Raw genomic sequence first — 72,089 nt, forward strand, 5'->3', positions numbered from 1 at the left:
ATATCAACCCCCGCCCTCTCCCCCCTTCCCCACCTCCTTTTCTCCCTGACCGGAAGTCACATTTCCCCTGTTTCCTCTTTCCTTCCTTCCTTCCTAAGCTATAGCTGCTTCCTTGCTTGCTTCCTCCCTCTTGTCGTCTCGCATCTTACCGCTGAGGTCGCCATGGTTTTCTTCGATGACCTCTCCAGTGGTTCCAAATCCGATGAAGACTCCTTCACCACCCAGGTATGCGTCTCTTCTCTCTCTCTCTCTCAAGCTATGACTTGGAATGAAGGATTTTAACCCGGCGGTCGATTTGAGCCATTTCTTCCTCTTGTAGCTCCCTAGGACCATCAGTTGCAACAAATGGAGCGGGGTGGCTAAAGATCTGTCTGCTCGTTGTCACCATCAATCTTCATGTGTGAAGCTAGTTGCGTTTGAATCTGTGGACAGTGGGAGGAAGTTTCTAGCATGTGCGGAGAAGGTTAGACCCTCTCCCGTTGTTACAAATCATTTGTTAGATGTGATTCAGATATTGTCACGGTCCCAACCCATTCATATCACTCCTTCAACCAAATGCATCCTAAGACAGTGCCACAGTTTGTACCTACAATACTGTAGGATGCTGCTAATGCGACACTACGATCCAAGACACTTCGACGAAACTATGTGCGATGTCATAATCGCAAATGGTGGTGTAAAAAACCCGTCAAAAAAGGTGCAAAACGTTTGCAATGGAGGATGCATCAAACACGGTTCATATTTCAGTTGTGTGTGCGATGCAGGGCATATGGTTCATCTCAATTAACGGTTTGCGATGAGGAGGAACAAAAGAAACGGGCAGCCAGATGAAGGTATGTGCGATGTACAACATACGGTTCACTCGGATGAACTATTTGTGATTAGGCAACACAATGAAAATGGTCAGCCAGATCAAAGGTGTGTGCGATATACGGCATGCGGTTCAGTCGGATGAAATGTTTGCGTTGAGACATGAGAACAGAAATGGTTCAAATGAACAAGATGTGTGTGATACGCGGCAAATAGGTCGGTAATCAGAAATGTGTGTGAATACCGATAATAACACAGACGATTACTGCTAATAAGATGTGTGTGTTGTGTTATGGGATTGCATACAGAACAACAACAACACACACACACACATACACATACACACACACACACACTTATAAGGACATGCTTGCATAACCAAATTAAGCATCCACTTAGATAGGTGGCTACTACAACCATGGCATTTGCACACACCAAAGTAAACTAGTACATGCATAATTACATAGGTGGCTACTACACACATGACATTTCCACACACCAACAAAGTAAACTATATATTACATGCATGATTAACTAGCATAGACGATCATCCAATCATCATCTACTTCTTGTGACGCTTGCTCTTCTTGTGGCTCGTTTCCAGGCTCGTCGATTTTGGTAACGAGGCACTTCCTCATGTCAACGATCCACCTGTGCATCTCGTAGCATGTGTACATGCTCTTGGCCGCAAACTTGAGGTGAGGTTCATCCAGTTTCCGCATCCAGGCCCCGTGCCAGGATACGGGACTTGTTCTCTAGGCATCCTGCTTCATCTTTTCGTAGTAGGGGTCGATGATGGCCGAGGCGAGTTCGACCAGGGAGACCTTCGTGCTGCCCCAGACCCTGTAGTGGTCACGAATTTCGACAAGGTTCTTGCAGGCCAAGCCCGTAACACTAAGCGCTTTTACATCGTTGGTGGTTTCCACCGTGGCGAACTTGTAGTCAGTGCTGTTGACAAACCTGTTGAAACGGTCGCAAGGTTCTGTGGACATGCAGTAGTGGTAGATGAGGACATGACGGCGCACGTACAATTGAGCGACGACAACCTTCTAATCTATGTCGGGACGACCGGCGGCGTACTGGAGGTCGATGCCGACCACCTTGTACTTGTCTCCAGCAAGCAACTGCTCAACGTTGTTGATGTAGTCGTCCACCACGGTCGGGTCGATGGTGTACACCACTGAGAGCTCCGTCTCCCTCACATGGGTCTCCACTCTATGCTCGCCGAACTCCATTGGAGCGCCACTGGACATCCCCTCTCTATGTGTCATTGTGGGTGTCCTCGTTGCGTTGTGGGGCGCGATCGAAAGGTTGAAGAGACTAAGGTTATAATGGCTGCAGGAATTAAAGGGGAAGCCGGACGGCCAGGAATATCGGCAAGCCCTGATGGCAGTTCTAATTTGTAGCGCGTAACTCCATCATGCCGCACGTAACTGCATCGCATGGCAATGCGCGCGGTGCAACTGCATGCATACGGGGCCCCTGACGTGATTGTGCTCACGCCCAACCGTTGGCAGAGTGCGCGCGGAGGGACGCGAGCACAGCGCTCCGCAGATAGCAGTTGAACACGCAAGGAAAAGTTGTCCACAAGCCGAGCGTGCCGACGGACGTGAGTAGAGCGCACCAACATTCGCGAGCAGAGCGCGCCGCGGCGCCTAACGGTGAGCATAGCGTGCGGCGGCGCCTAACGGCGGGATACACCTTCATTGAAGCCAATCAAATTAATACTGGAACGGACATGTCTATATTGAGCAAAGGGATCGCACATGTCTGTACTGACTGGAATGAGAATGCAATAGCAAAATAAGAATTAAGGCCACGATGATGCGATCGCAGTGGTGGTTACAGGAGGCGAGAAGAAAGATGCATCCATCAACGTATGACCTCCTCCTCCTCCTCAACTCAGTGCGCCGGTCAGGCTATCGACCGGCGGCTAAGGAGCAGCAGCTTTTGTAGCGAGGTCAAGGTGCTTCTCAACAAAGGCATCCAAGGCTTCCAGCCGGCTGAAGAAGGCCAACGTTGTAGCGTCCTCACTAGCCTTCGTGGCGTCCTCTCATACACATGGATGTGTAGGCCGACGGTTTCTTGCAGGGCGAGGCACCTACCGGCGAGCGCGACCTCCAAGTGGACATTCTTCGTGGCGTCGGCGGGCAGTCGCAGGGCCACTAGTGCTTGAAGGAGGTTCCGACCATGGAGGCCGATTAGGGTGGCAGGCAATGAGGAGCCTGGGCGCGCAGGCTGGAGGAGTACAGCGATGTCGTCTGCGAACTTCTTGACGACGGCGAACCTGTTGGTGGTGCAAACGATCATCTGGTCCAACTGAGAGTCGTAGATGGCGTCAACGCCGGCCATCCACCAGCCGGTCGCCAACACTGTATGGAGATGATCCATGGTGCCATGCCGTAGGCCAGCATTGTGAACCATCTGGCCCAGCCGCTGGCTGCTCGCGCGCATCGCTACCATGGGTCTGGAGTGGGCACTTTTGAGCTTATTAGTGTAGGTGCTTAGGCAAATGCTTAGGTGCGTACGATGTGGTAGATGCATTGGAATGGAGGGGCGCCTTTATATGAGTGCAAACTGTGTTGCATTCACATCATGATGCCTCTCTTTTCCCGGTCGTCCCATTACTTCCCTCATGCATTCACACGATGCTAATTGAAGGAGGATGCATCATTGTCCGTTCAATGATGACCCACAAGTGCAGGGGATCTATCGTAGCCTTTTCGATAAGTAAGAGTGTCGAACCCAATGACGAGCAGAAGGAAATGATAAGCAATTTTCAGTAAGGTATTCTCTACAAGCACTGAAATTATCGGTAACAGATAGTTTTGTGATAAGATAATTTGTAACGAGTAGCAAGTAATAGTAAATAAGGTGCACCAAGATGGCCCAATCCTTTTTGTAGCAAAGGACAAGCATGGACAAACTCTTATATAAGGAAAGCGCTCCTGACGACACTTGGGAATTATCATCAAGCTAGTTTTCATCATGTTCATATGATTCGCATTCGGTACTTTGATAATTTGATATGTGGATGGACCGGTGCTTGGGTACTGTCCTTACTTGGACAAGCATCCCACTTATGATTCACTCCTATTGCAAGCATCCGCAACTACAACAAAAGTATTAAGGTAAACCAAACCATAGCATGAAACATATGGATCCAAATCAGCCCCTTACGAAGCAAACACATAAACTAGGGTTTAAGCTTCTGTCACTCTAGCAACCCATCATCTACTTATTACTTCCCAATGCCTCCCCCTAGGCCCAAAAAATGGTGAAGTGTCATGTAGTCGACGTTCACATGACACCACTAGAGGGATGACAACACACATCTCATCAAAATATCAAACGAATACCAAATTCACAAGACTACTAATAGCAAGACTTCTCCCATGTCCTCAGGAACAAACGTAACTACTCACAAAGCATATTCATGTTCATAATCAGAGGGGTATTAATATGCATAATAGATCTGAACATATAATCTTCCACCAACTAAACCAACTAGAATCAACTACAAGGAGTAATCAACACTACTAGCAACCCACATGTACCAATCTGAGGTTTGGATAGAATGATTGGATACAAAAGATGAACTAGGGTTTGGGAGGAGATGGTGTTGGTGAAGATGTTGATGGAGATTGACCCCCTCCTGATGAGAGGATCGTTGGTGATGACGATGGTGATGATTTCCCCCTCCCGGAGGGAAGTTTCCCTGACAGAATAGCTCCGCCAGAGCCCTAGATTGGTTCCGCCAAGGTTCCGCCTCATGGCGGTGGAGTCTCATCCCGAAAGCTGGCTTATGATTTTTTTCCTCAACGAAAGACTCCATATAGCATAAGATGGGCATCAGAGGGCCACGAGGGGGCCTACGAGGCAGGGGCGCGCCTAGGGGGGTAGGGCGCGCCCCCACCCTCATGGCCAGGGTGTGGCCCCCCTCTGGAACTTCTTGCGCTCAGTATTTTTTATATATTCTGGAAATAGCTTCCGTGAAGTTTCAGGACTTTTAGAGCTGTGCAGAATAGGTCTGTAATGTTTGCTCCTTTTCCAGCCCAGAATCCCAGCTGCTGACATTCTCCCTCGTCATGTAAACCTTGTAAAATAAGAGAGAATAGACATAAGTATTGTGACATAATGTGTAATAACAACCCATAATGCAATAAATATCGATATAAAAGCATGATGCAAAATGGACGTATGAACTCCCCCAAGCTTAGACCTCGCTTGTCCTCAAGCGAAAGCCGAAACCAAAAAATATGTCCACATGTTTACAGATAGAGCTGTCGATAAAAATAAAATACAGAAAGAGGGCATCATGATCATTCTTAGAACGGAAACATATATATATATATATTGTCATATGATCTCTTATGCTAAAGTAACAATTCAATCAGACTTCCGAGTATGAATCATAAACTTCATTGAGAACCAACAAACCCTAATCTCAGTCATTGAGGCAATTGCAATTTATCATAACATAGGAAAGATTCAATATAAGAGCTTTTCAGCAAGTCCATATACTCAACCATCTTTTAGTCTTTCACAATTGCTAACACTCATGTGATATTTATGGGTATGAAGTTTTAATCGGACACAGAGAAAGATAGGGGCTTATAGTTTTGCCTCCCAACGTTTTACCTCAAGGGTAATGTGAACAATAATAGTTCATGAAGACTCACATCCAATTAGCTATATATATTAGGATCTTTCCAACATATTGCTTGCCAAAGGATAAAATGTAAAAAGGAAAGGTGAAGATCACCATGATTCTTATGTAAGGTAGAAGAAAAAAAGTAAAAGATAGGCCCTTCACAGAGGGAAGCAGAGGTTGTCATGCACTTTTATGGTTGGATGCACAAAATCTTAATGCACAAGAACTTCACTTTATATTGCCACTTGTGATATGGACCTTTATTATGCAATCCATCGCTTTTATTTCTTCCTTAACACAAGATCATATAAAGCTTATTTTCTCTGCACTAATAAGTCATACATATTTAGAGAGAAATTTTTATTGCCTGCAGGATGACAACTTACTTGAAGGATCTTACTCAATCCATAGGTAGATATGGTGGACTCTCATGGCACAACTGGGTTTAGCGATATTTGGAAGCACAAGTAGTATCTCTACTTGGTGCAAACAAATTGGCTAGCATGAGAGGGAAAGGAAAACTCAACATGTTGGATGATCCATGACAATATAATTTATCTCAGATGAAAGAAAACATAACCCATTACGTTGTATTCTTGTCCAATGTCAACTCTTAGCATGTCATACTTTAATGAGTGCTCACAATCATAAAAGATGTCCAAAATAGTATATTTATATGTGAACCTCTCTTTCTTTATTACTTCTTATTAATTGCAACGATGACCAAAACTATGTTTGTCAAGTCTCAACAATTTTTATTCATCATACTCTTATATGTGAAGTCATTACTCTCCATAAGATCCATATGATCTCTTTGTTTCTTTTTATCCGTTCTCTTTTTATTTTATCCCTTCAAGATCATAGAAAAATACTCAAGCCCTTGACTCAACACTGATCTTTATTATAAATAGCTCACGGACTTGATTACATATAAGGATCATAAAGCAAAACCTATAACTCGATCATGCTAAAACTTTATTCTACTAGATCAAGATATTATCAAAAGGATCGAACTAAGAAAAACGGTAAGGATAAAAGTGATGGTGATACTATATGGGGGCACTCCCCCAAGCTTGGCAGTTGCCAAGGGGAGTGCCCATACCCATGTGATTATATCTCCTTCTTCGGGGGTGGTGACGTGATATTCTTGGCGATGATGCCCTCAGGATACGATTCTCTTCATCGAGCTTATTGACTTGCTGCTTGAGGTTCATTATTTCCTTACGGAGCTTGCCAGTGACGGCTAAAGCTCCTTTCGCCCAAGGATGTTGCATATCTACGGGAGAACAAGTAACACTCTTTTTCATATTTTCATAAGAAAGAAATCTAACATTGGAAGGGATGACCGAGTTTGGAATAGCTAAGCTTTGTGGTTCCCCCATCGTGAATCCTGCCCGGAAATGAGAAGTAACTTCTTGATCCTCCTCCATGGCATCTATCCTTTGCAAGTCAGCTTCCATCTCTTCCTCCTTTGAGGGCCCAAAGTGATAGGCATCGCTGTTTGCCCCTAGACCTGGTGTCAGATGAGACAACCGACTCTCCCCGACTGACTCTTGAGAAGACATCTTGCTCTAATATGCGGCAGAAATAGGTCGAAACAAAGACAGGAGATATTTGCGTGATACGGTGGTCAAAACCTTCGGGAGATTATATAATGAATTTTTTACTGACCAAAATAAGTATCATGCATGAAAACAGAGTCCGGAGAGCACACGAGGTGCCCACGAGGCAGGGGGCGCGCCCAGGGGGGTAGGGCGTGCCTCCCACCCTCGTGTCCTATCCGGTTTGCTTCTTATTTTCCTATTTTTCTAAATATTCCAAAACGGAGAAATATTGTCATTAGAACTGTTTTGGAGTCGGTTTACTTACCGTACCACGTACCTATTCCTTTTCGGAGTTTCAAACATTCCAGAAAGTGTCCCTTATGTATTCCTCCGGGGTTACGTTTTGAATAACATTAGTTTCAACATTTATAGGATTACCTAAGATATAATGTTTAATTCTTTGACCGTTCACCACCTTCGGATTTGTGCCTTCGAAGTTGTTGATTTTTATGGCACCAGAACGATAGACCTCCTCGATAACGTAAGGACCTTCCCATTTAGAGAGAAGTTTGCCTGGAAAAAAATCTTAAACGAGAGTTGTATAACAATACATAATCACCTACATTGAACTCACGCTTTTGTATCCTTTTATCATGCCATCTTTTAACTTTTTCTTTAAACAGCTTGGCATTTTCATAAGCCTGGGTTCTCCATTCATCAAGGGAGCTAATGTCAAATAACCTCTTCTCACCGGCAAGTTTGAAATCATAATTGAGCTCTGTAATGGCCCAATATGCCTTATGTTCTAGCTCAAGAGGTAAGTGACATGCTTTACCGTAAACCATTTTATATGGAGAAATACCCATAGGATTTTTATATGTAGTTCTATAAGCCCATAATGCATCATCAAGTTTCTTGGACAAATTCTTTCTATATCTATTAACAGTATTTTGCAAGATTAATTTGAGCTCTCTGTTACTCAATTCTACTTGACCACTAGATTGTGGGTGATAGGGGGACGCAATTCTATGGTTAACATCATACTTAGCAAGCATTTTACGAAAGGCACCATGAATAAAGTGCGAACCACCATCATTCATTAAGTATCTAGGGACTCCAAATCTCGGAAAAATAACTTCTTTAAGCATCTTAATAAAGGTGTTATTATCAGCACTAATAGTTGGAATAGCTTCTACCCACTTAGTAACGTAATCAACAACAACTAAAATATGTGTATACCCATTAGAGGAAGGGAAGGGTCCCATATAATCAAAGCCTCAAACATCAAATGGTTCAATAACAAGTGAATATTTCATAGGCATCTCTTGACGTCTACTAATATTATGAATTCTTTGACATTCATCACAAGACAAGACAAACTTACGGGCATCCTTGAAGAGAGTAGACCAATAAAAACCGGATTGCAATACCTTGTGTGAAGTTCTATCTACAGCATGGTGTCCTCCATACACTTCGGAGTGACACTTGTGTAGGATCAGTTCCTATTCATGCTCAGGTACACAACGTATAATAATACTATCCACTCCTTCTTTATAAAGATGTGGGTCATCCCAAAAGTAATGTCTCAAATCATAGAAGAACTTTTTCTTTTGCTGGTATGTGAAACTAGGTGGTATAAATTTAGCAACAATATAATTAGCATACCATGGAGCAGTTCGAGAAGCATTTATGACATTTAATTGTTCACCAGGAAAGCTATCATCAATAGGTAGTGGGTCATCAAGAACATTTTCTAACCTATACAAGTTGTATGCAACGGGGTTCTCAGCTCCCTTTCTATCAATAATATGCAAATCAAATTCTTGTAGCAAGAGAACCCATCTAATAAGTCTAGGTTTAGCATCTTTCTTTCCAATAAGGTATTTAATAGCAGCATGATTAGTGTGAATAGTTACTTTAGAATCAACAATATAAGGTCTGAACTTATCACAAGCAAATCCATCTGCTAAGAATTCCTTTTCAGTAGTAGCATAATTTCTTTGGGCACCGTCTAGGGTTTTACTAGAATATTGAATAACATTTAATTTCTTATCAAATCTTTTTCCTAGAACAACACCCACAGCATAATCACTAGCATCACACATAATTTCAAAGGGTAAATTCCAATCAGGTGGTTGAACAATAGGTGCAGAAATTAATGCTTTCTTAAGTATTTCAAATGCTTCTACACAATCATCATCAAAGACAAAAGGAATATCTTTTTGCAATAGATTAGTCAAAGGCCGAGAAATTTTTGAGAAGTCCTTAATGAGCCTCCTATAAAACCTGGCATGACCGAGGAAGCTTCTGATACCTTTAATGTCCTTGGGACATGGCATCTTTTCAATAGCATCAACTTTAGCTTTGTCAACTTCAATACCTGTTTCGGAAATTTTATGCCCCAAGACAATACCTTCATTAACCATAAAGTGGCATTTCTCCCAATTCGGAACAAGATTAGTTTCTTCACATCTCTGCAAAACTCGATCAAGGTTGCTCAAGCAATTATCAAAGGATGATCTATAAACGGAGAAATCATCCATGAATACCTCACATATCTTTTCACAAAAGTCAGAGAATATAGCCATCATGCATCTTTGAAAGGTAGCAGGTGCATTAAATAAACCAGAAGGCATACGTCTATAAGCAAAAGTACCGAAAGGGCAAGTAAAAGTAGTCTTTGATTGATCATCAGCTGACACAGGTATTTGAGAGAAGCCAGCGTAACCATCTAGGAAGCAAAAATGTGTATGTTTGGATAATCTTTTTAGCATTTGATCAATAAAAGGCAAGGGGTAATGATCTTTTTTAGTAGACTTATTTAATTTGCGGAAATCAATTACCATCCTATAACCTGTAATAATTCTTTGCGGGATCAATTGATCTTTATCATTAGGAACAACAGCGATACCTCCCTTCTTAGGGACACAATGGACAGGACTTACTCACTTACTATCAGCAACGAGATAAATTATACCTGCCTCAAGGAGCTTTAATATTTCCTTCCTTACCACTTCTTTCCTCTTAGGATTCAGTCGTTGTTGATGATCAATAATTGGTTTGGCGTCTTCCTCCGAATTTATTTTGTGTTGACATAGAGTGGGACTAATGCCCTTAAGATTATCAAGAGTATGTCCAATAGCAGCACGATGCTTCTTCAGAGTTTTCAATAATTTCTCTTCCTCCTTCTCTGAAAGGTTAGCACTAATAATAATAGGATATATTTTCTTTTCATCAAGATAAGCATATTTAAGAGTATCAGGTAATCGTTTAAGCTCAAACACGGGATCACCCTTGGGTGGAGGAGGATCCCCTAGGATTTTAACAGGCAAGTTGTGTTTCAGAATAGGTCCCTGTTTAAAGAATACTTCATCTATTTCCCTTCTTTCATTCATGAACATATCATTTTCATGGTCTAGAAAATATTGTTCTAAAGGATCAGTAGGAGGCACGATAATAGAAGCAAGACCAATAATTTCATCTTTACTAGGCAATTCTTTATCATGGGGTTGTCTATGAAATTTAGCAAAATTAAACTCATTAGACATATCCCCTAAGCCAACAGAAACAATATCCTTATTGCAGTCTACCTTAGCATTAACAGTATTCAAGAAGGGTCTACCAAATATAATGGGACAAAACCTATCTTGTGGGGAACCAAGAACAAGAAAATCAGCAGGATATTTAACCTTCCCACACAAGACTTCAACATCTCTAACAATCCGAACTGGTGAAATAGTATCTCTATTAGCAAGTTTAATGGTAACATCAATATCTTCTATCTTAGCTGGTGCAATATCATGCATAATTTCTTTCTATAAGGAAATAGGTATTGCACTAGCACTAGCACCCATATCATGTAAGCCATGATAATAATGATCTCCTATTTTAACAGAAATAACAGGCATGCCTATAACAGGTCTACGTTTATCCTTAGCACCGGGCTTAGCAATTCTAGCAGTTTCTTCACAGAAATAAATAACCTGCCCATCAATATTATCGGCCAAGAGATATTTAACCATCGCAATATTAGGTTCAACTTTAATTTTCTCATGGGGTTTAGGTGTCTTAATATTACTCTTGTTGACTACATTTGAAGCTTTAGCATGATCCTTAATTCTAACAGGGAAAGGTGGTTTCTAGACATAGGCAGTAGGTACAACAAGATCATTATAAGTGATAGTCTTTTCCTCAACTTTAATAGGTGCAACTACTTTTGTTTCAATGGAAGGATTATATTTAAACCACTTCTCCTTGGGGAAATCAACATCTGTAGCAAAAGATTCACAGAAAGAAGCTACTATCTGAGAGTCAAGTCCATATTTAGTCCTAAGTTTACGGAAAACATCGGTATCCATAAAAGACTTAGCACAATCAAACTTAGGTGTTATACCTGACTCCTTACCTTTGTCAAGATCCCAATCTTCAGAGTTGCGTTTAATTCTCTCCAATAAATTCCATTTGAATTCAATAGTCTTTATCATAAAGGAACCAGTACAAGAAGTATCGAGCATGGAGCGATTGTTCTCAGAAAGCTGAGCATAATTTTTTTGAATAATCATTTCTCTTGAGAGATCATGATTGGGGCATTAATATAACATTGACCTAAGCCTCCCCCAAGCTTGAGCGATGCTTTCTCCTTCGCGAGGCCAAAAATTATATATATAATTACGATCACGATGAACGAGATGCATAGGATAAAACCTCTGATGGAATTCCAATTTCAACCGTTTGTAGTCCCATGATCCCATATCATCACATAGACTATACCATGTCAATGCATCTCCCTTCAAAGATAAAGGGATGACCTTCTTCTTGATAACATCATCGGGCATACCTGCAAGCTTAAATAATCCACAAACTTCGTCCACATAGATTAAGTGCAGATCGGGATGTAATGTTCCATCTCCTGCAAAAGGATTAGCTAGTAGTTTCTCTATCATACCCGAAGGAATTTCAAAGCAAACATTTTCAGTAGGTTCAATAGATTTAGGGTAACTAATTGTGGTTCCGGACGAGGTGAAGATACCCCGAACAAGCCCCTCAAAGGATTACTTTCCATAGTAACAAGTGATAGTAAATTTCAGCACACTATATAAATTATTACTTCCCAATGCCTCCCCCTAGGCCCAAAAAATGGTGAAGTGTCATGTAGTCGACGTTCACATGACACCACTAGAGGGATGACAACATACATCTCATCAAAATATCAAACGAATACCAAATTCACATGACTACTAATAGTAAGACTTCTCCATGTCCTCAGGAACAAACGTAACTAATCACAAAGAATATTCATGTTCATAATCAGAGGGGTATTAATATGCATAATAGATCTGAACATATAATCTTCCACCAAGTAAACTAACTAGCATCAACTACAAGGAGTAATCAACACTACTAGCAACCCTCAGGTACCAATCTGAGGTTTGGATACAAAGATTGGATACAAGAGATGAACTAGGGTTTGAGAGGAGATGGTGCTGGTGAAGATGTTGATAGATTGACCCCCTCCTGATGAGAGGATCGTTGGTGATGACAATGGTGATGATTTCCCCCTCCTGGAGGGAAGTTTCCCCGATAGAACAGCTCCGCCAGAGCCCTAGATTGGTTCCGCCAAGGTTCCGCCTCGTGGCGGCGGAGTCTCGTCCCGAAAGCTGGCTTATGATTTATTTTCCTTAATGTAAGACTCCATATAGCAGAAGATGGGCATCAGAGGGCCACCAGGGGGGCCATGAGGCAGGGGGCGCGCCCCCACCCTCTTGACCAGGGTGTGGCCCCCCTTTGGAACTTCTTGCGCTCAGTATTTTTATATATTCTGGAAATAGCTTCCGTGAAGTTTCAGGACTTTTGGATATGTGCAGAATAGGTCTCTAATATTTGCTCCTTTTCCAGCCCAGAATCCCAGCTGCCGGCATTCTCCCTCTTCATGTAAACCTTGTAAAATAAGAGAGAATAGGCATAAGTATTGTGACATAATGTGTAATAGCAGCCCATAATGCAATAAATATCGATATAAAAGCATGATGCAAAATGGACGTATCATTCAACATTTCGAGAACAGCTACCCTCTCCCTCGTCTGCACTAAAGCCGTATCAGGAACTGCGCTACCCGCTGTCAAATCGAATAGTACCGCGCCTCCCGCTGCACGCCTGGCTGAACACGCCTCCTCGCCTCCATCTAGGCTTAATTACTGAATTTTAGTTGCAAAAATTAGATACTGCTAGTTATTTTTAGCTTCATATTTTGACAAATCGCGGTGTTACAAGGTTGGCAAATGGCAATGTTACTAGATCAACAAATGCCAATCTTTCTAGTTTGACAAATGGCAACATACCCAATATGACAGACGCAAATCGCACCAAATTGTTTGTAAGTGGTTCACACGGGTCATCCAAAAGAACCGTTAGTGTTCAAGAGATGCACAAATCCTGCTCTCACTTTGCATACGGGTGTTCTATCTGAAACCATCATGCTTGTTCTGAGATGCTCTGGATTGTGAGAAGCATATACCCAAACCTGCCCCAAATGGGACAAAAAATCTACCACGGCATGTTGATGCTGCTCCATGATAGCATACCAAGTTTCATCAATTTCAGACGAGTTTTGGATTTACTAGAATTTAAAAACCAGGCATCTCAATGTTTGCGGCAGAGTGACGGTGGCAGGGTGTTTGAAATTCATTCCCATTTCTTGCATGGGACCTAAGCATGCACCCAAGGACAAAAGATTTGATTTTTCAACCAATTTATATGCACTTGAGCATGTGCATGTAGTTCAAATTTGAATTATGCACATAAATGCATTGAAATCTCACTTAATGCATAAAAATGTCCAAACGAACCCTGAAAAATCACAAAAAATAACACAAGACTCTTGTTGTTCTATGTTGAAACGAGAAATTTTTTTGAAAGCAATAAGAGGCAATGGATATCGTTTCGCCCCCAAAGTTGGGGTGTTCCCTACCGAAACCATCATGCTTGTTGTGAGAAGCTCTGGTTTGTGAGAAGCATATACCCAAACCTGCCCCAAATGGGATAAAAAAATTACCACCGCATGTTGATGCCACTCCATGATAGCATGCCAAGTTTCACGAATTTTAGATGAGTTATAGATTGACTAGAATTTAAAAACCAGGCATCTCAATGTTTTGTTGGCAATCAGCGGTGCCCTGGTGTTTGAAGTTCATTCCCATTTCTTGCATGGGACCTAAGCGTGCACCAAAGGACAAAGATTTGATTTTTCAAATAATTTAGATGCACCGGAGCATGTGCATGTAGTTGAAATTTGAATTATGCACATAAATGCATTGAAAACTCACTTCATGCATAAAACTATCCAAACGAACCCCGGAAAATCACAAAAAATAACACTACACTCCTATTATTCTATGTTGACATGAGAAAAAATTTGAAAGCAATAAGAGGCAATGGATATCATTTCGTCCCCAAAGGTGGGGCGTTCCCTACCGAAACCATCATGCTTGTTGTGAGAAGCTCTGGTTTGTGAGAAGCATACATCTCAATGTTTTGCCGGCAATGAACGGTGCCTGGTGTTTGAAATTTATTCCCATTTCTTGCATGGGACCTAAGCATGCACCCTATGACAAAGATTTGATTTTTCAGCCAATTTATATGCAGCGGAGCATGTTCATGTAGTTCAAATTTGAATTATGCACATAAATGCATTGAAAACTCACTTAATGCATAAAAATGTCCAAACGAACCCTGAAAAATCACAGAAAATAACACAACACTCCTGTTGTTCTATGTTGACACGAGAAAATTTTTGAAAGCAATAAGAGGTAATGGATATCGTTTCGCCCCCAAAGTTGGGGTGTTCCCTAACGAAACCATCATGCTTGTTGTGAGAAGCTCTAGTTTGTGAGAAGCATATATAGCAAACCTGCCCCAAATGGGACAAAAAAATTACCACCGCATGTTGATGCCACTCCATGATAGCATGCCAAGTTTCACGAATTTCAGATGAGTTTTGGATTTACTAGAATTTAAAAACCAGGCATCTCAATGTTTTGCCGGCAATCAACGGTGCCCTGGTGTTTGAAATTCATTCCCATTTCTTGCATGGGACCTAAGCGTGCACCAAAGGACAAAGATTTGATTTTTCAACTAATTTAGATGCACCGGAGCATGTGCATGTAGTTCAAATTTGAATTATGCACATAAATGCATTGAAAACTCACTTCATGCATAAAACTCTCCAAACGAACCCCGGAAAATCACAAAAAATAACACAACACTCCTATTATTCTATGATGACATGAGTAAAATTTTGAAAGCAATAAGAGGCAATGGATATCGTTTCGTCCCCAAAGGTGGGGCGTTCCCTACCAAAACCATCATCCTTGTTGTGAGAAGCTCTGGTTTGTGAGAAGCATAAACCTGCCCCAAGTGGGACAAAAAATTACCACGGCATGTTGATGCCGCTCCATGATAGCATGCCAAGTTTCATGAATTTCAGACGAATTTTGGATTTACTAGAATTTAAAAACCAGGCATCTCAATGTTTTGGTGGCAATCAACGGTGCCTGGTGTTTGAAATTCATTACCATTTCTTGCATGGGACCTAAACTTGCACCCTAGGACAAAGATTTGATTTTTCAACCAATTTATATGCAGCGGAGCATGTTCATGTAGTTCAAATTTGAATTATGCACATAAATGCATTGAAAACTCACTTAATGCATAAAAATGTCCAAACGAACCCTGAAAAATCACAGAAAATAACACAACACTCCTGTTGTTCTATGTTGACACGAGAAAATTTTTGAAAGCAATAAGAGGTAATGGATATCGTTTCACCCCCAAAGTTGGGGTGTTCCCTAACGAAACCATCATGCTTGTTGTGAGAAGCTCTAGTTTGTGAGAAGCATATATAGCAAACCTGCCCCAAATGGGACAAAAAAATTACCACCGCATGTTGATGCCACTCCATGATAGCATGCCAAGTTTCACGAATTTCAGATGAGTTTTGGATTTACTAGAATTTAAAAACCAGGCATCTCAATGTTTTGCCGGCAATCAACGGTGCCCTGGTGTTTGAAATTCATTCCCATTTCTTGCATGGGACCTAAGAATGCACCCAAAGACAAAGATTTGATTTTTCAACCAATCTATATGCACCGGAGCATGTGCATGTAGTTCAAATTTGAATTACGCACATAAATGCATTGAAAACTCAGTTAATGCATAAAAATGTCCAAACAACGTAGAAAAATCACAAAAATGACACAACACTCCTATTGTACTATGTTGGCACGAGAAAATTTTTCAAAGAAATAAAAGGCAATGGATACCGTTTCGTCCCCAAAGGTGGGGCGTTCCCTACCGAAACCATCATGCTTGTTTTGAGAAGCTCCGGTTTGTGAGAAGCATATACCCAAACCTGCCCCAAATGGGACAAAAATTTTACCACTTCATGTTGATGTTGCTCCATGATAGCATACCAAGTTTCATGAATTTTAGACGACTTTTGGATTTACTAGAACTAAAAAACCAGGCATCTCAATGTTTGCGGCAGAGTGACGGTGGCACGGTGTTTGACATTCATTCCCATTTCTTGCATAAGACCTAAGCATGCACCCAAGGACAAAAGATTTGATTTTACAACCAATTTATATGCACTGGAGCATGTGCACGTAGTTCAAATTTAAATTATGCACATAAATGCATTGAAAACTCGCTTAATGCATAAAAATGTCCAAACGAACCCTGAAAAATCACAGAAAATAACACAACACTCTTGTTGTTCTATGTTGACACGAGAAAATTTTTGAAAGCAATAAGAGGCAATGGATATCGTTTCGCCCCCAAAGTTGGGGTGTTCCCTACCGAAACCATCATGCTTGTTGTGAGAAGCTCTAGTTTGTGAGAAGCATATATAGCAAACCTACCCCATGTTGATGCCACTCCATGATAGCATGACAAGTTTCACGAATTTCAGATGAGTTTTGGATTTACTAGAATTTAAAAACCAGGCATCTCAATGTTTTTCCGGCAATCAACGGTGCCCTGGTGTTTGAAATTCATTCCCATTTCTTGCATGGGACCTAAGCATGCACCCAAAGACAAAGATTTGATTTTTCAACCAATCTATATGCACCGGAGCATGTGCATGTAGTTCAAATTTGAATTACGCACATAAATGCATTGAAAACTCAGTTAATGCATAAAAATGTCCAAACAACATAGAAAAATCACAAAAATGACACAACACTCCTATTGTACTATGTTGACACGAGAAAATTTTTCAAAGCAATAAGAGGCAATGGATACCGTTTTGTCCCCAAAGGTGGGGCGTTCCCTACTGAAACCATCATGCTTGTTTTGAGAAGCTCCAGTTTGTGAGAAGCATATACCCAAACCTGCCCCAAATGGGACAGAAATTTTACCACTTCATGTTGATGTTGCTCCATGATAGCATACCAAGTTTCATGAATTTCAGACGTCTTTTGGATTTACTAGAACTAAAAATCAGGCATCTCAATGTTTGCGGCAGAGTGACAGTGGCACGGTGTTTGACATTCATTCCCATTTCTTGCATAAGACCTAAGCATGCACCCAAGGACAAAAGATTTGATTTTTCAACCAATTTATAAGCACTGGAGCATGTGCACGTAGTTCAAATTTAAATTATGCACATAAATGCATTGAAAACTCACTTAATGCATAAAAATGTCCAAACGAACCCTGAAAAATCACAGAAAATAACACAACACTCATGTTGTTCTATGTTGACACGAGAAAATTTTTGAAAGCAATAAGAGGCAATGGATATCGTTTCGCCCCCAAAGTTGGGGTGTTCCCTACCGAAACCATCATGTTTGTTGCGAGAAGCTCTAGTTTGTGAGAAGCATATATAGCAAACCTGCCCCAAATGGGACAAAAAAATTACCACCGCATGTTGATGCCACTCCATGATAGCATGCCAAGTTTCACGAATTTCAGATGAGTTTTGGATTTACTAGAATTTAAAAACCAGGCATCTCAATGTTTTGCCGGCAATCAACGGTGCCCTGGTGTTTGAAATTCATTCCCATTTCTTGCATGGGACCTAAGCATGCACCCAAAGACAAAGATTTGATTTTTCAACCAATCTATATGCACCGGAGCATGTGCATGTAGTTCAAATTTGAATTACGCACATAAATGCATTGAAAACTCAGTTAATGCATAAAAATGTCCAAACAACCCAGAAAAATCACAAAAATGACACAACACTCCTATTGTACTATGTTGACACGAGAAAATTTTTTAAAGCAATAAGAGGCAATGGATACCGTTTCGTCCCCAAAGGTGGGGCGTTCCCTACCGAAACCATCATGCTTGTTGTGAGAAGCTCCGGTTGATGAGAAGCATATACCCAAACCTGCCCCAAATGGGACAAAATTTTTACCACTGCATCTTGATGTTGCTCCATGGTAGCATACCAAGTTTCATGAATTTCAGACGACTTTTGGATTTACTAGAACTAAAAAACCAGGCATCTCAATGTTTGCGGCAGAGTGACGGTGGCATGGTGTTTGACATTCATTCCCATTTCTTGCATAAGACCTAAGCATGCACCCAAGGACAAAAGATTTGATTTTTCAACCAATTTATATGCACTGGAGCATGTGCACGTAGTTCAAATTTAAATTATGCACATAAATGCATTGAAAACTCACTTAATGCATAAAAATGTCCAAACGAACCCTGAAAAATCAAAAAAATAACACAACACTCATATTGTTCTATGTTGACACGAGAAATTTTTTGAAAGCAATAAGAGGCAATGGATATCGTTTCGCCCCCAAAGTTGGGGTGTTCCCTACCGAAACCATCATGCTTTTTGTGAGAAGCTCTGGTTTGTGAGAAGCATATACCCAAACCTGCCCCAAATGGGACAAAAAATTACCACCGCATGTTGATGCCACTTCATGATAGCATGCCAAGTTTCACGAATTTCAGATGAGTTTTGGATTTACTAGAATTTAAAAACCAGGCATCTCAATGATTTGCCGGCAGGTAATCCACACCCGACCCCTATCCAGGCAGGTAATCCACACCTGACCCCTATCCTCCTCCTCCTTCCATATCCCACATGCCCTGACCCCCGGTGCAAGCGCGACACCTTCCACCCAAATCCCCGACCCCTCCACCAAATAAGCGCCGGCCTAAGCCATGGTGCATGCAGTATAGCCAGGACCTCAAGGAGAATTTGGCAGCGGAGAAGCAAATCGCGGTCGCATGAGCAGATGAGGTCACGATGGCTGCCATTCGTGCTGACCCCCAGATCTTGGAGGAGCACCTTGCCGTCGAGGCCACCGTTGACGCCTCGCGCACCGACGCCGCGACGCGGTTGGCTGCTTTAAACGACAGTTCGTGGCATTTTCTCGAGGCCACCGTCGGTGCCTTCAACAAAGACTACGAGGTGTTCTCTCAGCGTGCACATGCTTACCTCATATCGAGAGCCAGCAGGTTGGTGCCTGGAGCGGCTCAGGCAACTCACCACTACAACGAGGGCACCCATGATGCGGAGGCCTCGCCCTCTTCCATGTCCAACGAGCCAATCATCGTCGATATCTCCGACAATGAGGAGTAGCTTGTCTTATTAGCTCACTATAAGGACCCATGTTGATTTTGCTAGCTACTTCCTTTCCTTAACAAATTCTAGTGAATTGTGCTATCTACTTTTACCATGCAATCTTCTGGTATAGTGCATATGTTCTATATGTCATGCAATGTGGTGTTCAATTAACTGCTAGGTACAATTCTGCAAATGTGATATTCAATTCTTCAGGGTGCAATATTTCCAAGTTGTTAAGAATGCTTGGTTTGGTTAACTATTTGATCTTCTATCAGGAGTATGTTATATTGTTGAATTGGTGTTTAGTCAACTGCTTGGTTCATTTGTTGTGGCTTGGTTCACATGTTGTGGTGTTTAGTTAACTGCTTGGTTCAATTCTGCAATGCGATGTTCAATTGTTGTGGCCGCATTCTATTATTGTATACCATGTGAGGAATAAATCGAATTTGGCTGTACTAAATACATGAGAAACAAATACAATTGCTATATTTCCAAGTTGTTAAGCATGCTTGGTTTGGCTAACTATCTGACCTTCTATTAGGAGTATGTTATATTGTTGAATTGGTGTTTAGTTAACTGCTTGGTTCATTTGTTGTGGCTTGGTTCACATGTTGTGGTGTTTAGTTAACTGCTTGGTTCAATTCTGCAATGCACTGTTCAATTGTTGTGGCCGCATTCTATTATTGTATACCATGTGAGGAATAAATCGAATTTGGCTGTACTAAATACATGAGAAACAAATACAATTGCTATATTTCCATGTTGTTAAGCATGCTTGGTTTGGCTAACTATCTGACCTTCTATTAGGAGTATGTTATATTTTTGCAATGTGGTGCTGAGTTAACGTTTGGTTCATTTGTTGTGGTGTTTAGTTAACTGCTTGGTTCAATTTTGCAATGCGATGTTCAATTGCTATGGCTGCATGCTGTTATTGTATACCATGTGAGGAATAAATTGAATTGGGCTGCACTTAATACATGAGAAACATATAAAAGTGCTATATTTCCTAGTTCTTAATCATGCTTGGTTTGGATAAACGGGTTTTCCATGTGGCTTGAATTAATATGATTAATCTGCAATGTGCTTATTTATCATCAACATATTTTACTGATAGCATGTGAACCCTTACTTAACCTGATTGCTAACTACCTTATATGTGTTGCAGGGAAACAATGGGAAGCACTGAGGTTTACAAGATGGTACTAACTATTATACCTTGCCTTTTTGTATTCCTTTGCCCCATTTCCAATATAGAGAAGATATTTATGCACATCCTTGTTTTCAGGCTTCACTGATGATTACCTCTCAAACTACCTCTGTGGTCAGGAGGCGAGGAAATTTTTCATACAACACCCACGGTTCAATATTGAAGTATTCCTGAAGAGGTCGAAGGATGGACAGTCAATCATCCAGAGGCACTGGCCTAAAGTTGGAAAGACCTTCAACATGAATGAAGGCTCAATATTTGCATTCCACTTCAGCAGGTTTCCAGATGAGATGCATCTCTCTATGTACCGTCTATGATGCTAATTTCAAAAGGTTCTAGATGTTGCATGTGAAACTTGCTGCTGGTGCAGTTGTGTAATGGGGTAGCTGAGTGCTGAAGCTATATCATGTTGTACTCCAATGTATTTCAATTATGAAATCTTGCTTCCTTAATATGGAAATGGAATATATTATGTGCTTAATATGAATGTAAATTAGATTAGTAAATGGATTATTAATAATAGGGCAATTAGCCCGCTACTTGGCCAATTAGCTTGCTTATTGGGTTTTCCTATTGCAAACGGTTAATGAGAAAACACCATGGGCGATGACCTCAGGCAACGAACACAGTTTTTGGGAATAAACCGTGTTGGATCAATGAACAATCACATATGACATTCTTTTTAAAACTGTTTGCGTTACGCCACCTTGCGCAAACGTTTTCCTTGTAGTGATTGTGTGGGATGTATATACGAATAGAAATGTTTAGCGGGGACTGACTGTGTGGGATGTACTTGCGACCGGAAATAATTTCATCATATAATTGTATTTTTTTTAGCACTACTGTACGTATTTCCATATTTGAGCACTTTTCGGTCGCACACGACCTCATTTTTCCTAGCGTGTGTGCCAGGAGGGCATATCCCCAATGGTTTCTGGGTCGTGTGGGAAGGACCCCCCTATCGCCCACACTCACTTGGCGATGGCTCCGAATGCCATCGCGGAAACGGGTAAAAAACCGTTTGTTTAGGACCGACGCGTACCAGTGCTAGTATCTAAAAATGTTGCCATCTCATCAGCGGTGCCAATAGAAAATTATTTGGCACCACTTTAGCAGTTTGTGCAGCCAACTTTGGTCCACACATCTGAGCAGCCAAGCTATAAAATACTAAACATTTATGGCATGAAGGAACTGGGAATCGGAGCCACTAGGTGCTCCGGAGTCCTGGTCCCTGATTTTTTCCCGCTGCATCAGCTCGCCAGTGCAGGGCACCAGTGCGAGATGTAGCAACAGTTGTCTTTACACCGGTTTTGGCATACATAGTGGACAGCCTTAGTGCTATTAGTTCTCTGTTACTAAATTTGTGCATGTACACACATGTCAGTATCAACTGGCTGTCATTCAAACACTGTCACTATGCTATTGCAGTTATATTAACCTTCCTCATAAAATGTTCAATTTGTTACTTATAGTACATGACTAAGCACTTGTAGTGTTGTTATAGTTAATTATAGCTTCTGATGTTTTAGAATTTGGTTGCTGTCTCAGTAGCAATTAATTCATTTGCACATTGATCTTTTTGAGAAGATATGTCATAATTAACTTCTTCTATTTTTCAAAATAAGTATTGGTGATTTTCTGTGTTGCTATAAACCCATTTCCCCTACAATTTTTTGATCTAGTTTTAAATATTATAGGATGAACAGAAGTGTTCTTACTTGGAGTGGGTTGATCAAGAGTTGGCATAGTCTTTGAAGATGTGCCTAGCAAAGCTCAAGAGCATGTATGAGGAAGAGAACAGAGGTAGGCTTAGAGAAAGTGTTGTCAATGCTGAAGAATATTTGAAGATGCGGGATAAAAAGAAGAAGGTGGAGAATGAGCTCAGATTTTCTAAATCAGACTTTGCTAAGATGGTGTTGGCGAAGGAGGAGGCACTTTCCCAGTTGGACAATGCAAAAAGGTTCTTACTGAACTGAAAGCAGAGGTGGATAAGACGTGCCTGGATGATCTCGATTAGGGAAATGTATATATCATTCTAATATTGTTCTTATGAAGTTGAACTAGCTATATGCTGAACTGTGCTATTTTCAAGTAGCTATCGTACTGTGATGTTAAAATATATTTATGTGCCTAATATGAAATTGGCAAATAGTTGTTCGATATGAAATGTGAATTTGTGTAATACAGGAATTATTCACTGTAAACCAATAAACATGCTAAATGGGTCATGGAACTTTGCAAATGGTTGTAGCAGTAAAAGCGCTTGTGCTGGATAGCCCAATGCCACACAGTTTTCCTCATCAAATCGTGGGTGATGTAGTTGATAAAATCAAACTATTAACCAAGGCAAAGCGGGTGATAGTTACACCTTTCACACATGAGCCTATACATAAAACTATGTGGGATGTACATACGAACAGAAACGTTTTCCCTGGATTGACTGTGTGGGATGTACATAAGAATGGAAATGTATTCCTTGGATTGACTGTGTGTGATATACATACGAACGGAAATGTTATTCTGGAATTCACCCTGTGGGATGTACATACAAATGGAAAAAATTGGGTTTCGATCCCTGGCCCAATCGCACACGAGCTCATTTTGCCCCAGCATGTGTGCCAGGAGGGCCTATCCCCGATGGTTTCTGGGTCGTGTGGGAAGGACCCCCCTATCGCCCACACTCACTTGATGACGGTTCTAAATGCCATCGCGAAAAGGGGTTAAAAACCGTTTGTATAGCACCGACGCGTACCAGTGGCACTTTCAATATCTATGCAAATAGGGATGATCGATTTTAGTGGAACTGCAGAAAAAGTCCAAATGGTTCAACATTACGAGCATGTTTTCTTCCAAACCTTTATATTCAATTGGGGGCACTATGAGTTGTTCATTATGAAGGTACATGGTTTTCTACTATCTTGCTACACTTTTTGTACTATCATTAGATATTAATATTAGTTGTTTGCATGTGAATTTATTCGCAGGGTGGACCTACATTGGAGGTACAGGACATGATTCAATGATTGGATGCTCAATTTCAGTTGTATCGATTTCACCTCTTCCATCACTACGAACATGGATATCCTTGGTCTGATGAAGAATAGGTGCTATATTTCTGCTTTGTACCAGCAAATCAATTCAGTACGAAATTGTCCAGGGCAAAACATGACAGTATCAAATTGTCAAGTGCAAAACATGACAAATGCTAAGAGGAAGAGACATGTTTAAACCAAAAATACAAGGTGGGGTATATGTTTACCAGCTGCTTGATGTTTGTGCAAACAGATGTCTACCTGTTGCTATTTGGCAAACAAACAAAGTGACTGCAATTTTGGTGGAACTGCACAAGAGAATAGTATAGTTACTGCATGCAGTGCCATTTGAAAATAGACACAGAAAGATTGGATAGTCACTTCATGGACTGCACAAAATTAGTATTGTACTATTTATTGGCCAATACTAGGTGCTTCATTGCTTTTGTCTGATTATACAATGGGCATCATTTTGCCTAAGTTAAAGTTTGTATTCGAAAATAGTCTTGTCGTGTGATCGAGAGAACACCAAATCATATTGCAGTGGATGTTCCTCCATCAAGTGTGGTTCATTCTCATGGTTTCAGCTATTGGTGAAACCACTTATGTTTGCAAGAGGAATTACAGACTTCACAAAAAATGTGTCTTTCACTCTGTACTGAATGTTGGCCTAGAGAAGCATCCATGTTAGTAGGCAGAACACATGCTTTTTCTAGATCTTTGCTTTTTGAGCTACCTATTTGTATATGATCTGTGAATCATTGAGATGCATTAATATGTTGATCATATGTATGGGAATCGTACTAGTTGGTTATGAATTTGGGCTACTAATGTGAACGTATTACAATGCTAGCCTGTGAGTCTCGTGTGAACATTTCGAATGGATCAGCTCTTACTACAGTGCATAGCATGATCCTTATTTCTGTGTTCTAGGTGTTTACAAGTTACTAACAGTTCCTTATTTCTGTTTGCTCAGTGTTTACAAGTTACTGATTGATCACTTGCTAACCTACTAATTAATGCGCTCCTGGCAGTTTTAGTTGCGATGCAAGATTCGAAGTGGCAGTTTTTTGAATAAAAATGCCTACCTCTGAAGAAACTGACATGTTGTTATGAAGAAAATGCCATGCGAATATGAAGAAACTGCTAGCAAAAACATTCGCAAATGCCTTATCTCCTAGCGAACGTTCATCCGCTATTGTGATCCTACACATACACTATCCGTCCAACTCGATCCTACTCGAATAACCAGCGGATCACGCATGTACCTCATCTGGATAAATCGAGTGCACTCGTTTGACCGTCATGCTGACGTGCGACCCAATAGGGACAGGGCGCACCACTGATGGGACAGCACAGTCATAATTTCAGTTTTTCTAGTTTTCCACGGCAAGCTGGCGCACTAAGCCAGGCCTTCTTATGCCTTGAATTCCGATGACCGCAATGACCGTCGCGTTTCCTGCGACACGCTGGTTCACCTACCTTCTGCCCATAATTACTGTTTCTCAGCGTTCTCCGATGGCACCATCACCCAACTCGCCCTATCCTCATAAGCCCCAACTAGCGCGGCGTTGGTCACCACGTCCGTCATGCCCCTGCCCGTCCGCAATAGGGGACACCGGAGGCGGTACCACCGGAACTAGTGTTCTGTTTTTCACTGGAAGGCAGATGGAGAGAGGAGGCATTCTATCGGTGTTTAGATGGCAATGCGGAGTATGAGGACTTGTCGGAGCGCGACTGCCTGGCAAAGGAGCAGCGTACCACCAATTTGCGCCGCCAGCGAGGCAGGGAGCAGCAGCGCACCGATGCTCTGAGTCGCAAGCAGAGCGCCCGCAACTAGGTGCACTACATGGAGGCCGGCGCCCGACAAATAGCCCTAGAGGTTGTCGGGCATGCATGCGTTCGCGACGCTGAATTTTACTACCAGCTCGTCAAGTGGGTTCCCTGCTTAGAAGCCTAAGCTTTGGTGGACCACACCGGCATGGAAAGGGCAAACGCGCGCTAGCAACGCGCCCTATCGCACCTCTGGCAAGTCCGTGTCGAGCTGGAAGACCTCGGTGCTGGCGTTTAGCATGTACCACAGGTTGCGACCGGCATCGTCTAGTTAGCTAAGAGTAAGTTAGTACTTGTACACTACTAGAGTATTAGTGGGACTAGATAGTTAATTTGGCTATGATGGTTGTCAACATGGAAGTTCAATACTCTATATCTAGACCAGACCTGTTACTTTGCTCTGAATGTTGAACTTTCCATTTGAACATATGGAATGGGCTGTTATTTTTTTAAATGGGTTGTATTTGTCTGCCACGGGTTTTAGAGGCTGACTTGTGGGCCTACTTGGTTGATGCGTACACAATCAGGAGATGATTGTACGTGGAGAGGACGATATCAGGGACCCACCAAGGTCATGGCAGTACTCAAGCACGTGCCTCGTTATTTCAAGCCTAAAAAAATGGTTCCTCCTAATGGATTTCTGACATCTAGGTCCCATGCCATTGTCAACATAGTCAATAAATGAGAGAATTGCACAATAAGCGGCTGACACCATGGACCCACCAGCTCGCCCAGTTATTTTTGTTTTTGACACGGAAGCAGGGTGTCAATTGCGTTGTGCGGGGCACTCTGGACTGTCTAGCTAGCCTTTTCTTTTATGTTTACCACAAGAGCAGCCTAGTAGTTTTTTTATTTCTACAAATTGCTAGCCCAGTCTTTTTGTGCTTTTGCAGAATACCCAACCGAGGCCTACTTGCTTTGTCAGCCCTGCTAGGCTGCAAATCTTTCAAGACAAGGAGAGCTTCATTCGGCTTTCCCAGAAAATGGGCTATCAGTAATGAGAAATGGGCTGTACATTTTTGAAACACATCAAACCAGCAATTAGTTTCAATTTTTTTTCATTTCAAGGTTTTAAATTCCATTGATTTTTGTGCATGGATAATTTGTTGGATTTTATATTGATATAAATTTATTTTTAAAATTAGTTTGAACGTGACTCGAAATTTCGGGATTAAAAACAGTTCGGACCGCACCGAAATATGCAAAATTTCATATAATTTTTTAACCGTGGCCACAATATGGGCTGTAATGCTAACAAAAAGAATATGGGCTCCCAAAAAACCTTACGAATGATAAAATGGGCTGTAAATTATTAGAAATAATGGCAGATGGGTTGTATGCTGTTTTCCACAGATTTGAGGCTGACTTGTGCGCCTACTATAGGTTGACGCATATGCTTTCATAAAAAAAGGATGACACACACGCAACGCCGTGTCAACTTAGTCAACACACGGGAGCAGTGACTGTTGGATGTCCATCCAACGGCCGTCGTGCTTCTTCAATCTCTGCTCTTCCTGCTCCAGCCTCTCAAACAAGCGCCGACGAGACTGCCTGATTCCTCCTCCCATGGACGGCTGTGCTGCCGCGCAGGCCTGACCGCCTCACCCTACTGCCGTCCCTGGCCTAGCCATCCCTCTACTCACCCACACCTACTGTTATTCTCCAGCGATGGTAGACGAACCAGTAAACCCTCGTACTCCCCTCCGCGAGGGAAACAACTGCTGGGTCTTCCCTTGCTCCGTGTCGTTCCCTTCCTAGGCCTTGCCATCGTCCACCGCCCTAGTGCTCTCAGCGCGGCGTGGTCAACATGGTCACCGAGCGACATCCATTGGAAGAGGACTGTATGTGGAGAGGCTGACAGCTGGGTCCATGGCCGCACGCAAGGAAATGCCTCCTTATTACCCGCAAAATAATGATTCGTCCACTTCATACCTGGGACCCAGCGGAAGAGCCTCTGTATTTCACGAAAAAATGTTCCCCCCGCTGACCGCTCGGACTCACCAGTTATATCTTCGCACGCAAGGAAGTGCCTCCTTATTATGCACAAAATAATGAATACTCCCCTTGTCGGTTAATATCCGACGTATCTCGTAGTAGGGGTCCTAAGCTAGGCGTCTTGGAGCGATTGTAACATGGACACATATTTTACCCAGGTTCGGGCCCTCTTGATGGAGGTAAAACCCTACATCCTCCTTTTGATTATATTCATATGGGGATAGTACAAAGTACATGTGTCTACCACGAGATGGTAATAATGAATATTAGATGTCCTATTGACTAGCCTGGCCTCGGTTTATATAACACACTAGAGGCCTAGGGTTTAGGAGAGTCCTCGTCTTGTGTGCCAAGTCTTGTGGAGTCTTCCTTGTATGCGGCAGGGGCTGTCCGAACTCGCCCAATAGTGAACCGCCATGGGGGTCGTCGGCCCGGTCCAGCTGGTCGGGAGATGACGTGGTGAGTACCCCCTAGTCCAGGACACCATCAGTAGCCCCCTGAACCGGTCTTCAAGTTGGGGACGCTCCTCGATTCTTCCGAACTGTTCTTCATATTCGGTCGTCGGTCTTGAAAACTAGTTCAACAAATCGTCTCATCTTTGATCTTGAGGATCGTTGAAGTGAATCCAAAGAGTTTACACGTTGCGTACCCGAGGAGCCCTTTAAGTCATCGGCCTTTATCAATTCCTTGTTATTTTAATGCCAAAACTCTGCTTTGAAGTGTTTGTCATGCGGAAGTGTCCTCTTGCATCCGAGCTCCAACGCAGGGCTACATTCGAGGTACATTTTGCAACCGAGCACCAATGCCAGACCGCTTCCGAGCTCCAACACCGGAATGTATTCGAACTCCAGCACCGAACTATATCTGAGCTCCAACACCGGACTATGTCCAGGCTCCAATGTCGGACTGTATGCGAGCTCCAACGCCGGACTATATCCGAGGTGTCACAGATCACCTTGGTTCAAAAAAAATTGAAGGAGTTTAGCCGTGCTTATTACCTGAAATGCCCTCTACAGAGCCAGCCACTTGCATCCGAGCTATATCCCGAAATGCTTTCGAGGTGGTTCAGCACCTTGGTCATGGGCTGATTGTTTGCGGATTTTATTTCTGATGCGTGTAAATTTATTTGCTGTCAATATGTATAACTAGTAGCTCTCAAGGTGTGTGTCAGTCTAAAACCCAGATGCACCTAAAGGAAAACATGAAACTGCTGATTCTAGTAGCCCCTGAGACTCAGGTCAATTAGCAAAATCGGCCGGAGGATCAACTCCTAGCTCCACAGCATACATAGGAATAAAAACGCAGTGTAATATATTAGAGGTAATAGTGACCGGTGGACGGGTCCCCTGAAAGAGGGTCATGAGAAGTCGCCATGATATATTAGCTTGATGTCGGATAAGCCTCAGATGGTACTTATTGTTGTCCGGAGATGTGCTTGTCCATAGTTCAGTCATGCCAAACACTGAGCACTTTGAATTTTCTGCATTGAATAGGCAATGCAGTAGCCGCCGAGCCACTGGTCGGGTGGCAACACCAGATCAGGGGATCGATGTGCCCCTTTAATATTTATAAATAATGAGCATGAAGCCTAGTAGCCCCCGAGCCTTAATGTGGGCACGGGTTGCCGAATTAAGGATCGATGTCTGTTTGACAAAAAAATGCATAATTAACTTCTCGAAAAGAGAACAAAGATCTCTTAAAGGAGCTAGAGCTAGCGAAAGCTGGGGTCGGCAAGGTCGGCCCCAAGGGGTTTAAAAGATGGGTTACAGTAAATGGATTGTACTCACAATTTTTATTTGTAATGATTCTATGTATCCAAGTACTTTACATCATTAGTGCTCAGATCTGCATTGTACAAAACTTTGTTGACCAACCATCGGCTTCCACCTCCTCAGCCAGTAGCCGAGAATTGTTTGTCCTACTTTATAAAGCCTTTATGAGGGAAAAGATTTTCGACAAAAAAGGCAATCTGGAAATACAATTTTATAAACAAATGTACGCGGAGAGATATGTTATGTTGCTTTTTAATGTAAGAAACATCTTCCAAAGAAAATAGTCCCGCTATTAGTTCCTTTCTTTGGGTCGTCATGCTTATCATGATCATGAAACCTCACCTCCGATCAATGTGGGTGGAAAATATTGAGGATTCAGGTCGGGGAAAGTTCCCGAACTCTATGTTATTAATGAACCAAAATTTTCACTTCCATCGTTGCCGACCAATGTGATCCTTTAAGATTGCTAGCTTTCTGCTTCACCCAGTCTGAGGTACTAACTCGGATGACCCGGTAGTAACAATCACAGAGGTGCTCCCTTTACCGCCTAGCCGAACAATCGGAAACGTAGGGGTAAGCACAAGAGCGAGGCAACCCAGATTGGCCAAAATCTTAAGTCAAATTGATGCATACTTATGGCTTTATAATGATAATTACGGAAGGCAGCGCTCGTATAATGAATACAAACGCTGATGATATATGTTTATTTTGACCCCGTTGCGACCGTTTATCATTTAAAAGTGGCCCATCGTTGGCTTCTACCCCTTTGTAGATGCTACGTAGGGTGCTTCCACAATAACAAAACAACCCATAGCCGATGTCTCGTTGCCTGAAGGCAGTTGTGTTAGCGGAAACGAGGCAATTAGATATGCGGGCTTTATAACTTTCACTTAATCATAGGAGCTTAAAGTTTCGAGGCCAGTTACTAGCCCTCGGTTAGTGTTCGACAATAATCGAGGTCAAGCTGTAAACACTTCGGCTAATTTTATGAACGGACCGTCATTTAACACGGGGTGACCTTTGTCGATCTTATAGTTTAATAAAGTCAGCGGATCACTGACCAGTTTACGCTTATTGTGATAGTCAGTTTTCGGCTTTCTCCACTAAGGCGCTTAACCATGTGAGCCCGAAGCACAATCGTAGTGGTTCTCCCTTTGCACACCTAGCCGAACAAAGCAGAACATAGGAGGCAAGCATAGGAGCCGAGAAACCCAACTATTGACCAAAGACACAATTCCAAACCGATGCATATATAGCAATATCCGAGAATGTTTTTGTCGAATCTCTAAAGGTGTCCGGCGTTGCACTAAGAGACTTATGCTGGAAACACACAAATAGTTCAATAGTGCCATAGGCTTGGAAGACCAAAAAACTTTAGCAAAAACTTGACGTCTGAACTAGATCAAGTGTTCGGTGCCAATCCAAAAGTTGGTCTTAGAAAAAAATTGTGCTTCTATCGTACTTGAACACGACACATCCTATCTTAAGACTTAAAGTGGGTAAGCCTATGACTTCAACCTCCTATCCCGAAGGCGGAGTATTTCTCATTAGGCCAGTTTAGCAAAGTAAACTCTAGCGGCTTTGAGAGAGAAATTAGGCTCCCCGGCTATTGCCCACACACTCTTGTCGAAAAAAGGAGTGATAGAAAAAGACTTTGCAATGACTAAGAAGGAAATACACTTATTACAAAACAGCTCACATAAATTTAAGAGCTCCCAAGTGACTTGGGTAAAAGAATTTTATGTATAATGATTGTATGTACCGAAGTACTTATATCATATATGTGTTCACCCGAACTTTAAATGCGTCTTAACCGACCGTCGGCTTCTCCCTCTTCAGTCAAGGGCCGAAAAGTGTTATGTACTCCACCTGTTGAGAATATCGATGGTGTTTTTGATAACCAGGCAATCAGGCCATAAGGCTGTAACAGACAAAGCGCGCTCAGGGAACTTATGCTATATTACTGACGAAGTGTAAGAAGCATCTTCAAAGAAAATAGTACCCCCACCGATACCTTTCTTCGGTTTCTCATTGTTACTATGAGACTTGTGCAACAGATTTTTTGTACTCATGAGTTCCGTTGTGTGCCGACCATGATTGAAAACAATAAGAGCGCTAGCTTTCGGCTTCACCCAGTCTGAGGTCCGAGCTCGGATGACCCGAGCATGACAATCGCAGAGGTACTCCCTTTACTCCCTAGCCGAACAATCGGGAACGTAGGGGTAAACACAGGAGCAAGGCAACCCAGATTGCGGAACACTTAAGTCCACATGGTGCATATTCTGGCGTAATACACGAACAAGGAACGAAGCCATACAAGTATAATCATATGCAAGAGGAAAGGCTTCATAAAGGAAGCCCCCAAGTAAATGGGGTATTTGGATTTCTGTGTCACAAACAAAGTTTTGACAAGGAAGTTTTTCACAAACAACTTTTTGCCAAAAAATTATAATGCTTTGTCGAACCGAACAAAATTTAAAACTGAAAGTTTTTTAGCATGAAAGCGACTTAGCTGGTTAATGTGCTCGATGTTAATGACGCAGACCGAGATTGCGGCGGGACAAGGTCCTAGCCCCCAAGCCGGTCCCGAGATGGCCAAGCGAGGAGGTTAGACATTCCGAAGTGGTGACATAGCACGGTCAATGTGGCGAGGTGAAACCCCCAGTCCGGCCGAGGCATGATGATGACGTCGCACGCCGAGGTGAATGCATGACACAGCCGAAGTCGTTAACATAGGGACGTGCGCCGAGGAGACGCCACAACTTGATCGATGCAGGAAGGACGACGATGTCGGCCCATAGAGTTGACTGCGTGACGCAATCGAGTTGATTACCTGCACAATTAATAATTAAAAATGCATAATTAATGTGTGCGAAGTGAATAATATGGTGAATATGGCACGAGCGCCAAGGTCGACTCGATCGCGTACGGCATTGTGGCGCGGCAATGTCCACACAGGTCGACCGACTTAGATGACGGCAAGAGGTTGGCAGACCGACGCCCTGTTGATAAAATTTCTCTACAAAAATAATGTAGTGCGAAACAACATAAAATATTCCATGTGTAATAATTTTACGTTCTAAACGAATAGTTCAGGAAAAATAAAACCTGAAATTATTCTGCGTGGTTATAGCAGTTGGAGACTGATGGATCAATAACTCCTGTACGGCAGCCCAATCAATTAGGTGTGGGAACACTTCGGTACATGTGTCCAGAGGATAGTTTCCACGGGGACCAATGCTTGATGCCCTCACAAGTGGGAAGACCATAGCATCATGCCAGACCTCGGCCGATCTTGGGTCATGCTGGGATGATGGAGCAAGTAGACCTAAAACGTCATATACTTGTGCTGCCCCAAAATATTTCTACAAAAAACAATGCCCTGCGCACAAAAATAAAAAAATAAAAAGAAATATTCTTCGATGGAGCACGTAGGAGAGATATTTTCAGAGGGGTATCACCTGAGTTGGGTTTATGCAAGGAACAGCCCTCAACTATTTACCAGCCATCGGTAAGTGTTCCCAAGTACTAGTACTAATTTTGGTAGTACAGCCATCTTCACGTCCACATGAGTGAGCCCATGCAATTTATGATGCCTTGATATTCCTTGCGTGCTTCGATGTCAACGATTGCCAGGTCTCTGCGTGGTCCTCAGGTTCTGCCGCCTCCGGACTTTCCGTAATCAGATCCAACCATCCTGTCCGAATAGTCATCAAACGCTACGCGCGATCACTGTCATCCGAATCCCGCTGATCCGATCTAGCACAACTCTGCGGATAAAATTGCACGAACAAGTAATAATTCAAAAAGGAATTGACGTGAATGTGGTGAGGTCGGTTTGACGACACGATGAGTCAATGTGGTGACCCTGCGACATAATTCGAATCATCTGGGAGGCGGGGCTGCGGATGTGGCGTCCGCCGGACTATGGAGGAAGCCGGCTAATGGCTGGCCAGAAACTGGACGGAGCACCACACTAATCCAATAAGCGGACCAAATTATACCCGGATAAAAAATCTACATAGAGAAACACATGCAAACCAGCAGAAAAATATCCGATGCACATTTTATATATACAGTACAAGTAGCTAGAAAGATAAAACCTGGAGCGAGACGTTGAAATCCAAGGTAAAAAGCCAGGTCTAGTTCCCTGTAGGAAGACCAATCAGTCCTTAAAAGACGTGCTGACCAATTAGTATTTTTTTTGAGTGGAATCCTTAACGTGGGCTTCCTGATGGAGTTGTAGTACTAGTAGTCTTCATGTATTTTCAGCTCTCCAAGGAGTAGTGCTCCACGTGCCAGCCCAGATCGAACTTGGCAGGCTTGGACCGATCGAACATTACTGCATGCCCACTGCCCGAACGAGGCAATTTGTGCTTTACGGGTTCTTCGAGACAGGGGACTGCACATGGCTTCAGGCCAGTGCATCTTGATTCAGTTCGGACGTCGCCCCCGCACGGTCCTCAGCCATGCAGGCGTTTTGATGCTCGGCGGCGGCCGACTCATAGATTCTCTTGATTCGATCTAAGATTGTAATTGACATCGGGGAAACCTGCGAAATAAAATAGCATCCAAGAACAATAATTCTCGAAGCAATTAATTTGATGGAACAGATTTAACTGAAAAAATATCGCCCGATTGCCCCATCGACCCATGACGATCACCCAGCAGGCTCTCAATGAAAGCATCAATGTTGCTTCAATATCTGACGTATCTCGTAGTAGGGGTCCTAAGCTAGGCGTCTTGGAGCAATGAGAACATGGACATGGATTTTACCCAGGTTCGGGCCCTCTTGATGGAGGTAAAACCCTACGTCCTGCTTTTGATTGTATTCATATGGGATAGTACAAAGTACATGTGTCTACCACAAGATGGTAATAATGAATATTAGATGTCCTATTGACTAGCCTGGCCTCGTTTTATATAACACACTAGAGGCCTAGGGTTTAGGAGAGTCCTTGTCTTGTGCGCCAAAGTCTTGTGGAGTGTTCCTTGTATGCGGTAGGGGTTGTCCAAACTGGCCCAATAGTGAGCTGCCATGGGGGTCCTCGGCCCGATCCAGCTGGTCTTGAGATGATGTGGTGAGTACCCCCTAGTCCAGGACACCATCACCCCCTGCTAGTTGGGACCCACCATAGTGGGAGGCTGATTTCTAGGCCTACTGACGCGGACGGATGGCTATGTCAACTTGGTGAATATGAACGATTCAAGCTCCAGTGACCATACGATGTCCATCCAATTGCCATAGTGCTTCTTCAACCTCTGGTCTTCTTGCTCTAGCCGCCAAAACCAGCGCTGGTCATGCCGCCTACTCCTGCCTCTCGTGGCCGGCTCTACTGCCGCGCAGGCCTAACCGCCCCACCCTACTCCAACCTATGGCTAGGCCATCCCTCTGCTTACCCATAACCCCTGTTATTCTGCGGCGACGGCAGCCTCACACCGCAGCCGAACCAGTCAACCCACGTACTCATTTTCGCGTGGGCATCCATTACCGCGTCTTCCCTGGCTTCATGTCATCCCCTTCCTAGGCCTCGTCGTCGTCCACCGCTTTGGTGCTCTCGGCACGGCGTGGTCAAAGTGGTCCAAGAACGACTTCCATCAGAAGAGTACTGTACATGGAGAGGCTGACCGCTGGGTCCATGGCTGCAGCAAGGAAGTGCCTCCTTATTACGTGCAAAATAATGATTCCTCCACCTGATAGCAGGGACCCACCAGACAGACCACCGTATTTCATGAAAAAACATGTCCCCCCTGACTGCTGGGACCCACCAGCTACATCTTCACGTGCAAGGAAGTGCATCCATATTACGGGCAAAAAAATGATTCTCCCTGTGACAGTTGGGACCCACCAGCTATATCTTCGCATGCAAGGAAGTGCCTCCTTATCCTCCCTGACAGTCGGGACCCACCTGGTCGCAGCGTACGTAGCATTGTCATTCTAGTCATGAACGTGTACCTACATACTGGTCGATCGGTCTGTCTGCAGGCTGCAGTGATGAACCGTGGCCGAGTAAGGAAGGGCATGTGTCGTAGTAGAGACACAGACGAGCATGTCACGCAGTCCCGTCAATATTGTGTGCACGTACATACAACCAGGGTGCAAGAAAGTAAATACGGCCACGTACGTACATACGGGCGGGGTCTCAAACGCCTACTCGTGCATTCGTACGGCCAAGGCTCATGTACATGGAGAGGCAACGATGTCGTCCTGTTCATCGGCAGCCAACCGACTAGGTCGGAATGGAGAAACTGCTTCGTCGTGTTCATCGGGAGGCAACGAAATGTGTTATGTTCATCAGGAGCCAACTGTCTTGGACGAAACAGCCGAAACGAGGCATGGCGTACTGGAGAACGAAGGAAACGGCCTTGTGTTCGACCGCGTATGGTCGAAATGGGATCCTGTTCACCGGGAGGTGTCTGGTGTACCGTAAAACGGAGGAAACGGGCTTCTCTTAGACGTCCTACGGTTGAAACGGGGTCCTGTTGATCGGGAGGGGTGAGGCGTACCGCAAAACGGAGGAAACAGACTTCTCTTCGACCTCCTACGGTCCAAACGGGGTCTTATTCATCGGGAGGGGTGTGGCGTACCGCAAAACGGGACTCCACGGGCTACTGTTCATCCACCGTCTACTACCTCGCTCCAGCCTCCACGGGCTATTGTTCATCTACCGTCAACCTCCTCCAGCCTCCACCCGCGACTGTTCATCCACAACATCTCCCTCCTGCCTACACCAGCTACTGTTCAGCCACGGGCTCTTGTTCATCCAGCCTCCACCGCTCCTCCACCGACTACTGTTCAACCAGCCCTCTCCACAGGGTCCTGTGCAACCACCCCTCCACGGGCTACTGTTCATCCAGCCCTCCACCGGCTACTATTCAACCAGCCCTCCACCGACTGCTGTTCATCCAGCCCTCCACAGTGTCCTGTTCATCCACCCCCAACCGGCTCGATCAGGGTCCTGTTCATCCAACCCCTGTCGGGAACTGTTCATCCAGCCCCCAACAACACTCACTATTCATCAAGAGACAGCAGGTTCAATCAGCTTCAGTTAGCAGCAGTAGCGAAGGAATCGCTCGATCGGGTTTAGTTAACAGCCAGGGATCAATCGATCGCTCGGGTTCAGTAACGCGTAGCCTGCAGTGCAATCGCTCAGGTTTAGTTAGAGCCCAATGCGTCCCACCCACACGCGTACGTGTACGAGAGAAACCACCATCGCTCGGTCCCGACCACCCACAATAACTGGGAACTCCCCAATATTTTCCTCGCCCTCGCTTCTACCACAGTTTTGTCCGTCATGGACGGCCCAAAAATGTCATGCAGCTGCGTCTCCGTCCCGCCCAGGATGAAAAGCCTATTTTCTGTCATGATTTTTTGTCATTGAAGTACGAGCAGACCACACCTATGATGATACCGGGTTTTGTCACAATTATAATCATAGAAGTGTCATAAGCATGATAGAAAAAACTTGTTTGGCCCAACATGTCGCGGATGTGTCTTTTTTTGTAGTGGTAGCTACTAATTACGGACCCGTAGGTGTACAATGAACTACTCATGCATCATCGAAGAAGCACCAATGACGATGATGAACCCCTCCGTGATGGTGTCTAGATTGGATCTGGTGGTTCTGGAACTTGCGGCGGCTGGAATTGATTTTTGTCGACTCCCCTAGGGTTTCTGGAGCAAGGAGGTATTTATAGAGCGAAGAGGCGGTGCGGGAGGCCACCGAGGTGGGAACAACCCACCTGGGCACGCTTGGGGGCCCCTGGTGGGTTGTGCCCCCCTCGGGGCACCCCAGGTGCTTCTTTGGCCCATCTGGTGTCTTCTGGTCCAAAAAAATCCATAAAAAGTTTCGTTGCATTTGGACTCCGTTTGATATTGATTTTCTGCGATGTAAAAAAACAAGCAGAAAACAACAACTGGCACTTGGCACTGGCGTTAGTCCCAAAAAATGATACAAAATGATTTTAAAACATCCAACAATGATAATATAACAGCATGGAACAATAAAAAATTATAGATACGTTGGAGACGTATCAGAGATCCACCCGAAACACTTTTTCCGCCACCACAAGTGATACATCTCCAACGTATCTATAATTTCTAATTGTTCCATGATATTATATTATCTTTTTTGGATGTTTATGCATTAATATGCTATTTTATATTATTTTTAGGACTAACTTAGTAACCTAGAGCACCGTCCCAGTTTCTGTTCTTTCCTTGTTTTTGAGTTTCGTAGAAAAGGAATATCAAACGGAGTCCAAACGGAATAAATTTTTTTGATGATTTTTCTTGGACCTGAAGACACACGTAGGACTTAGAAACCAAGTCAGAAGAGTCCCGAGGCGACGGCAAGGGTACAGGGCGCCCCCTACCTTGTGGGACCCTCGGAGCTCCTCTAACCCTATTCTTCGGCCTATAAATTCCCAAATATTACCAAACCACTACAGGCATCCACCAAAGTACTTTTCCGCCGCCGTAACCTTCTATTACCATGAGATCCCATCTTGGGGCCTTTTCCGGCATCCTGCAGAAGGTGGATTCAATCACAGAGGGCTTCTACATCAACCCGATTGCCCTTCCGATGAAACGTGAGTAGTTTACCAGACCTACGGGTCCATACCTACTAGCTTGATGGCTCCTTCTGTCTCTTTGTTTCACATACCATGTTCTCCTCGATGTTCTTGGAGATCTATCCGATGCAATCTTATTTTGCGGTATGTTTATCAAGATCGATGAATTGTGGATTTATGATCAGCTTATCTATGAATATCATTTGAATCTTCTCTGGATTTTTATAGACACGTATTGCATTGTTGCCATCAAGGGTAAAAAGATGGGGTTTTCATCCTATTGCTTGAGTTTATCCCTCTACATCATGTCATCTTACTTAAGGCATTACTCTGTTCTTTGTGAACTTAATACTCTAGACGCATGCTGGATATCGGTCGATGTGTGGAGTAATAGTAGGAGATGCAGGCAGGAGTCGGTCTACTTGACACCGACGTGATGCCTATATTCATAATCATTGCCTTGGATATTGTCATAACTTTGTGCTTTTCTATCAATTGCTCGACAGTAATTTGTTTACCCACCATATTATTTTCATTCAAGAAAGAAGCCTCTAGAGAAACCTATGCCCCTAGGTCTATTTTCCTTCATATATTTTTAGATCTATATACCAAAAATACCTTGCTGCAATTTATTTACTTTTACCTTTTAGTAATCTTTTATATCTATCTCTATCTGATCTCACCTTTGCAACTGAACGTGAAGGGATTGACAACCCTTTTCGCATTGGGTGTAAGTGTTCGATTTTTTGTGTAGGTGCATATATTCGGGACTTGTGTGTTTCTCCTACTGGATTATTACATTGGTTCTTAACTGAAGGAAATTCTTATATCTACTTTGCTGCATCACCCTTTCTTCTTCAAGGGAAAAACCAACGCAAGCTCAAGAAGTAGCAGGAAGAATTTCTGGCGCCGTTGCTGGGGAGATCTACGTGAAGCCAACTAAGTACCCATCATAAACTCTTATCTATTGCACTACATTATTTTCCATTTGCCTCTCATTTTCCTCTCCCCCACTTCTAAAATGTTTTTAGAAAAATACAAAAAGATTTGCCTTTTTCTTCGCCCTTCTTTCTTTCATCTTTTCATTTTCTTTTTGTTTGATGATGTGTTAGATTCCTTACTCTGTCATGATGTCTCAACAAAATACAAAGTTGTGTGACTTTTCCATGTGGCACCCCAGCTCAAAGGAACCGGAACACCCCGTATTCCAGCCCAGAGATGAAGTCTTCTGGAATACGACACTGCTGCTCTAATCATACAATGGCACATGTCATCCACATAAGCTGCAAAATGTTGATCCTAGAACTCCAAGCAACATCATGGCAATAGCAAGATCAAATATTACGCCGAGAAATGACATGAACAAGTCATATGTAGCTAATGCAAATTTTAAGCAAGTTTAAATAAGTAAACCATGTCATTGCATTGCAATCATGCAAATGGAGGGTGTAGCTTTCCTGGGGGGTGGACTCACCAGGAAGAAGTGCGAGAAGCTCGCGGAAGGAATCACAGAAAACAGTTCTCTCCCGGAGGAGCTGATTAAGTGCAAGGGCAAAATGGTCATTTTCAGAATGTTGTCACATGGTCAATATGATACCATTGGAAAGGGCTCGAGGAGACGAAGAAGTGGGCTTTGGAATCACCTGAATCGGAGTTGTGAGCAAAACAATACGGCGGATTGAATGTCAGGGACTGTTCTATAAAACAAATATTCGCAGACAGGTCCCTATGTGGTTAGACAGAAAGCGCCTTCTGGGATAACTACGTTTTCATTAGAAGAAAACGTAATCTTATCCAAAACAAAAACGAAATGTGCTTTCAGACAACTCAAGCCGTAATCCAATGGATTATGCCTCCACTTATCCGGCGTGGCAAAGGCGGGGCCGATTTACTGAGTCGCTGATGGGCAGGTCCCACCACTGGCTTCTCTCTCCTCATGCTCCTCCTTCTTCTTCCCCTGATGCCCCACGCAGAGCAGAGGAGGGCCGCCAGCACCGGCACTTGCTTCGGTGACTCGGGCCACCTCCAGCGGAGCTCTGACCACCGGAGTGTTCAGGACGGAGAGGCGCACCCGTCCATCCACCATTCGCATGCCAGGGAGCATCAGACAGGGCAGGATCATGGCCACGGCAGATGGAGCTTCGGCCGGAAGTGGGTGCATGCCGCTAGGCCACCTGGGGAGGAGGAGAGGTGCTGGTGTGGCTCCGGGGTGGTGGTGGAGGTGTTTGTTGGTGGTGGAAAGGAGGGAGGAGTGCGGGACCGCCGGAATTGGAGTGGGAAGAGGCGGCGGCCATGGCGGCCAACCGCGGAGAGGAGGAGCTCCGGGGCTCAAGCAGATAGCTAGGGAGGGGTAGGGGAGTGAGGCGGAGAGCGTGGGGTGGTCGGGAGGCCTAGGGGTCGCTTATATAGGCGAGGGGAAAGAGGTCGAGCCCGGATACCGCCATGGACGCACGGGCGGCTCCGGCGATGGATGGTTGCGTCATGGGAGCGAGGGAGGGGACGGGGGAGGGAAGAGGGAAGGTTCACAAGCAGGGCCAGGCCAAGGGCACGGGAAGGAAGAAGATGGGTGACAAACAGAGCTGGTCGGAGCACTGTTTGCCCATGGGCGCATGGCGCCTAGCGTCGGCGAAGAAGCTGTCGGACGGGAGCGAGAGAACTAGCAGAGGAGAGGGGCCTGAAGCAAAACGACGCTATAGCCACGACCACAGCGAGCAGAGCACGCGCACAGGAAAAGTCCAACGTGGTCACCACGCGACATGTCACGGGGAGGACAGGAGGGCCTGGCAAACCTTGTTTGGCCTGAAGTCCTTGCTCCCCAAGGCAGCCCCGAAGTGAAATATCTAGATAAGAAGCCAAGGAGAGATGTGAGGCTTCGAGGAAAGTTTGTTGTAGCAAACTTGGCTTCACACTTGTGATCAGAAGAGAAGAGCTAAGGGCCAAATATGATGTCTGGGGTGTTTAGGCTAAGAAGGACTATGATCCTGTGCAATTAGAGAGGAAATGGACCAATATAAAACATGGCTGCTTTGTAACAGCAGATTTGGTCCAGAAAAGGGATTTGGATGATGCACTCACATGAAGTAGTGTAACATCCCAAATTTTCAATTTGGAATGTTATACAAAGGTCATTCATGCATATCATATTTTATCGCATTTCTTTTCACGAATCCTCGAAATTCTAAGCAAGTCAAGGACCCACAGAGAGACTTCGGAATTTCGTTATTTTCATATTTGAGTTTTCTCGAATTTTGAAAAAGAGGATCATTTGGTTTTAATTATTTTTCCTCTCCGAAAATATTTCTAATTAAAATATATGAGAGGAGATAATATGACTTCTTCAAAATAAATGAAATATTAGAGGAAAAATATTAAAATCTAATAAGTTATTTTATTTGGATTTTATTGCAATTTTATTTGAATTAGGAAAATATGCATTTTTCAAACTTGCATTAGGGTCCCAAATAAATGTTCACTTTGTCCGCAATATTATTAGAGGACTGTGAAAATTTATTTCAAGATTTTTGGACTCCGTTTAGTATTTCTTTTATTTGTTTTTCCGCGTCAGGATTTATTTTGAAAAAAAGTCACTCACCTACCGTCCCATGCCCGAGCCGGAGACCTCCGGCCAGGGGCTTTATAAGCCGCAGCCAGCGACCCCCGAGGCCCAAACCCTAGCCGCTCGCGCCGCCGCCCGCGCCGCCGCCGCCTCGCACCGCCGCCCCGCCGCCCGCCGTCGCCGGATCCGCAGCCACGTCGGAACTCGCCGAGCCGCCGCCATTGACCGGTCGATTTTCTTCAGTTGACCCCAGGTTTTTTTTCTGAAAAACCCTAGGTCGTTTTTTTGTTCTAGATCGGTTTGTTTGGTTTTTCTTCGGTTTAGTTAAATAGCGGACGTTCGTTCGTACGTTCATTTTAATGAACGCTGTTCGTCAGTTAGCCGCAGGCAGCGAACGTTCGTTCATTAGCCTGTTCGTCTCGTTTTATTTTCTAGGGTTTTTCCATTATTATTTTTTATCGCGATTCCTGCCCTAATATTCGTTTTAGTTTATCTTTTCGCTCGTTTATCCAAATCGGGTGAAACAAGCGCCTAGATCTTCCTCTCGAAGCCCTCTTTCTGTTTAACCAACTTGAACAAGATTTTGGTACTGTAAAATTTGACTTTAGTCCATATTAGTAAATTGGATTTTGTTTCTTTCGTAGTTTGAGTTTCGTTGCTCCGTTTGATTTGATTCTTTTTGCAAACCGGAGTTCTTCAGTTGAACTTTATGGTTAGTACTTCTTATTTGAGTTTTACCCGTGCATCTTTGCTTGATTTCTTATGTATTCAATTGTTTGTTTGTGATAGAATACCCGGAGTTCGACGCGTTCTACTACGAGTCCTTAGGATTTGCAGATCGTCGGCAAGGCAAGTAACACATTGATCATACCCCTTTATTTACCCAGTTTTATGCATTAGTTTCAACCCTCACACATTGCATGAGTAGGATCTCTTAACATGTGGGTTTGGGAAGTAGTTGATGAGGTAGAACCTATTGCCCTGTTTATTATCAAACCCTTGGGAGTTACTACTACGTTATGCTTAATGCCATTGAAAGTGCTAGTGATCGACTAGAGGGGGGGTGAATAGGCGATTTTTATGAAAGTCTTCAAAACATGGAAGTTTCAAAGACAAACAATAGAAATAAACCTATTACTATGCAGCAGAAGGCAGACTACACTAGGCAAACCATAGTCAAGTATTCAATGAAGTGAAAGCACAATGACTAATAGTAGATAGGCAGTAAGGATCAGGTAGGAAGATATTGTGAAGCCAATCAGAACAAGCAGTCACTTAGTGAAGACAAAAGATAATGCAATCATACAATGTTATTCTTCACCCTCCTCTATTTTACCATCAATGCACCGTAATTTTATGTTCCGTAAGATTTGTCTTATTTCCGACGCAAAAAGGGACCGTAAGAAAATATATAATCACCATAAAAAATATTTTATGTTATGTAAAATTACAAACATAAAAACATAGTCTAAAATACACATCAACTGCAAATTTTCTTGTCTTATGACCTATAATTTTATTTTCTTATGTCAAATTTTACGTAGTGAATCAATAGGAATGTAACTATTTGAATTCGAAATGTAATTTAATTATGAAGTGATCATAAGATTACCTCGGATGAAGAATAACTTATTCTGCACCCTGGGTGATGAATAGTAACACTATATATATATGAGAAAGACAATCACATCAACATAGTGAAGATAATCATGAAGACAAGTTGAAATGAAGACAAACAAAATGTGAAGACATAGCAAATGTAACGCCATGAGTGAAACACTTCAAACAGAAAAATTTGGTGGTGGCGTTACCCACCGTATAGGAAGTATTAGACCTAGACACGGCACGCAATTATCGTGGCGCTCCGAAGTCAAATTCCACATTAATGTATTCACACTTAGAATGTAAGTCTTCATTGATTGAAGATATACTTTACTTCGTGTGTTGCACATCTAAGTCATCAATATGCATAAGTGTTAGGATGTGTGCCTGATCACAGGACATTTGAGGATTCCAAGATATTCAGCTCACACCGTAACATGCAAAACCTCTTCTCATCCAAGGGCTTGGTGAAGATATCTGCCAATTGCTCTTCAGTGTTGACGTGTATGATATCAATATCTTCCTTCACAACATGATCTCTGAGAAAGTGATGACGAATTTCAATGTGCTTTGTCTTCGAGTGCTGAACTGGGTTGTTGGCAATCTTGATGGCGCTTTCGTTGTCGCGGTAGAGTGGCACTTGCTTCAGATGAATGCCATAATCTTTGAGTGTTTGCTTCATCCATAGAAGCTGAGCGCAGCAAGATCCAGCAGCAATGTATTCAGATTCAGCAGTGGAGAGAGATACACAGTTCTGCTTCTTTGAAGACCAACATACAAGTGATCGTCCCAGAAAATGACATGTGCCTGATGTAGACTTGCGATCCACCTTGTCACCATCATAATCAGCATCCGAGAATCCAACCAGATCAAACTCTGAGCCCTTTGGATACCATAATCCTAATGTTGGGGTGTGAGACAAATATCGAAGAATTCGCTTCACAGCTAAGTGATGCGATTCCTTTGGTGCCGCTTGGAATCGAGCACACATGCAAACACTAAGCATAATATTTGGCCTAGATGCACATAGATAAAGTAAAGAACCAATCATGGAGCGGTATGCCTTTTGATCGAACTCTTTACCATTGTCGTCGGGACCCAAATGATGTTTGACTGGCATTGGAGTCGTGAAGCCTTTGCAGTCTTGCATCCCAAATTTCTTCAGGCAATCTTTGAGGTACTTCTCTTGAGATATGAAGATGCCATTGCGTTGCTAACGTATTTGAAGACCAAGGAAGAACTTCAGCTCACCCATCATGGACATCTGATATTGCTCTTGCATCATATATCCAAACTCATCTGTGTATTTCTGATTGGTGCAGGCGAAGATAATGTCATCCACATATATTTGGCACACGAACAGTTCACCATCCTATGTCTTCGTGAAGAGAGTGGGGTCGAGGGAACCAGGTTTGAAGCCTTTGCTCTTCAGGAAGTATTTGAGTGTGTCATACCAAGCCCGAGGGGCTTGTTTGAGGCCATACAGTGCCTTGTTGAGCTTGTACACCATGTCAGGATGTTTTGGATCTTCAAAGCCAGGCGATTGTGCAACATATACTTCTTCGTCAATCTTGCCATTGAGAAAAGCGCTCTTCACATCCATTTGATACAGAAGAATGTTATGATGATTTGCATAGGCCAGCAGTATGTGTATGGCTTCAAGTCTAGCCACAGGAGAAAATGTTTCATCAAAGTCAATCCCTTCAACTTGAGTGTACCCTTGAGCAACGAGACGAGCTTTGTTTCTGACTACTTGACCATGCTCATCTTGCTTGTTGCGATATATCCATTTGGTGCCTATTATATTGTGCTTGCGAGGATCAGGGCGCTTAACCAGTTCCCATACATTATTCAGCTCAAACTGTTGAAGCTCTTCTTGCATAGCTTGAATCCATTCAGGTTCCATGAAGGCTTCTTCAACTTTCTTGGGTTCAGATATTGAGACGAATGCGAAGTTCCCATAGAAATTTGCTAGCTGTGTTGCCCTTGAATGAGTGAGTGGACCTGGTGCATTGATGCTATCAATTATTCTCTCAATCTATACTTCATTTGCAACACGAGGATTTATAGGACGAAGATTTTGCTCTTGTTGATCATTGTCATCGTTAGAAGGATTGTCTTCAGGCTGAGCATTGTCTTTAGTTTGATCAGGTGCGGAGATGATAAGTTCCTCTTCAGGATGAGATTCAGATGGTATGATTTCTCCAGTTCCCATAAGTTTGATTGATTCACTAGATGGAACTTCATCTAGCACATTTGGCAGGTGCTCTCTTTGTGAGCCGTTAGTCTCATCGAACCGCACATCCACTGTTTCAACCACTTTATAGTGAAAAAGGTGGAAGACTCTGTAGGAGTGCGAATCCTTTCCATATCCAAGCATAAAACCCTCATGTGCTTTTGGTGCAAATTTTGAAGTGTGATGTGGATCCTTGATCCAGCACCTGGCGCCAAATACTCTGAAGTAACTGACATTTGGCTTCTTGCCAGTAAGGAGCTCATAGGATGTCTTGTTCAGAAGCTTGTGAAGATAAACATGGTTGATGATATGGCATGCAGTATCAATGGCTTCAGGCCAGAATTTTCTTGGAGTCTTGTATTCATCAAGCATCATCCGGGCCATCTCAATAAGTGTTCTGTTCTTGCGTTCGACGATGCCGTTCTGTTGTGGCGTGTACGGAGCTGAGAATTCATGTGTGATGCCCAAACTATCAAGATAAGTATCTAGGCCAGTGTTCTTGAATTCAGTGCCATTGTCACTTCTGATGTTCTTTATCTTGGCACCATAGTTGTTCATTGCTCGATTGGCGAAGCGTCTGAAGACATCCTGCACTTCAGTCTTGTAGAGGATTATATGCACCCAAGTATATCTTGAATAATCATCAACAATGACAAAGCCATAGAGACAAGCAGTAGTAGTAAGATTTGAGTAATGAGTGGGACCGAAAAGATCCATGTGGAGCAGTTCGATGGGTTGAGTCGTTGTCATGATTGTCTTCGAGGGATGCTTGGCCCTCGTCATCTTGCCTGCTTCACAGGCACCGCATAAGTGATCCTTCTTGAACTTGACGCCCTCGATGCCTATTACATGCTTCTTCCTTGCAAGGGTGTGGAGGTTCCTCATGCCAGCATGCCCTAGCCTCCAATGCTAGAGCCAGCATTCAGAAGCTTTTGCTAGAAGACATACGGCAAGTTATGGTCCTGCTGAGAAATCTACCACGTACAAATCATCTTTCCGATACCCTTCAAACACTAGAGACTTGTCAGATTCCATTAGAACAAGACAACAATATTTTCCAAATATCACAATCATGTTTAAATCGCAAAGCATTGAGACAGACATTAAGTTGAAACCAAGGGATTCAACAAGCATGACTTTATCCATGTGTTGATCCTTTGAGATTGCAACTCTACCTAGACCCAATACCTTGCTTTTACCAGTGTCAGCAAATGTGATGTGACTTTTGCCAGATGGACGTAAGGTTGAGTCCATGAGAAGACTTCGCTTTCCAGTCATGTGATTAGTACACCCACTATCAATAATCCATTCTGAAGCAGCTGGTGTCGTACCCTACAGTGCAGTTAGGGGGATAGGCTTCACGAAGAGAATTGTGAAGCAAAAACATTTGACGAGCCAGTGGATTATGAAAGCTTAGATCGAGATTAGAACTGATAGGGCAAGTAGCAAGCGACTCAGGAACAAAGTACATAATAAGACCATTTGGGCATTTGATCTTGCGCCCTACAAGATGTTTAAGGTCCCCAGCAATAGCTTCAAACGATTTTGGTTTTCGGCTGGAGACCTTTCCCTGCAAAAGAGAGTTAAGCTTTCTTAGCCACCCACATCTTCAAGGGTGGCTTCAAAGCAATGAGTCTAAGTGCAGCATCTGAGAACTTTGGCTTTGGAGCCCTAGAAAAAAGTCTTGCAGGTGGACAATAGTACTCATAAGGATAAGCAGAATAGTTTTTGGTCTTATGAACATGGCTGTTTGATGAAACACGCTCATATTCATAGGCTTGAGTAAGGTTTCCCTGCAAAACATTTGCGTTAGTGCGACTCAGGTGAGTCCTCTGTCTGTATGAAGCCTTTGTGCCATATGAAGCTTGTGGTCTGGGGTTTGTCTTCTTCACTTGTGGTGTCATGATGACATCCACAGGAAGATTCTCCAAACATCTTTTCGGCACCCAGACTTTCTTCATAGGCGGCCCATTTCTGCAGTTAGTACCAATATACCTGGCAAACACTTCACCATTCTGATTCTTAAACAGTTTATAGTTTGCATCAAAGGATTCATGAATAACAATGGGATTAGCACAAGTGAAGCCAGATAGGGTGGATGGATCCGCTGAAGGTTCCTTTGCAGCAACCCATGTGGTTTTGGGGTACTACTCAGGTTTCCAGCAAGAGCCATCAGCATTCATTTTCCTTTCGAACCCAACACCCTCTTTCCTAGGGTTTTGGTTTAGGATCTGCCTTTTGAGGACATCACATAGTGTCTGATGCCCTTTGAGACTTTTGTACATCCCTGTTTCAAGCAATGTCTTCAACCTAGCATTCTCATCAGCAATAGCAGTGGTATCCTCAACAGAGGGGTTAGTTACCACATCAACAGTTGAAGATATTGCAATAGTAGCAGCAGTAGAACAACCAGCAACGGAAGTAGCATTGTCACGCTCGATGCATTTAAGACATGGTGGTTCAAATCCTTCCTGAGCTGAACTGATCTGTTCGGCGCGAAGTGACTCGTTTTCCTTTTGAAGATCTTCATGAGCCGCTCTCAATTTCTCAAGATCTTGCTTCCTTTGAAGATAATCATAGGAAAGTTTTTCATGAGTTGTTGAGAGCGTTTCATGAAGACTTTCAAGTTCCTCATACTTAACGTGAAGATTTTTTATGTCTTCAATTAAGGATTGAGATCGAGTCATTTCAGCGTCTAACAGATCACCACTTTTGTCTAACAGTTTTTGAATATGTTCCATGGCTTTCTGTTGTTCAGTTGCAATTTTAGCAAGTGTTTTGTAGCTGGGTTTGGAACCACAATCAGAGTCATCTTCACTAGATGTTTGATAGTGAGTAGTGCGTGTGTTTACCTTTGCACCGTGTGCCATGAAGCAGTAGATAGGAGCGGAGTAGTCCTTGTCATTTGCGTCGGTGTCGATGATGGAGTCATTGTCTTCAGTGTTGAAGATGGACTTGGCAACGTATGCTGTAGCCAGACTCGCAACGCCAGAATCGGACTCCTCCTCAGCTCCACCTCCGCCTCCTCAGAAGCGGACTCCTCTTCTGAATCCATTTCCTTGCCAACAAACGCACGTGCCTTGCCAGATGAGCTCTTCTTGTGTGATGAAGACTTTGAGGAAGACTTGGAAGAAGACTTTGAGTATTTCTTCTTCTTCTTGTCGTCAGAGTCATACTCCTTGCTCTTATTCTTCTTCTTGTTCTCATTGTCCCACTTCGGACACTCAGAGATGTAGTGGCCAGGTTTCTTGCACTTGTGGCATGTTCTCTTCTTGTAGTCATGAGCAGAAGCTTCATCATTCCTTGAGCTTGATCGTGAAGACTTTCTGAAGCCTTTCTTCCTGGTGAATTTTTGGAACTTCTTCACAAGCATAGCAAGCTCCTGTACAATGTCTTCAGGATCATCGGAACTGCTGTCAGATTCTTCTTCAGATGAGGAGACAGCTTTTGCCTTCAAGGAACGAGTTCGCCCATAGTTGGGACCGTAGATGTCTCATTTCTCAGAAAGCTGAAAATCGTGTCTGTTGAGCCTCTCAAGTATGTCAGACGGATCGAGTGTCTTGAAGTCAGGACGTTCTTGAATCATTAGGGCTAGGGTGTCAAACGAGCTATCAAGTGATCTCAGGAGTGTCTTGATGACTTCATGCTTGGTGATCTCAGTGGCATCGAGAGCTTGAAGCTCATTTGTGATGTCAGTGAGTCGATCAAACGTGAGCTGGACATTCTCATTGTCATTTCTCTTGAAGCGGTTGAAGAGGTTGCGAAGGACACTGATTCTCTGATCTCTCTGGGTTGAGACGCCTTCATTGACCTTGGAGAGCCAGTCCCAGACTAGCTTAGATGTTTCCAAAGCACTCACGCGGCCATACTGTCCTTTGGTCAGATGACCACAGATGATGTTCTTGGCAGTGGAGTCCAGTTAAACGAACTTCTTGACATCAGTAGCGGTGACACCTTCACCAACCTTGGGAATGCCCTTCTTGACGACATACCATAGGTCGACATCAATGGCTTCAAGATGCATGCGCATCTTATTCTTCCAGTAGGGATATTCAGTTCCATCGAAGACGGGGCATGCAGCGGAGACTTTAATTATCCCTGCAGTCGACATAGCTAAAACTCCAGGTGGTTAAACCGAATCACACAGAACAAGGGAGTACCTTGCTCTAATACCAATTGAAAGTGCTAGTGATCGACTAGAGGGGGGTGAATAGGTGATTTTTATGAAAGTCTTCAAAACATGGAAGTTTTGAAGACAAATGATAGAAATAAACCTATTACCATGCAGCGAAAGGTAGAAAACACTAGGCAAACCATAGTCAAGTATTCAATGAAGTGAAAGCACAATGATTAATAGCAGCTAGGCAGTAAGGATCAGGTAGGAAGATATTGTGAAGCCAATCAGAACAAGCAGTCTGTCAGGACCCCGATTCCAAGTCACATCGATCTAGCCGGTAACACCTCATATCACTTTGCGGCCTCACGCACGGTATTCCCACGGGTGTCGCCTTACCATGGCCCGGGACTGTTTGCGCCTTTTGGCTCACGTATATGATAGTGTCGCTAGCATCCATACGACAGAGAACCCGGGCCGACATGGCTAATCGTGAACCCAAAGCGGCACTAACCTATGGGGACAGGCATACATGAATCAACTTCGAGCATGTCGGTCAGCAGCGTGTGAATCCGGGCTGTAGCACTGGGCTAACAGCACTCCGGTAACCCGGGCTGTAGCAGGCTAGGCAGGACTTCGGATGTCACCACGTGACATTTCCCCGAAGGGATAGACACAGGAACGAAGTGAAACACATGCCGGCCAGTCAAGTGTCCTGAGCAATAGTGCTGGGCTAGCAGGACTCCGGTGAACCGGGCTGTAGCGGACTACTATGGCTCAAGGAAGCACTAGACTACATTTCCCCATAAGAGAGGCTGCCAAGGATAAACAACTACATTTGTCGGATCCCACACATACCAAGCATTTCAATCATACACACAATATGCTCGATACGTGTAAATACAACATGGCATCACAACATAACTCTACGACTCAAAGTACTTATTCATTAGGCTCCGAGGAGCGAGATATTACAAGCATGGGTCTCATGACCCAACATTCAGAGCATACAAGTCAAAACACATGCGGAAGCTTAACATGTCTGAGTACAGACATCTACAAATGGAAAAGGCTGAGAAGCCTGACTATCTACCAGATCCTGCTGAGGGCACAAGATCGTAGCTGAGGAATCAAGCTAAATGTCGAAGTCCACACGGAACTACTAGCGAGACTGACGTCTCTCTGCAAAACATAAAAATAGGCAAACGTGAGTACAAATGTACCCAGCAAGACTTACATCAGAACTATCTACATATGCATCGGTATCAATAAAGGGGGTGGTGGAGTTTAACTGCAGCAAGCCAGCTTTGACTCAGTGGCTAACCTGAACTACGACTACAAGCAACTCTTTTGAGGTGGCGCACACGAGTCCACATATTCACCAATCAATACACTACTATGGATCCGCTCTGGTCTACCTACGAGAACGCCATCCATAGCACTCACGCTTATCTTGTGCATTTTAGAGTATCCACTTTCACTTGTCTATGAACTGTTATAGGCAACCCAGAAGTCCATTACCGCGGACACGGCTATTCGAATAGATGATGTTAACCCTGCAGGGGTGTACTTCTTCACACACGCTCTCACCACTTACCACCGTTTACATGACATGTACTCGGCAACCTTCAAGCGGAAGCCCAACGAGGGTGTCAGCCACGGCCTACCTAAACACTCAAGTCTCTAGTCCAAGTTTATCGCCTATCCAGGTTCCATCCGCAGGGAGTCCGGCCGAGGTTTCCACATACGGCCCCGAACGATGTGTACATGGTTCCGAGACACCAAACGGGCGCCCGGCATGCCCGGCCATGGTGTATCTACCGCATCATAGCCCACCCCTAGGGTCAGCACTACGCACGGCCGCCAACACATATCCTATAAACACCAGGAACTAGTTGCAACTCCTGGACAGAGGACAAGGGTGATTAAGAAGCCGAGAGGGTCCATTGGTTTCGGGCCCAATGCGTGGTAGTAACTGTTTCATGGATCACAAACACAGAACTCAGTTCCTAAGAACGGTTTCAATGAGACAACCCACCATGTACTCCTACATGGCCTCTCACCGCTACCTTTACCAAATCGTGTTCACACACTTAGCTCACACACTATAGGACATGTTTACACACCTCTGGTTCATCCCCGATGAATCAGACCTGACACAACTCTATGCAATAGCAGGCATGACAAACAAGCATGAATGAGTAGGCACATCAGGGCTCAAACAACTCCTACTCATACTAGTGGGTTTCATCTATTTTACTGTGGCAATGACAGGTCATGCATAGGATAAGGGGCTCAACTACCGCAGCAAGTAACAGTTGAATCGTTGTTGGCCTAATCTAGTAAAAGAGAGCAGGAGCAAGAGAGTGGGATTGTATCAGAATGAACAAAGGGGTTTTGCTTGCCTGGCACTTCTGAAGATAGTATAGTTCTTCATCGGTGTCAACGATCACAGCGCCGGTACAACGTCTATCAAGAGGGGACAACCACCAGCAACAGAGAAAGAACACAATCAATGCAATGCACAATATGATGCATGATCATGACATGTCAATATGCTGTGTTTTGAGCTAATGCAACTAGCAACATGTTAAATGGAGTTGGTTTGAACCCTAGGTTCAAATTAAAACTCCATATGTGAGATTTTAAATTCCATTTATGTGAATTGGCCTAAACAGCAGCCATAAGTTTTTCTAACATGCATGAAAATGCCATAAACAGATTCCTTGAATTTTTTTTGATAATTTTTCATATATAAATTATTTCATTTGGAGTTACGGTTTAATTTCTATGATTTTTTTGAAGTTTAAGTCATTTTCTGGAATTTCCTGAATTGTTTTAAAACAGAAATTAATTACTGCGTCAGCATGACATCGTCATGACATCAGCAGGTCAACGGGGCATGGTCCAGGTCAAACCTGACCAGTGGGACCCACTGGTCAGTGACCCAGAACAGGCTAGTGACACAGACAGGTGGGGTCCGGTCAACAGGTGACGTGGCCAGGTCAAACTGACCTGTGGGGCCCTTGTGGTTAGCTAAAACTAAACAGAAACTAAACCAGGTTAATTAGAGAGTGGGGCCCATCCGTCAGTGAGCTAGGGGTTAGTTTAGTGGGGTCATTAGTGGCTAATGACAATGCCACGTTGGCTTCGCCGGAGTTCCGCCGGCGGCGACCAAAACACGGCGGAGGGCTTCGGGATTTCACTACGGGGGCCGGTTTGGCGCGCGGGAAGCATCTACGGGGAGCTAGCAGGGTGGCGCATCCAACGATGGAGGCGGTCGGAGCTGGGGTGGCCTGCAGAGGCACCGACGACGAGCGAGGCGGCGGCCGGAGCTCGGGTTGATGCAGGCGCGGGGCTGCAGGGTATGGCGAGGCCAGCTAAGGAGATCTACGGCCTGAGTGGAGCGGCACGGCAACGCCATGCCCGGCATCCATGGCGGATCGCGGTGCTCGGTACAGTGGCTAGCATGGCTACGGCAAGCGACAAGCCACGGGGACAGGGGAAAACGACGGAGGAGCTCACTGGGAGGTCGAAGCGCAGCTTAGTGGGCTTGGGGACGTCCTCGATGGCGCGAATCGACCGGCGGTGATCCACGGGTCCGAGGAGGAAGAAGAGCTCGGGGTCATCGTCACGGAGCTCCTGGCGGCGCCTGGATTGGTGCAGAGGACGCGGGGGTCGAGGCGGAACTCATGGCATAGCTGGATGGGCGTGGGGAGGTCGATGGCAGCGGCAAACGGCGGCGGTGCGTCCATGGAGGCTTCGGCCATGGTGGGGAACGGGCGAGGGGGAGAGCGAGGGAGGGAGAGATCGATCCATACGGGTCTTGGGGGGGCGGCGTGGCACGACGGAAGGCTTAGGGCGCCCCGGGAAGCAGGAGGTGGCCGGGCGCGCGTGCGTGCCGCAGGCACACGTCCTCCTGCCCACTGGCAGGAGGTGGAAGACGACAGGGAGGTGGAGGTGGGCTGGGCTGGCTTTGCCCGGCTGGGCTGCTACAGTGGTGGGCTGCACGGTAAGGTTCCTCTTTTTTTTATTTCCTGTTTTCTATTATTCTGCAACTTTGTGGCTTTATTAAAAATACTTAGATACTTCCAAAATTCACCAAACTGCTCATGGTCACTGTATGGAATAAACCCAACATGAAACATTTCAGTTTGGGATTATTTGGACATTATTTCCTATATAACATAAATAATTCCAACCCAAATATATTATTGATTTAAATCAAAGGCCCAAATAAATTATTTCTATGACTCCCAAAATATTGGTTTGAATTTCACCTCATGCCAATATTTTCACAGAATAATAGGAACATTTTCTTGCACTCATTTGATGAGATTTAAATGTTGGTTATTTTTAGAGGTTTTCTGAGGCTTGGAAAATTCCTCAATTCAAATTTCAATTGAATTTAAACATGATGCAGCAACCAAACTAGTCCAAGGCCAGGGTAAAGCTAGGGATGTGACACAGTCACTCAGTGAAGACAGAAGATAATGCAATCATACAATGACTTCACAAGGACCAACAGTAAGTAAAGGGATGGGAAGGATGAAACCAGTGACTCGTTGAAGACAATGATTTGTTGGACCAGTTCCAGTTGTTGTGACAACTGTACGTCTGGTGAGGGAGGCTGAGATTCAACTTAGAAGACCTCGTCTTCACCTTATTCCCCTTGAGCTAAGGACACCCAGTCCTTGCCCAATCACTCTGGTAAGTCTTCAAGGTAGACTTCCAAACCTTCACAGACTTCGTTCACCGGTGATCCACAATGACTCTTGGATTCTCAGAACGCGACGCCTAACCGGATGGAGGATTCACAGTCCTCAAGTGTAATAAGTCTTCAGATCACACAGACAGGAAGACTTAAGTGATGCCTAACACTCTTTGGCTCTGGGTGTTTAGGGCTTTATCCTCGCAAGGAATTATCTCTCAAAGGCTTCGAGGTGGGTTGCTCTCAAACGACAAAAGCCGTACTCTAACTCTGAGCAGCCGACCGTTTATGGTTGTAGGGGGTGGGCTATTTATAGCCACTAGGCAACCCGACCTGATTTCTCCGAAATGACCCTCGGTCAGTAAGGAACTGGCACGTGTTCCAATGATCAGATTTCAAACACACACGGCAACTTTACTTGGGCTACAAGCAAAGCTGACTTATCCAACTCTGGACAAGATTTGCTCTCATAGTCTTCACTCGAAGACATAGGATTTTGGTTAAGCATCACTTCAGTCATTCTGACTGGTTCTCTTGGACCCCACTTAATAGTATGGTGGTTCCTATGACTCAACAAAGAAAAACACAGAACGACGAAGCTGCTAAGTCATCGCGCTCCATAGTCTTCACGCGATGTCTTCTCTTGTCATAGTCTTCAATGTGAATGTCTTCACATACCACCTTTGACTTCAATGTCTTCATACATTTTTAGGGGTCATCTCTGGTAGGAAAACCGAATCAATGAGGGGCTTCTACCTGTGTTATCCTGCAATTCTCACAAACACATTAGTCCCTCAACTAGGTTTGTCGTTAATACTCCAAAACCAACTAGGTGTGGCACTAGATGCACTTACGGCCATGCTATGCTCATAGACGTGGATTGGGTTTGTGAGTATCAATGACGGATGTGAGATTGTTAATTAATGGTTCAACTTAAGGTGGGAACTTTAATACAGATCTAGGTGGATTGCTTGTGGGCACCTGGGGTTATACCAGTGTTGTCCTAGGAGATCCCGAGGTTATACTATGCGATCCTCCTATGGTCCACCACCCAGGCTCAAAGGGATCGTAAGATTATTCATGATAGAAACTTATGTGTGCAGCCACAAGCTATTATGGGCTCTAGCCTAGTGGAGTAAGTTGCATGACCTCTTCCAGTGGTAGACTAGCAAATGTAGGGGATGTAGGTTGGTACGGTCTACCCGGGGTTAGAGTTATGTTTCTGAAACACTGTGTCTCGGTCATCCGTTTCTCAAACACCATGTACGAGAAAATCCAAAGGAGGAGATCGAGTCTTGTGGGGAAAAGTGTGCAAACCTCTGCAGAGTGTACAAACTAATCATGGCTAGCCGTGTCCCCGGTTATGGACATCTTGAGTATCTGGTTCTTGGATTATCATATGGATCTCATCACTTTAAATTAATTTGTTGGGTTGATAATTACCTTTAATTGGGATTGAGATGGGGGTACCATTGTCAATGTTGTTACAACTACCATGATAGTTAAATAAAATATATTCCTTTATTGTAAGGAAAAAATTGGCTTTTCGCAAAAACATTGTAACCATAGAGCCTCCACCAGCCATATATGCATGTAGTGATAGCATTTATTTGTTCATTGCTCTACTGTGTTACATTGCCAGCATATTCCATGTGCTAACTTGTTTTTGGGCTGCAACGTATCATGTTGCAGACTTTTCAGACGATGAGTAAGGTGCCAAAGGTCGGTTGTCGTGCACTCAACTATGCCATTGGAGTTGATGGACTTGCTTTATCTTCCAAGTCTTCCGTTGTTATCGTATTTAGATGGCCTTAAGCCATATTTATTGTAATAAGTTCTCTTTTGAGACATTCGATGTAATAAGTGTGTGATTGCTACTCTGTTATAAATCCTTCAAGTACTGTGTGTGTCAGCATTACCGATCCAGGCATGACACTGACGCACAGAGACTTGACCGTCTGAGGTCGGGTCGCTACAAGATGGTATCAGAGCACACGTTGAATGTAGGACACGACCACTAAGATGAGCCATAGATCACTCTTCTCTACTCATTTCTGACTCCTCTCCATTTTCTACTCTTTAGGATGGTGGACTCAAGGAACAAGTTTACATAGCCGGATGAAGACACCCCATTTGGACGACACTTGAAGGAAGTCACTAGGTACCTGAACATCGGAATACCAAGCTTCACCGGGACCTACACCACAACACTACGAGAAGAGGAATGTTGGATGATCCGAGTTCAAGTTCCATGAAGGACATTCACACCAGTCACTGAGCCCATAGAGTTTTCTTTTGATGCACCAACCTGGAGTCTATGAAAGAGCATGGCAGCCCACATCGCCATGGGACGCATCGGCGAAGTTTACCACAAGGAACTTAAGGACACTATCTACCAGATATGTGGGTGCCGAGGTGAGCAGTGGGAGATGATCAGCACCAGGAAGGACAGGTCCATTGCAGCATTCATCCAGGAGTTAAACCATCACATACGTCGCCAGGAGAACCAGATGTGCGCAAGCATGATAGATTTGAAGAAGGCGATGACCAGGATCACAGAGCTAGAAGAGGAACTCCAGTGTACACGCGACGGTTATGAGGAGGAAATGACGATACTTGTGGAGATGAATGACGACCTGACGAGGAAGCTAGGAGTTTTTATGGGAGACCCCGCACCAGGAGGAGAAGACGACAAACCCAAGGAGATTCATTATGAAGACTACATCATCGTCGACGACACCGACTCCAACCCCGATGATAGTGATGATGTCTATGAAGACAAAGCTGGAGCGGATATCATGGAGTCTTCCACCGATCAAAATTTCTAGTAGACCACCATATGATCAGTAGTGTTCCCCCATGTATATAATATAGTTTGAGCACTGTAACGGTAGTTAGATCGATTGCATGCCTTGCTTGCTTGATTGAGTGATATGATATGGTTGTGCTTGTCTCATGTGCATATGGGTAGTGTTCTCTCCTTAGACCTCATTATATTCTAATATCTTCCCTCTAAACCCATCAGATGCCTCCAAGACGTGATCCCGGATTTGTCTTCCCACCGGAGCTCACTCAGTTGATCTAGTAGCAGAATGCCTTGATGCAGTTGTTAGTTCAGAACCAAGGAAACAACAACAACAACAACAACAACAACAATAACAACAACCCACCGCCACCACCTCCAGTTGACAACTTAGCCCGTTTTCTGAGGTTACAACCGCCGGTGTTTTATAGTAGCACTGAGCCCATAGTTGCGGATTACTGGCTACACAGGATTGGAAGGGAGTTAACCACTGCCAGTTGCACAGATGCTGAGAAGGTGCGTTTTGACGCACACCAATTGGATGGACCCGCAGCCGCATGGTGGGAAAATTACACAGCCACTTTTCCCATAGCCAATGTCACTTGGGAGCAGTTCCAGCAAGCTTTCCGCACATCCCATGTCTCAACTAGAGCTATGAGCATGAAGAAGCGTGAGTTTCGCAACTTACGCCATGGGAATCATACTGTAGCCCAGTACGTGGAGGAGTTTAGTAAGTTATCTCGTTATGCCCCAGATGATGTGGCCACGGATGCCGCAAAGCAGGAGAAGTTTATGTTGGCAACATTCAACAACTACCAGGAGTTGGTAGATAAGGCTCTTATGATCGAAGGGAAGCATCAACAGATTGAGAGCCGCAAGAGGAATTATGGACAAGGGAAGTACAATAAAGGAGCATCGCAGAAGCCTCGTTTTACCCCGAACTCAGGAGGATAGACCCATAATCATGGAGGCCACACTCACAATGGAGGAAGTTCTGATAACCACAATGGCCTGAAGAATGGGAATGGAGCAAGCAGTAATCAAAACCGCTCTAACCCAGCCACACCCGCCAAGAAGGACCAGAGTCACGTTACCTATTTCAAGTGTGGGAGAATTAGGCACTACGCCAATGATTGTCCAGAGTTGAAGAATGGAAATGGTAATGGAAGCTCAGGGAAGAAGTCCAACTCTTTCAATAGGGGACAAGTGAACCACGTGAACGTGGAGGAGGCTGAAGAGCAGCCAGATGCGGTTATCGGTAAGTTTTTGGTTAAGTCATTTACCACTCTCGTTCTTTTGGATACTGGTGCGTCGCATTCATACATTTCAAGGGGATTTGTGGACAAGTTTAAGTTACCCACCTTAGCCCTTAGGACACCCTTGCTAGTGAGCTCACCAGGTGCAGAGTATATGGCTAGTCGATGGTGCGACCCGATACCCTTAACCATTGGCAGCCATGTTTTCCCCTCAGACCTAATAATTTTGGAATCCGAAGGATTGGATGGGATACTGGGGATGGATTGTTTATCGAAGTATGGAGGAAACATTGATTGCGCTAGTAGGTCAATTCTACTCACCACCCCGGAGGGAAAAAGGATTAAGTATGTATCTGGGCATACTCCTAAGAGTACTCACTTAAATTCTCTCACGCGAGTTGTTTACGAAGAAGTGCCTGTAGTGAAAGATTACTTGGATGTATTTCCAGAGGAGTTACCAGGCATGTTGCCAGATCGTGATATTGAGTTTTGATAGAGCTGTTGCCAGGCACCGGACTGATATCGAAGAGACCATATTGGGTGCCCGCGAATGATCTGGAGGAGATTAAGAAGCAGATCAAGGAGTTATTGGAGAAAGGTTACATTCGACGAAGTTCATCACCATGAGGAGCCCCAGTGCTCTTGGTTGAGAAGAAAGATAAATATCTGAGGATGGTTGTTGATTATCGTGCATTGAATTAAGTGACGATCAAGAACAAGTACCCACTGCCGATGATCAATGATTTGTTTGATCAATTGCAAGGAGCTAAAGTGTTTTCAAATATTGATCTTCGATCAGGATACCACTAGCTGAAGATTCAAGAAAATGATATACCTAAGACAGCTTTCACAACAAGGTATGGGATATATGAGTATACGGTTATGTCATTTGGATTGACTAACGCCCCTGCCTATTTCATGAGTATGATGAACAAGGTGTTCATGGAATTCTTGGATAAGTTTGTTGTGGTGTTTATTGACGATATTCTGGTATACTCGAAGAATGAAGGGGAGCACAAGGAGCATTTGCGTTTAGTTCTCGAGAAGCTCAGGGAACATCAGTTGTATGCCAAGTTCAGCAAGTGTGAATTTTGGTTGAAATAAGTTGGATTCCTTGGACATGTTGTATCAGGAGAACGTATAGCAGTAGACCCCACCAAGGTTAAATCAGTCACTGATTGGTTATCACCCACCTCAGTTGGAGAGATCTGCAGTTTTCTAGGACTCGCGGGATATTATCAGAGATTCATTGAGAATTTCTTTAAGATTGCGAAGCCCATGACGGAGTTGTTGAAGAAGGACACTAAGTCTAAATGGACGGATGAATGTGAGGCAAGTTTTCAGTAGTTGAAGAAATGTTTGACTACAGCCCCAGTGTTGATTCTGCCAGATATACGCAAGGATTTCCATGTGTATTGCGACGCATCTCTCTTAGGACTTGGAGGGGTACTTATGCAAGACGGAAGAGTTGCTTCATATGCCTCACGTCAACTTCTACCACATGAGTTAAATTATGCCACGCATGATTTGGAGTTAGCAGCTATAGTGCATGCACTCAAAACCTGGAGACATTTTCTTATTGGGAACCATATTGACGTGTACACGGATCACAAGAGTTTGAAGTACATTTTCACATAGAAGGAGTTGAATCTCAGGCAAAGGATATGGTTGGAGCTTATAAAGGATTATGATATGAAGTTGCACTATCATCCAAGCAAGGCCAATGTCATAGCAGACGCTTTGAGCCGGAAGAGTTATGCCAATACCTTGGTAACAGGAGGATTGCCAAAGGAGTTAGCAGAAGATCTCAGGGAGCTTCATTTGGAGATTGTTCCTAGAGGTTTTGTTGCAGCAATGGAAGTTCAGTCGACATTGTTGGGAAAGATTCATGAAGCTCAAAAGGGTGATAAGGAAATTGCTGAGATAAAGGAGAGAGTGATCAAAGGAAAAGCCAAAGGTTTTCGTGAGGATGAGCACGACACCTAGTGGTTTGAGGACCGAGTTTATGTGCCCAATAATGCAGAGATCAGGAAGTTGATACTTCACGAAGCTCATGACTCACCATACTCGATACACCCCGGAAAAACCAAGATGTATTTGGATTTGAAGGAACGTTTCTGGTGGACTGGTATGAATAAGGATATTGCCGAGTATGTAGCCGTATGCGATGTATGTCAGAGAGTGAAGGCAGAACATCAGAAGCCAGCAGGATTACTGCATCCTATGTCGTTACCCGCATGGAAGTGGGACAAGCTTGGCATGGATTTTATGACCGGATTACCCAAGACTCGATCGGGATATGATTCTATCTGGGTAGTAGTGGACTGCTTGACCAAAGTAGCTCACTTTATCCTAGTGAAAACCACCTATACAAGTGCGAAGTTGGTCAAGATATATATGACCAGGATTGTATGTCTGCATGGAGTTCCTAGGACCATCGTATCAGATAGGGGAACGCAGTTCACTTCAAAGTTTTGGCATCAGCTGCACCAGACTTTGGGTACCAGGCTAGAGTTCAGTACCGCTTTTCATCCGCAGACAGATAGACAGATCGAGAGAGTCAATCAGATTCTGGAGGACATGTTGAGAGCTTGTGCGCTAGATTATGGATCTAGTTGGGATGACAACTTGCCCTATGCGGAGTTCTCGTACAACAATAGTTACCAGGCCAGTTTGAAGATGGCACCGTTTGAAGCCCTATATGGACGAAGGTGCAGGAGACCGTTAATGTGGGATGAAGTTGGAGACCGTCAGTTGTTTGGACCGGATTTGATTAAGGAGTCTGAAGAGAAGGTTAAGTTGATTCGAGATAGACTGAAGCTAGCTCAGTCCATACAGAAGAGCTATGCAGACTCAAAATGCAAGGAGGTAGTCTATGAAGTCGAATACAGAGCATATCTTCGTGTGTCACCGCTCCGAGGAGTTAAGCGATTTGGAGTCAAGGGAAAGTTAGCCCCGAGATTTGTAGGACCATACCGAGTTTTGGAACGTATGGGAGAGGTAGCCTACAAGTTGGAGTTACCCGAAGGACTGTCAGGAGTACATGATGTGTTTCACGTTTCCTAGTTGAAGAAGTGCCATGCAGAGATGGCCGATGTCCCTCTGAGAGATACTGTGCCCCTGGAAGCAATTTAGTTGGATAGTGATCTGACCTATGAGGAGAAACCAGTCAAGATTCTCGAGTTTGCCAACCGAGTTACTCACAGCAAAGTTATAAATTTTGCAAAGTTCAGTGGAGCCACCACACCGAGGATGAAGCCACCTGGGAAGGAGAGGATGATCTACGCAAAGAACACCCACACCAATTTCCTAGCCAACCCGAATCTCGAGGGCGAGATTCATTTTAAGGGGGGTAGGTTTGTAACATCCCAAATTTTCAATTTGGAATGTTAAACATAGGTCATTCATGCATATCATATTTTATCGCATTTCGCTTCGTGAATCCTCAAAATTCTAAGTAACTCAAGGACCCACAGAGAGAGTTGGGAATTTCGTTATTTTCATATTTGAGTTTTCTCAAATTTTGAAAAAGAGGATCATTTGGTTTTAATTATTTTTCATCTCCGAAAATATTTCTAATTAAAATATATGAGAGGAGATAATATGACTTCTCCAAAATAAATGAAATATTAGAAGAAAAATATGAAAAGCAAATATGTTATTTTATTTGGATTTTATTACAATTTTATTTGAATTAGGAAAAATATGTGTTTTTCAAAATTGCATTAGAGGCCCAAATAATGTTCACTTTGTCTACAATATTATTGGAGGACCGTGAAAATTTATTTCAGGATTTTTGGACTCAGTTTAGTATTTCTTTTATTTGTTTTTCCGCGTTAGGATTGATTTAAAAAAAAGTCACCGACCTACTGGGCCGTGCCCGAGCCGGAGACCTCCGGCCAGGGGCTTTATAAGCCGCAACCCGCGACCCCCGAGGCCCAGCTCGCGCCGCCGCCCGCCAAACCCTAGCCGCTCGCGCGGCGGCTGCCTCGAGCCGCCGCCCTGCCGCCGCCCGCCGTCGTCGGATACGCGGTAGCCTCATCGGAAATTGCCAAGCCACCACCGTTAACCGTTGACCTATCGGTTTTCTTTGGTTGACCCCGGTTTTTTTCACGAAAAACCCTAGATCGGTTTTTTTGTTTTAGATCAGTTTTGTTTGGTTTTTCTTCGATTTAGTTAAATAGCGGACATTCGTCCATACGTTCGTTTTAACGAACGCTGTTCATCAGTTAGCCGCAGACAGCGAACGTTCATTCGTTAGCCTGTTCATCTCGTTTTGTTTTCCAGGGTTTTTCCGCGATTATTTTCGATCGCGATTCCTGCCCTAATCTTCGTTTTAATTTATCTTTTCGCTCGTTTATCCAAATTGGGTGAAACAAGTGCCTAGATCTTCGTCTCAAAGCCCTCTTTCTGTTTAAACAACTTGAACAAGATTTTGGTACTGTAAAATTTGACTTTAGTCCAGATTAGTAAATCGGATCTTGTTTCTTTCATAGTTTGAGTTTCGTTGCTCCGTTTGATTTACCCGTGCATATTTGCTTTATTACTTATGTATGCTATTATTTGTTTGCGATAGAATACCCGGAGTGCGAAGCGTGCTACTACGAGTCGTTAGGATTTTCATATCGTCAGCAAGGCAAGTAACACATTGATCATACCCCTTTATTTACCCAGTTTTATGCATTAGTTTCAACCCTCACACATTGCATGAGTAGGATCTCTTAACATGTGGGTTTGGGAAGTAGTTGATGAGGTAGAACCTATTGCCCTGTTTATTATCAAACCCTTGGGAGTTACTACTACGTTATGCTTAATGCCATGCTATGCTCATAGACGTGGATTGGGTTTGAGAGTATCCATGACAGATGTGAGATTGTTAATTAATGGTTCAACTTAAGGAGGCAACTTTAATACACATCTGCGTGGATTGCTAGTGGGCACCTGGGGTTATACCAGTGTGGAGAACCCGGGGTTATACCGTGCGATCGTCCTATGGTCCGCCACCCAGGCTCAAAGGGATCGTCAGATTATTCTTGCTAGAAACTTCTGTGTACAGCCACAAGCTATTATGGGCTCTAGCCTAGTGGAGTAAGTTGCATGACCTCTTCCAGTGGTAGACTAGCAAATGTAGGGGATGTAGGTTGGTACGGTCTACCCGGGGTTAGAGTTATGTTTCTGAAACACTGTGTCTCGGTCATCCGTTTCTCAAACACCATGTACGAGAAAATCCAAAGGAGGAGATCGAGTCTTGTGGGGAAAAGTGTGCAAACCTCTGCAGAGTGTACAAACTAATCATGGCTAGCCGTGTCCCCGGTTATGGACATCTTGAGTATCTGGTTCTTGGATTATCATATGGATCTCATCACTTTAAATTAATTTGTTGGGTTGATAATTACCTTTAATTGGGATTGAGATGCGGTACCATTCTCAATGTTGTTTCAACTACCATGATAGTTAAATAAAATATATTCCTTTGTTGTAGGGAAAAATTGGCTTTTCGCAAAAACATTGTAACCATAGAGCCTCCACCAGCCATATATACATGTAGTAATAGCATTTATTTGTTCATTGCTCTACTGTGTTACATTGCCAGCATATTCCATGTGCTAACCCGTTTTCGGGCTGCAACATATCATGTTGCAGACTTTTCAGACGACGAGCAAGGTGCCATAGGTCGGTTGTCGTGCACTTAGCTATGTCGTTGGAGTTGATGGACTCGCTTTATCTTCCAAGTCTTCTGTTGTTATCGTATTTAGATGGCCTTAAGACATATTTATTGTAATAAGCTCTCTTTTGAAACATTTGATGTAATAAGTGTGTGATTGCTACTCGTATATAAATTCTTTGAGTATTGTGTGTGTCAGCATTACCGGTCCAGGGATGACACTAAAGAACAGAGACTTGACCGTCTGAGGTCGGGTCACTACAAGTAGTCACTTGAGCTGAAATTTGGCAAGGACTAATGATATGGACATATCAGGATGCTGTACAAAATTCATATCAAATGGACTCTCCAGAATGCTACTTCCTTTATAGATATCCTCTCTGTCGAGAATATTCGAATAATTCTAGCGAGAAAATGGATTGCTCAAATGATCCCAAATTTGGTAGAGAGTAGTGATATTGATAGGAGCATGATCTGGTAATTTCCTAGAATTAATGAAGCAATATAATATATACTTGCTTCACAACCTGGAAATATTGCTAGAAGCAAAGATTTGATCATATGCTCACATAGATGATTGGATGGAGCTTAAAATTGTAGGAGTGTGATGATATGAGCACATTAATGAGTATGCAAAATCTCAAATCATTTGGATACTCCTAGCTAGTACTTCCTTCAAGAGAGCTTCTGTCTGACAGAAACTTTGAAAAATCACCGAGGAAGATTCACTAGGCAAACGGAGATGAATTTTGGCATGAGGCAATGATTTGGATGAAAGAGCATGCTCAAAAAGGTTGGGAGAAATCAAGAAAAGGTATGTGGCAGTTCCTTCAAAGAAGAGCACTATGGACAGAAGTGAAGAAATAATATTGGGGAATTATCTTTGGGTTAGGGAAGGAAAGTTTCAGCATATTTGAGGGATATATGACCCAAACAACTTATGAGAATTATTTGGGAATCTTGGGAGTGACAGAAATATAGGTTGCTTCACAACCTAGGGCAAATAGGGTTAATCCTTTAGTAGAAAAAGTAATATCCCCTACAAAAGAATTTTGAGGTGGAGATAGAATGGAAAATGACATGATCTTGAGAAAGATTTGAGACTGATGAGCCACTTGGATGAAGAGGTAATGAAGATCTACCAGGTTGCAAGGCCACAGAACCACTCCAAAAAGAAAATCAGAGCAAAAACCAAATAAATCAAAAAGAACAGAAAGGGCCAAAAACCCAGGGTGTTACAAACCTTCCCCCTTAAAGAAATCACTTCCTCGAGATGTGGTTGCTCAAGGAACAAGTATGACTTGAGGACACCATTTCCAACTCGGGTATCCATTTCCTTTGTATGTTGTTCCCCCTGATTTTCACATGATCTAATTGCCTCGCTCGGGTAGTTTGCTTCCCAAATCCTAACGGGTATTTCCTCATATACCAAATCCTTTTGCTGATATTGATTCTTTCATATCTGCGGTGATATCCAAAGGATCTGAGCATAAATTTCCCTTTTTTCATGAAAACTTATTACTTCCGCCATGGGGATGGTCAAACAAATACATGTCTTCCGGGTTCAATCAATTGCTAAGAATCATGGCCATTCTCCTGACGAGATCTGACTGCTCATAGGTGGTGCTGACTTATCTTGCTTTGTTTCTTCGACTCGAGCATGAGATATGTACCAAACATTCGACTTCCTTCTAACATGATCAATATAAAGGGGTATGGACTTATAGTTGTAGCATACCTCAAACATTAGCATCTTGAGACTAGCCTGATAGGGTGCTGGCGGGAAGATACTTTTCATGATAGGTTGTCCATTTACTTGATTCCGCCAGTGAGTATACCTGGTCTGAGCGGATTGTTCGGCTTCTGACTTACTCATGAAGTCGGTATACCCATTTGTGGTAATAGGCTATAAGATGCTTTAACACTGCCACTGAAGTCAAACTACAGAGTTTGCAAAGGAAATCTTGGATCTGACAGAACAGACTTGGATATTCCACACTAAAAATTTTAAACGGGTCACCGGGATAAGAAGTCCTTGTAGTACAGAGTAGGCTTTTGAGGGTATGCCTTTGTGGATTCATATGGAATCATGTTAGCCAACCGACTTTGGTATCCGGACCCTGATGGTCATGCAAAAATCATCATACCTTTGCTGTCAGTCTCATCCTTTGACGGTTATGATTTTCATTGTTAAGATACCTTACTGAAATAGCTTGGACACATGTGTCCTTGATTCTTCATACGACCATGGATGTGGTTAGTGCAATATTTTTGCATCATTCCTTGTGTTTGTTTTCTGACCTGGATCCGCACATATATGACATAGACATGGGGCTTGTAGTTGTACAAAGCTCGTTGTTGAGACCAATCATATAAGAGGGTGACAAGAGTTCATGTCGTGGACTTGACACGGCAGATGTCCTAGTGCAAGGACTTAGTCATGGAGCCATCACAACTAGGTTAGCTTGAAGGGGTTAAACGAGACAAAGGACATGGAGAGTTTACCCAGGTTCGGCCCCTCTCAAAGAGGTAAAAGCCTACTCCTACTTTGTGTTGTATTGCCAGGGTTTCGATTACCAGGGAGTGAATACGCTTGACCTAGCTCTTGATTGCTGTTACTTGTCCCTAAACCGCCATCGTGTTGTCCCTTTATACACACAGGAAAACGCCCGGCGGCTCACGAAGTCCCGGCCGGCTCATACACAGCGTGTCCCGCTCGGTGACTAGCTACGCTTGCCTTACAAAACAAGTCATACACATATGGAGGTTCATCCGCTTGGGCCTTAAGTCGCCTCTGGGTATTGGGCCTTCAATGGGCTTGTATAAACTGCCATCTTCATTGATAAGTCGCCAGTGGTATAACCCGGCCCCTCCTAGCCGGTTCATACCGAGTAGTTATATCCCCAACATTAGGCCCTAGGTTGATTTGAACTTGTTCATATCAATCTTCAACACCTATCTTGTCAAAGTCTTGCATTACTTGTTTGATAAACCTTCCTATAACCAGCTGTGACGTCATCTCACAAAGTCTTCTTACCCCGCCAAGATGTCATTCTAGATTAATCTCGCACAAGGCCAAGAATATCTTAACTGATCCTTATCTTAATAATCATCCTGAAAATCGAGTCATCCATATAGCCACATGATGAATCCGGCCTCCTCGATTGCTTTGCATACCTTCTATCCACCCCCTTATAAATAGGGATGAGGGTCTTTATCATTTCCCCCCTTCCCTCTTTGCCTTCCTCTTCCTCTCGCGTCTTCTCCGTCGCCCGACCTCCGCTGCCGCGACCTCCGACCAATGTGCTCACTCAGGCTGCTGCATCAACCTGGCTAGACCAGAGGACTTCGACGCGTCACCGTTGTTCCTCATCACCTGTAAGTGCACCTCTCCTTTTATCTCAGATCTGCATTAGGGTTTGGATAGCTCATCGGTGTTCTTGCCCGTCCTTCATGTTCTTCAACTCAAGCAGCGTTCAATCTGAATAGGTCATGAACTTTGTGCGGTATTTGTTTAGCATTCATTTTTATCGTCAGAGTAACATCTTTCCATAGAAAACCTCATCAGAGCATCAAAGCTTCTGCTGTCGTCACCTTAGGTTTAACTTTTACTATCTTTTTGTGAACTATGGTAGATCGAAAATTATTGCTCCAACTTGCAAAATCTGTTGGCCCAACACTTAGCAAAATTTTCGCTGATCAATTTGAAGTACCATAGCTACCATGGCGGCTTATACCACAAACCAAGACCCATCATGTAAAACTAGGACATGTCTAAACCGCCACCATGCACTTCATAATTTGCGTGACCCGGCAATGCTTCTCCGGGTTAACCATGCTTGCTTATTCATCGTTGTCATTTGGTTTTGCATAATATACTTGTCTTTTAAACTCTGTCTGGCTTAACAACAGAATCCTTAATCCGGTAGGTACCATTAGTCCCCTTTTAAGCTGCCAATATGAATATCTTCGTACATCAATGTTCATTCTCAGTCTTGACCTGTTAGCCTGCTTACTGTATTTTTACCTTTTGGTCAATGATCCGGCCTAATAACATGATCTTAAGCCGGTAATTTTTTTTTCTTTTAGGCCTTTTTCCTTGAAAATGGTCAAGACTGTCACCGCTTGCAACTGGGTCATTTCTCGTGTCACCGAGGAAGACCTGAACGAATATGTTCAGACTGGCGTCTTAGCCAAAAAAGATGTCATCCATCGGGGGATTCTAGGCAATGAAACTCATCCTAAGCCTAAGGGCGGCGAAGTGATTGTTTTTACTGATCACATAAACTGTAGCTTCAGCCCTCCCAACTCGAAATTCTTCCGCGATGTGCTGCATTTTTTCAAGCTCCATCTAGAAGATATAGGACCCAACTCTGTTTCAAACATCTGCAAGTTCAAGTATTCTGGGAGGTGTACCTTCAACACGAGCCAGTCGTAGAACTATTCAGGGAGTTCTACTACTTAAACCGGCAAAACGAGTTCATCGAGTGGCCTAGCTTAGAGCTAGGCGGCATTTCTATGCAACGATGGAAAGAAGCCACCTTCCCAGCTGCCACTCTTCCCAGTCACCCCAAAGACTGGAACCAGACTTGGTTTTATTGCCAAGATACTTTGCCAGAAGGGGAAAATCCCTTGCCGGGTTATTGCACCAGCTGGCTTAATAATAGACATCATCTTCCAGACCGTATCAGCACAGTAGAGCGGAAGAAATACATGCTATTTTTTGCAAGGATCCGGGCCTTGATGGCCAACGGTTTGACCGGAATTGATCTAGTTCGATGTTGGGATGCCTGGAGAGTCATACCTCTATGCCGTCGGCCTGGCTTAATGCGCGAGTACACTGGCGAGCTAACAGATCCTCAACGCCACTGCCAGATCGAAGTGACTGATGAAGACATCAATAATATGACCAAAACCCTGCTAAATGAGAGCTTGGAAGATTCCATTCAAGTCAGATTAAATCCTTTCTGTGTTCAGAATAAACTGCTAGCTGTATGCCTTGACTCAAATGCATACTTGAACTATGTTTTCATTTGTACCGCCTGTTCATACTCATTGAATTTTACAGGACGATTCACCTTTTTGTACCAAGAAGCTATTGGATAAACCGGCCAAGAAGACCCAGACCAAGAGCAAGGCTATCAAAAAGCCTGCCAAGAAGAAGACCAAAGCCGCCGAGTTAATTAACTTGGGTGATGATGATGATGACGATGAGTCGGAGGTTGAACTTGACTCCCTTGGCTCGTTTTTTGTACATCTTATTGACAATGACCATTATCAGGATGATGCGGTGGCCAGCCGTGGAGATGACGAAGAGGTAATTACTCTTTCCTCCGGCTCAGAACCTCTGCCAACATAGAAAACCCGACAAGCAAGCTAGAAAGTAAGATTTTCTCACCCTTTAGCTCACTTGGATCCCAACTTTCTTTTGAGGAAGCAGCAATATGATGCTTGCCGCACAACCCGGAATAGTGGCGCTGGAGTTTTATCCTTTGGCTTACTGAACACCCCAGCACCTCGCAAACGTTGACCGGAGGTTTGAAATATTTCTGACTTATCTTATCCCAAGGCTGGTATTTTTCGACAACCTCTTAACCCGTCTGATTCAAACTATCAGGGAACATCTCATTCCTCCTCTAGCGACTTAACATGAACTCAAATCCCAGCCTTCAAAATTGTGCCTGGGTAAGGGTGTATTCCATCATTCAAATCTTCATGGCTGATTGATATGCTGACATCTTTGTATTTCATATTTCCACTAGTATGGCCAAACCTAGCAAGAAGGCACAACTGAACAAACCGGCTGAAGATTCCAACCCTTCTGATCCAGAAAAACAAATGCCAGAAGCCTCTCATCCAACTGTTGAGGCTACCATTGATGAGCCGCCACTAGAAGATCACAACGTCACCATAGATCATATGGACATTGAACTAGTTATCCAAGCACATCGCCAATGAAGAATTTTTTTGCTGCTGATAAAGGCAAGTGGAAGGTAGACTTGGAAAGCTATGCTCAGTTCGGCGCCCAAGAAATCCACTCCGGTTATTTGAACCGTCTGTATGCGAGCCGTGATTTTGAAGCCGGCTTGGTCAACTTGATGAAGGAGCGTGATACGTCTCCAACATATCTATAATTTATGAAGTATTCATGCTGTTATTTTATCATTCTTGGGTGTTTTACAATCATTTTATAGCAATTTATATCATTTTTTGGGACTAACCTATTGACCCAGTGCCCAGTGCCAGTTGCTGTTTTTTGCTTGTTTTTTACATCGCAGAAAATCAATATCAACCGGAGTCCAAACACCGCGAAACTTTACGGGGATTTTTTTGACCAGAAGGAACCAGTTGGGCCAGAGCTGCAACTGGGGGGTGCCCCGAGGGCGGCACAACCCACCACGGCGCGCTAGGGCCCCCTAGCGCGCCCAGGTGGGTTGTGCCCACCTCGGTGGCCTCCTGTACCCCTTCTTTGCACTATAAATCCACAAATGTTCCGAAACCCCTTGGGGTTAACCTAGATCAGAAGTTCCACCGCCGCAGGGCTCCGTCGCCACCGAAAACCAATCTAGACTCGTTCCGGCACCCTGCCGGTGGGGGGTCATCTCTGGTGGCCATCTTCATCATCCCGGCGGCCACCACGATGAGGAGGGAGTAGTCAACCCTCGTGGCTGAGGGTTTTCACCAGTAGCTATGTGTTTAATCTCTCTCTCTCTCTCATGTTCTTGAGATGTCACGATCTTGATGTATCGCGGGCTTTGTTAATATAGTCAGATCATATGACGTTTTCTCCTCTCTATCTTGTTCTGATGAATTGAGTTTTTCCCTTTGAGATTTCATGGTTATCGGATTGAATACTTTTATGCATTTGAGAACACTTGATATATTTCTTGCAATTGAATACTCGTGGTGACAATGGGGTATCATATTGATTCACTTGATATATGTTTTGGCACTCAACTTGCGGATTCCTGCGGTGATATTGGGGTAATCTATGCATAGGGGTTGATGCACGTTCTTGTTCTTGTTTCTCCGATAGAAATCTTGGGGCACTCTTTGTAGTTCTTTGTGTGGATTGATTATTATGAATATGAATATGCTTTGGTGTTATTCTAGTACGAACTCTAGGATAGATTGAACGGAAATAATAGCTTTGTGTTATTTTAGTACGAACTCACTACTTGGAAAAAGCCTAGTAGTAGCGCAGGTTAAAAGCTAGTAGTAGCGCGGGTGCCTGCGCTACTACTATGGGGCTACAGCTAACTAGTAGTAGTAGCGCGGTGCATCCCGCGCTACTAGTACATGTGTTAGTAGTAGCGCGTGTCTGTGACCCGCGCTACTACTATTAATTTCAAAAACCAAAACAAATCTCGACCAAATGACGCGCGCAAGTTGGCCGGGAGCAGGGAGATCTCGTCCATGACACGTGCCTCGTGGAAGCCATCGAGGGCGGCCGCGGAGGCCAGCCCGGCGTGGGCTAGGAGCTGGAGGACCTGCATCTTGGCATCATGCGTGGGGAGCAACACCTCACGGCGGCCATCGCCGTTGAGGTCGGCGACGAGCGGCGGCAGGAGGCGGTCCACATCTTCCGGAACGAGAAGTCGCCCTCGTGCTACCGGAGGAGGAGGGGGATGGGTCAGCTAGCATTCCGGATCCAATCGGAAAGGGGGGAGGGTTGACCTGGAGCAAGAAGAAGACGGTGAAGGCGGCGAGGAGGAGGATGCCGTGGTTGCGCTTCCGCATCTTGGCGGCGGTGAGGAGCTCCGGCGACCGCCAACCGAAGGGATCTCGGAGAGGGAGGGGCGAAGAAAGTAGAGTGTACCAGCGGCGGCCACCGCTGGAGTATGAGGGAGAGACGAGGAATGTGAGAGAGGGGGAAAGTGAGGGAGAGAGGAGAGATTCATCTGAGGAAACGGGGATTTCACCTACCTCGTACTTAGTAGTAGCGAGGGGTGTAAAACCGCGCTACTACTATCAACTTAGTAGTAGCACGGGTTTGTACCCCTCGCTACTACTATGGCATGTTCCGGGAGGGCACGGTAGAGACCGCTTAGTAGTAGCGAGGGTTAAAAACCCGTGCTACTAGTAAGTAGTAGTAGCGAGGGATATAAACCCTCGCTACTAGTAAGCATCTGTCTA

The sequence above is a fragment of the Triticum urartu genome, chromosome 2A (genome assembly GCF_056163025.1).
Source record: "Triticum urartu cultivar PI428250 chromosome 2A, HENAU_Tu73, whole genome shotgun sequence".
NCBI lineage: Eukaryota > Viridiplantae > Streptophyta > Magnoliopsida > Poales > Poaceae > Triticum > Triticum urartu.